Source organism: Suncus etruscus, chromosome 8 (genome assembly GCF_024139225.1).
Source record: "Suncus etruscus isolate mSunEtr1 chromosome 8, mSunEtr1.pri.cur, whole genome shotgun sequence".
Taxonomy (NCBI): Eukaryota; Metazoa; Chordata; class Mammalia; order Eulipotyphla; family Soricidae; genus Suncus; species Suncus etruscus.
In genome coordinates this window covers 2,187,388-2,259,476 of record NC_064855.1, presented here as the reverse complement: position 1 = coordinate 2,259,476, position 72,089 = coordinate 2,187,388, and the positions used below count along the sequence as shown (strand labels likewise).

Genomic DNA, 72,089 nt, shown 5'->3' with positions numbered 1-72,089 from the left:
GTCTCTGTTCCAGTACCATGCTGTTTTGATCACTATGGCTTTACAGTATAGTTTCAAGTTAGGTAAGGAGATGCCACCCAGTTTCTTGTTTTTCAGTATGTGTTTGGCTGTCCTGGGTCTTTTGTGGTTCCAGATGAATTTTGAGATTGATTGTTCTTATTTTTTAAAGAATGATGTCTGGATTTGGATAGGGATTGCATTAAATCTATATAGTAGTTTGGGTAGGATAGTTATTTTGACTATGTTAATTCTACCTATCCATGAGCATGGAATGTTATTCCATTTCTTTAGATCCTCTTCAATTTCTTTCTGAAGTGTTTTGAAGTTTCCGTGGTATAGGTCTTTCACTTCCCTTATAAGGTTGATTCCTAGGTACCTGATATTTTTTGATACTATTTTAAATGGAATTGTATTTTTAATCTCTCTCTCCTTGACTTTGTTGCTTGTGTATAGAAACACTACTGTCTTTTGTGTATTGACTTTGTATCCAGCCACTTTGCTGAATTGGTTAATTGTTTCTAGGAGTTTTACTGTGGACTCTTTAGGGTTATCGATGTATATCATCATATCATCTGCAAATAGAGATAGTTTGATTTCCTCTTTCCCAATTTGGATTCCTTTGATTCCCTTCTCTTGTCGTATTGCTATTGCTAGGACTTCTAAGGTTATATTGAATGAGAGTGGAGAGAGTGGACAGCCTTGCCTAGTTTCTGACCTTAGTGGGAATGCTTCTAGCTTCTCGCCATTAAGTATAATGTTGGCTGTAGGCTTTTCATAGATAGCTGTAACTATCTTGAGGAAGGTTCCTTCTAACCCTATTTTGCTGAGTGTCTTTAACATGAAAGGGTGTTGGATTTTGTCAAACGCTTTCTCTGCATCAATTGATATGATCATGTGGTTTTTGTCTTTCTTGTTGTTGATGTGATGTATGATGTTGATAGATTTGCATATGTTGAACCAACCTTGCATTCCTGGTATAAAACCTACTTGGTCATGATGTATGATCTTTTTGATGAAGTGCTGGATTCGGTTTGCTAAGATTTTGTTGGGTATCTTTGCATCTATGTTCATTAGTGAGATTGGTCTGTAGTTTTCTTTCTTGGTGGTGTCTTTGCCCTCTTTGGGAATGAGTGTGATATTAGCCTCATAAAAGTAATTGGGGAGGATTCCTGTTTTTTCTATGGTTTGGAAGAGCCTATGGAAAAGTGGTAGGTCTTCTCGAAATGTTTGGTAGAATTCACCTGTAAATCCATCTGGGCCTGGACTTTTGTTCTTAGGGAGTTTCTTAATTACATCTTCAATTTTCTCTGAGGTGATTGGTCTGTTTAGGCTTTCTAGTTCTTCCTTTCCCAGTCACGGAAGATGGCATTTTTCCAAGAATCTGTCAATTTCTACTGGGTTCTCTAGCCTAGCTGAGTATAGTTGTTCATAGTATGATCTCATGATATGTCATATTTCTTGGGGTTCTATTGTAATCTCTCCCCTTTCATTTGTGATCCTATTGATTTGGGTGTTTTCCCTCTTTTTTTGGTGAATTTTGCCATTGGTTTGTCTATCTTGTTTATTTTTTCGAAAAACCAACTCCTGGTCTCATTGATTTTTTTGTATTGTTTTCTTAGTTTCTATGTTGTTTATTTCTGCTTTGGTTTATATTATTTCTTGCCTTCTGGTTCTGGTTTGATTTCTCTGCTGCTGTTGTTCCAATTCCTTGAGGTGATCATTTAAACTGTCGATTTTGACATTTTCCTGTTTCTTGACATAGGCCTGTTTTGCTATGAGTTTCCTCCTAATTACTGCTTTTGTTGTATCCCACAAATTTTGACATGTCTCTTCATTATCATTTGTCTCAAGGAATCTTTTTATTTCTTCCTTGAGTTGTTCTTTGATCCAGCTGTTGTTGAGCAGTATGTTGTTTAATCTCCAGGTATTAGTTTTTCTCCATTGCTTTTTCTTGAAGTCAATTTTGACCTCTGTTGCATAGTGATATGATAGGGTACTTGTAATGATCCTTACATTTGTGGTCTTATATAGGTTGGTTTTGTATACGAAGACATGGTCTATTCTGGAGAAGGTTCCATGTGGGCTTGAGAAGAATGTGTATTCTGCTTTCTGGGGATGGAGGGCTCTATATAAGTCTATTAGCCCTAGATCTTCTAATTTTTCATTTAGAGCTTTTATTTCTTTGCTAATTTTCTGTTTGTTGGATCTCTCCAGTGGTGATAGTGGAGTATTGAGGTCCCCTACTATTATCACATTTCCTTTCATGTGTTTCTCCAGGTTTGCGAGCAGTTGTCTCACATATTTTGCTGACTCTATATTAGTTGCATAGATATTGACCAGGGTTAGTATTTTTTGATCTAATGTTCTCCTGATCAGTAAGTAGTGACCCTCTTTGTCTCTGATCACTTTCTTGAGGTTGAGCTCAATTTGGTCTGGTATAAGAATGGCTGTTTCTGCTCTTTTTTGTTTTCCATTGGCCTGAATAATTACTTTTCATCCTTTTATTCTAAGCCTGTGCTTATCCTGTATTTGTAGGTTTGTTTCTTGCAGACTACAGAAGTCCAGTTTATTTTTCCTAATCCAGTTCTCTACTATGTGTCTTTTAATTGGAGAGTTTAGTTCGTTAACATTTAGGGAGATTATTGAGAGAGAGGACTGTTGTGCAGTTGTGTTGTGTGGAGTGGTTGTTGTTACAATTGGGGGTTTGGATTGTGTAATTCTTCTCTGAGTAGGTCGTTTAGTTTGGCTTTGTTTGCACAAATAGTTCAAGTTCGTTCTTGTTTGAGAACATTTTTATTCTGTCCTCCCATATGAATGATAGTTTTGCTGGGTATTGGACTTTATGTTGGAAATTTATTTCATTCAATCGTTTAAATATGTCATTCCACTGTCTTCTTGCTTGAATTATTTCAAATAGGAGATCTGGTTTGATTCTTATGTCACTTCCTTTGTACTTGAGGGTTTTTTCTCCCTTATTGCTTGAAGGAGTTCCTCTTTCTCTTTGTTTTTTTTTTTTGCCATTTGGATTACTATATGTCTTGGTGTTGGTATATTAGGGTCTATTTTATTAGGGACTCTTTTCACTTCCTGGATTTGCACTGAAGTGTCTTTCCAATGGGTGGGAAAGTTCTCTGCTATTATTTCCCTGACTACTTGTTCTTCCCCTTTCCCTATTTCCTCCCCTTCTGGTATACCCACAATTCTTAGATTGTTTTTTTTGTCCTTGTTCATTAGATACTGGACTTTTTCTTCCCGTGCTTTGCCTTTTATTTCTTTGTTGGTTTCTTGGTCATTTTTTGTTTGCAGTTTTGCTTCGAGTTCCTCAATGTGCTTCTCCAACTCTGTGTTTCTGTTCATAAGGCTTGTTACTTTGTCTTTTAATTCCTTCAATTCTTTTTGTATGGAATTTCTTTTTTAATTTGGCTGATTTGTTCATCCATAGATTTCTTATACTCGGTAGCTAGCGTTTCTTTAATTTCTTTTATCAATTCTTGCATTTTCTTCCTTATGGCTGCTTTTAGGTCTCCTTCCCATGGATCTGTGCATTTTGGTGGACTTGGAAACTTGCTAGGGTTTCTCTCCAAATCTCCAGATGTTATGGTTCTCCTTAATTTACCCATATTTCTTTGCATTCATTGGTGTGGCTTGGAGTTCAGTGCCTTCCGAGTTCAGCCTGCTTTTGCCCCCTGTGGCGTGGGGATGGGTCCCCTCCCTGAGCGTGGTTCTAGGGGGGTCTGTTGGGTGGGCTCGCCAAGATTTTGCTCCTCCTATGTTCTCTAGTAGGGTCTGGTCTGGTTTTTCCTTTTGTTGGCAGCAAGTGCAGTTCCACTCCTGGCCACAATGTTGGAGGGCACTGTTGAGCCTAGCTCCCTGTCCTCCCTCCTTTCCCTGGGAGTCAGCGGGGGCCAAGTTTCAGCTGAGGAAATTCCCTCAGCCAAACCCACCTGGCATTCTCTCTTCGCCCCTTGGGGTCCCAGGTCCACTCCGGGGCTCAGGGGGCAGGCTGCTCTAGGATATCCCCAAGGTCCGGGAAGTAAACGGAAGCTCACCTGGTCTATAAGTCTAGCCCTTCCCAGCGGAGCAGAGTGGGTCAGGCGCAGGGTTCTCTGGGTGCCCACGTGGGGAAGAGTGGGTCAGGCGCAGGGTTCTCTGGGTGCCCACGTGGGGAGGTGGCCGGGTGGTGCACTCCTCCTATGTGCAGTTGGGTAGGGAGTCCCTGAATTTAGGCGCGGGGCTGCTGTGGAACAAGGGGTCTGGTGCCCACGTGGGGAGGTGGCCGAGTGGTGGGCATACTCACTCTGTCTGCAGCTGGGTCTGGGGTCCCTAGGTTCAGGCATCAGCCTGATTTACATTGTATTTGAGAAACGAGTGAGTCTATGAAGCTGGCCTGGTTTTAATATATCCTTCCTAAATTTTACATCTGTGAGGATAATGTATGAGGGTAGTTGAAGTCTTCTGCTTATATAATACTGCTGTTTTTTAGTTTTAAAATTTTTAAATTAATTTTTAAAATATTTTAATTGAATCGCTATGATATACAATTACAAAGTTAGTCATGATTGAGCTTGTCATATAATGTCCAACACCAATTTCCTTTAGTAGTGCACATTTTCCACCACCTCTTTCCCCAACTTTTCTCATCCCCTTTTTCTCCCCCATCACCCCTGCCTGCCTCTATAGCAAATGTTTTTCCTCTCTCTTTTCCTTTTAGTCATTGTGCTTTGACATTTTGTTACTGAAGGGGTATTATGCATATTACTTTACCTTCTTTCAGCATCCATTTCTTGTCCAAATGATTACTTCCAGCTATAATTGTCGCAGTGGCCACTTCTATGTCCTACTTGCATTCACCTACTCTTTGTGACAATTCCCTTTGGGGATACCAATTTGACCACACTTTGGTATGCTGATTTTTGAGCTGATATCACCAGGGTTTACTTGATGTTTTTAGTTCATTGCTGTTGATAGATATTATTATCATGAAATTTTGTGCCATTTTTAAAATAGATTATTGGTGTGTTTGTGGAGTTTGTTTTGTGTTAAAGTACCCTCATCATGTCTTCTTTTTTATTAATAATTTTTATTTTGACCAAAGTATATTACAAATAATTCACAGTAGTATTTTAGGTACATAGTGACATTGAATCAGGGACATTCCCACCACCAATGTTGTCCTCCTTCATCATGTCTTCTTTTTTTTGAAGTTTTTTTTATTTTAATAATATAATTTTTGTTTTGATCATAGTGGCTTACATATTTTTGACAATAATATTTTAGGTACATGTTAACTTAATATTAGGGGGATTCCCATCAGGGAATTGTTCTCCGTACACTTCCGTTCCCATCCTACCTCTCACATCTTCCTCTCTTAGCCCCGGGGCTACAAGAATATGTGGTCTTCTCTGCCTAACTTGCTACTTAGTGGTCTTACACCTGTTTGGTCTTGGTAGCTTCCTTATTTTCTCCTGTAACTGGGAGGCGGGACTAGATAGATCAAGTTACATGGTTTTGTTTGAAGAAGAGAAAAGTAATAAACTGGGGTAAAAATCAAGTATGCCAAAAATGGGCGGAGTTCTTCTAGAGGCTCTCATCATCGGTTTGAGAGACGAAGGGGAAAAAGGTGAATCACCCCAACAGTACAAAAAAATTGTCAAATAAAATATCCAGTGAGCACTCCAACAATAAAGGTAAGCACCACATAAAAGCCATGATCTTGAGATAAAAACATGGCAGAACACATAAAGAAAGAAAAGAAAGGAAGAAAATAAATATATAAATATAAATAAAGACAGCAACTTCAATAACCACACCAAAACAAAGAAATCGACAAAAACTAGATAAATTAAAAAAAGGAGAAAAATTGTTTTGTGCTTTTTTTCTTTTTCCCTCCTGCACAGGCACAGTAAATATTGGGGTCATTCAAAAAGGAATACCCTTGGCCTAAGAGCTACAGGGTTTCTCTACCCTTGGAGTATATTGTCATGGGATTAACTATAGACTTTGTACAGGTTCATTTACTCTCCCTTTGCTGTTTTCGTGCTGTTTGGAAGACTTCTTTTCCATCCTGGGTGATAACATCAGACCTCTGTATCTAGAGATCTCAGTATCTGCACAGTTCCAGGAGTGGAACGGATGATGAAGTCTTTCTTTGTGGTTCTAGAAGTTCTGCTCCCTCAGTGTCATTTTAATCTGTCTTCTACGGTTGGTGGTCTTGGTCTTTGCGTTGATCCTAGGTGTTTTCAGAAGACCCATTCAGTTGCAATTGCAGACCTTTGGAACTGGAGATTATGGTTGTTGTGCAGGCCATAGCTCAAACTCTAGACTAGGCTTTTTTTATTGGTCTCAGGATACTTATAGTCTGGTCACGGTTCTAGCAGCCAGTCATCTGTAAATAGCATTCTTGGCTTTTGGACAGACCAACCAAAGGACGACAAGTCTTCTGATTTTGTCTTATTGTTAGCTGGTGGGGTAGGATAACCTGCTCTTAGGTCAAGTTGTTCCCATTTTCCTCGTTGTCAGGATATCATATTAGAGTTGGCACTTGATGGTGTCCCAGCAGTATTAAGGATGTACCAGATGGGATTTGTTTCCTGTCGCTGTTGTGAAGAACTATGTCCTTTCTAAGTCTGGGATCCAGGGTTCAAGGCTGGACGGATGATGTATAATCACCTGGGATCTAAGTTGGGTCCATGTGACATATTTTCAGGGCAGGAGATGTCCCTGTATCATCATGTCTTCTTTTTTTTTTTTTTTTTTTTTTGGTTTTTGGGCCACACCCTGTGACGCTCAGGGGTTTCTCCTGGCTATGCGCTCAGAAGTTGCTCCTGGCATCTTGGGGGACCATATGGGACGCCGGGGGATTGAACCGCGGTCCGTCCTAGGCTAGCGCAGGCAAGGCAGGCACCTTACCTCCAGCGCCACCGCCCGGCCCCCATGTCTTCTTTTAAAGTTAGTTTTGATACATTAATATTCAAAAAAGACCCTAAAAATTGAGCTTCCCATATGACCCAGCATTACTGCTCCTGGGAATATACCCAAAATCACAATGTAGAAAAGGCATCTGCACTCCTATATTCATTGCAGCAGATTTACAATAGTCAGAATCTGAAAACAACCTAAATAACCAAGAATAGGTGAGTAAATAAAGAAACTTTAGAACAGCACACAATGAAATACTACAAAGCTGTTAGGAAAAATGAAATGCTGAAATGTGAGTATACATAGATGGATAATGGAGAGTATTATTCAAAGTAACATAGGTCAGAAGGAGAGGGCTTGACATAGAATGATAACATTTGTTTGTGGGCTATAAAAAGGTAATATGATAATACTACTAAAGACAGTAGAGATGGGGGCCAGGAGGAATATTCCATAGTAGGAAGCTTGCCACAAAGGGTGATATAGTATAGTTAAGATAGTGAAGAGACAACAATTATAGTGCTTTTTGGAAATGATATTTCTGGACTGGATGCTGAAAGGATGTAAATTGATACATGTGATACCCCTTCAGTAGCAATATTGCAAACCACAATGTCTAAAAGAATAAAAGAAAGACAGAAAAAGAGAGAGCAATATATGCCATAGAGGTAGGCAGGGTATGGGAGGGAAACTCATGACATTGGTGGTGGGAATGTGCACTGGTGAAGGGATGGGTGTCGTAGATCATGACTGAAACTCAATCATGAAAAACTGTAACTCTATCTCATGAATGGCTGAATCAAAATTAATTTAAAATGTTAGTTTTCAGTCTATAAAGTTTCTAAACTGTTGTTTATCCATAAAGCATGTCTTCTTTCTTAAAATTTGAATGGAAGTTTGATTGGTTATATTATTCTTGGTGAGGTTTTTATTTTGTTGATTGTTTTTTATTATATCCCACCACTGCCTTTGGGCCTGGATAATTTCCTTTGGTAAATCTACTACAAATACCAAGCATACTCCTTTGTATGTTATTTCCTTCTTTTATCTTGCTGCTTTCAGTCTTTTTTTTCTGTCTGCGATTTTCACCATTTTGATTAGAATGTGCCTTGATGTATTTATACTTGGATCTCTTTCAGCTGGCACTTTTTGAGTGTTCAAGATCTGGTTCTATGCGCTCTCTAGTTCTGACAAATTCTTAACATTGACATCTTCATAGGGCCTTCCTGGCCTTCTGGGATGCTGATGTTTATCTTGAATTCATCCCAAAGTATTCTTGTCAGCTGTTCATTTATTTTAAGACTCTTTTCCATCTTCTCTTAATCTTTGGAGGTGTTATGCAGCTCAGCTTTGAGCTCACTTAGTAGCTTTACTCTATTGGGGAGAACTTCCAGTGAGTTTTTCATTTCACCTATCAGGTTTTTCAGTTATTTAATTTAATTTTTATTTAATTTTTTCTTCTTTCCCTCCCTCTTTTTTATTTTAATATTGAGAACATATTTTATTTTATTTTATTTTATTTTTTTTTTTGGTTTTTCGGGCCACACCCGTTAGATGCTCAGGGGTCACTCCTGGCTATACGCTCAGAAATTGCCCCTGGCTTGGGGGGACCATATGGGACGCCGGGGGATCGAACCGTGGTCCTTTCCTTGGCTAGCGCTTGCAAGGCAGACACCTTACCTCTAGCGCCACCTCGCCGGCCCCACATATTTTATTTTTTAAACACCAATTTGAAATGCCATAATATACATCTTAATTCAAGACCACTGATACAATAATAATTTCAAGAGCAGCAAGAAGGAGATAAGCATATGAAATGAGAAGACTAAACACATTGTATGCTTAATTTTATTCACCTATTTTTAAGAATATCTTTATTTAAATACCATAATAACAAATGTGATTGTAGTTGGGTTTCAGTCATAAAAAGAACACCAAATGAATGAGGAAAGTAGTAAGCCTGTCTAGAGCACAGGTTGGGGTGGGGTGGGGAGGAGGGAGATCTGGGACATTGGTGATGGAAATGTTGCACTGTTGAAGGGGGATGTTCTTTGCATGACTGAAACCCAACTACAATCACACTTGTAATCAAGGTGTTTAAATAAATATTTAAAAAAAACTCAAAAAAAAGAATACCCTTCTTTCACCAGTGTAACATTCCCACCACCTATGTCCCCCATCTCTCTCCTCCCTCATCCCCTGCGTGTATTTAAGACAGGCATTTTACTTCTCTCTTGCATTACATTGTCATCGTAGTTGTTAGTGCAGTTATTTCTCTTTTTGGTTTGGCCACATCCGGTGATGCTCAGGGGTTACTCCTGGCTATGTGCTCAGAAATTGCTTTTGGCTTGGAGGACCATATGGGATGCCGGGGGATTGAACCATAGTCAGTCCTAGGTCAAGCACATGCAATGCAAATACCCTACTGCTGCGCCACTGCTCCAGCCCCATTATTTCTCTAACAACACTCAGCACTCTTTGTGGTGTGCTTCATATCATGAGCAGGTCCTTCCAGCCCTCATCTCTGGGCATTATTAAAAAAATGTCTTTTATTTTATTTTTCTTAAAACTCATACATGAATGAGACTATTCTGTGTCTATCTCTCCCTATCTGACATTTCACTAAGCATAATAGTTTCCATGTCCATCCTTGTATAGGAAAATTTCAAGACTTCATCTCTCCTGACAGCTGCATAATATTCCATTGTGTATATGTACCATAGTTTATTTAGCCATTCATCTGTTTTCAGGCATCTGAGTTGTTTCCAGATTCTGGCTATTGTAAATAGGGCTGCAGTGAATATAGGTGTGCAGAAGGTATTTTTTGGTATTGTGCATGTGCCTTTCTAGGAGTGGTATAGCTGGATTATATGGGGCTAAATATCTAGTTTTTGAGTAATCTTCATATTGTTTGCCATAAAGGCTGGACTAGATGGCATTCCCATCTAGTCCTCCACATTCCCTTCAGTACTGTATGTTCTTGTTTGTGATATGTGCCAGTCTCTGTGGAATGAGATGGTACCTCATTGTTGTTTTGGTATGCATCTCCCTGATGATTAGAGATGTGGAGCATTTTTCATGTACCTTTTGGCCATTTGTATTTCTCCTTTGAGAAAATGTCTGTTCATTTCTTCTCTCCAGTTTTTGATAGGGTTAGATCCTTTTCTTGTTAAGTTCTGTCAGTACCTTGTATATCTTAGATATTAGCCCCTTGTCTGAAGAGCATTGGGTGAATAGTTTCTGCCATTATATTGGTGACTTTTTGTATCCTCGTTACTATTTCCTTTGAGGTGCAGAAGCTTCTCAGTTTAATATAATCCCATCTGTTTTTCTGTGCTTCCACTTGTTCGGAAAGTGCTATTTCCTCATCGAAGATGTCTTTAGTCTTAACGTCATGGAGTGTTTTACCTATGTGTTGTTCTAAATATCTTATGGTTTAGGGGTCTGATATCAAGGTCTTTAATCCATTTGGATTTGACTTTTTTGCATGGTGTAGATGGAGCTCTGAGTTCGCTTTTTTGTATGTGGCTGACCAGTTGTCCCAACACCACTTGTTGAAGAGGCTTCCCTTGCTCCCTTTTGCTTTTATTGCCCGTTTATCAAAGATTAATTGATTATATGTTGGGAGACAATTTTCTGAATACTCAAGACTTTTCCATTGATCTGAGGGTCTATCTTTATTCCAATACCATGCTGTTTTAATGACTATAGCTTTGTAATACAATAAATCTTAATAAACAAGGGATATGCATTTCAGGAAGAAATCACAGTCCTATATATATATATATATATATATATATATACACCCAATTAGGGGCCAGCAAAACATTTCAAACAATTGCTGATAGATCTGAAGAAAGAAATTAATAATAGTGGGATATAGCAATACCTCCCTCTCACCCCTTGATTGATCCACCAGGCTAAAACCTAACAAGGATATACTGTCTCTGAATAAAAGGAAGACAGTGTATTAGTATATATACATACACATGGTATATATAGTATCATACTATGGAGTATATATAGAGCTCTCTATACAGATCTGAATAAACACTCTTCTTCAAAGTCCGTGGGACATTCTCCAAGAGAGACTACATGCTGAGTATAAAATACACTTCCATAAAATCAAAAGATTAAAAAAACTTGAAGTAATTTCTAAGATAATGATACATTGAAATTGGAGTGAATTACAGACACAGAGAAAAACTTTAACACCTGGAAATTACACAGCTCACTACTGAACAACCATTGTTTCAGAGATGAATTCAAAGAGGAAATCAAAAGATACCTGGAAACAGATGAGAATGAGTACACAATTTAACAGAATTTGTGGGACACAGTAAATGTGCTGTCAATGGAATATTAGGCAGCTGTCAGGAGAGATGAAGTCATGAAATTTTATTATACATGGATGGATATGAAAACTATTATGCTGAGTGAAATAAGTCAGAGGGAGAGAGATAGACACAGAATAGTCTCACTCCTGTATGGGTTTTAAGAAAAATAAGAGACATTGTTGTAATAATAGCCAAAGACAATAGAGATGAGAGTAGAACTGGCTTGTGATATGAAACTCACCACAAAGAGTGGTGAGTGCAGTTAGAGAAATGACTACACTAGCAACTATTATGACAATGGTATTGAGTAAAAGAAGTAGAATGTCTGCCTTTAATACAGGAGGGGGTGGGAGAGGAAGAAGATGGGGGGCTCTAGTGGTGGGAATGTTGCACAGGTGAAGGTGGGTGTACGTTTTATGATGGAAACCCAACTACAAACATGTTTGTAACCATGGTGCTTATATAAAGATATTATTTCAAAAAAGAGTTGCTTCTACATATCAGTTAAGGCCTCACATTTGTTCTGACACAGTTTTATGAGTGTTTAAGAAAAAGTGGATGCCTTTTCTTAATCAAAATTGTCCCCTTTCCTCCATAAGCACATGGGCAGTCACTCTCGGTTTTTTATGTGAGTGCTGAAGTAAGTTATTTTTCGATGTTGTTCTCAACTGGTTTCTGCTGCAAACAGTAAGATGTTAATATCTCCTTGAAGATTGACATTTTTACACACATGATGACAGACCATTTGTGTTTTGTATAGTAGCTATTGCCTGTCCTTGTGAGCTGAGCTGTAGCCATATCTGAGTCTGCTAGGACAGTGAGGTAATTGGTGCACATTACCTGGGGGATCTGAGCTGATTGGGGACAGTGTCCCTGCGGACAGAGTTCAGAGCAGCGAATTGTCCTTTCACTACTGAAGCAATGATTTCAAAGTATTTAACCTCCCAGCCTTCATGTCAGTGTGTTTCTGCTATTTCTACTATTGGAGGAAATGCACCTGCCCCACTCCAAAAGCATCATTAGTTTTGTTCACATAAGTAAGTAGGAACGTTTCCTCTGGACTATGTTGGGAACTTTTGTTAGGATTCTGTAAGATGCTAATAATTTATGCTCTAACCATGCATGTATAATGGCACTCCCCTCCCAAAGTTTGTCCATAGCCATTTATAAAATTCATTGATGTTTTCTGAGTCTGAATAAGCCAGTGACTGATAGAAGTTACAGACATGCTAATTTCATAGAAGAAAGAATTTCTGGTTTCTTAAATGATGACCTGGTTTAATTTACTATCTTAGAGTTTCAATTTCTAAGCTAGTTCCACATTTCTCTAGCAATCATTCATCTTTTTTTTAATAAAAGGTATCCAAGAATGTCTATACTGTTCAAAATTTTTCCTGAAACATTTTTTGAAACAAAAGTGGAGTGTTGCAAATCTGTAATGACAGCATCTCAATGATTCTTGAAGTCATTAATAGATATACAAGTTTCTACTGGGCATGCAGCAAACATACACTATTAGTACATTTTAATCCTTATGAACTTGTGGTAAATTAGATTTTTGTAATTGTAGAAATTTGATACAGTTTAATATTTTTATATCAGGTATAAATATTTTGAGTGACTTAAAATTGAACATATTATAATTATATTGCTATATTATTTATCACTAGAATTGCATTTTTTCTTTTTTTGCATGGTGGGAATATTCAGTGGTTCTTAAGGCTTTCTTTTGGCACTATGATCCTGATGGGACTCAAGATGGGGTATCAGAAATAGAATCCAGTTCAGATGTGTGCAACACATGTGCTGTGCCCATTGTATTATTGTTCTGGTTCCCCCTATAATAGGGATTTTTAAACTTTCCTACTTGCATTCCTTTTTAAATCTTAAAATATATTTATTGATATTCTCTGAATTATTATAAAATATGATTTATGAGGTATATAGATTTTTAGTTTATAAATGACTTACCTTATAATGTGTTGCTGGTTTAGTAAAATATGAGCAACATCAGCATAAGACACCTCCCAATAGAACAGAAGAGCATTACCTCACATTATCATACAGAATAGAATAGACTGTTGTCAACATTTCTAGAAGCACCTTTCACATGGTCTCTATCCGGAAATAGGAACTTCTCTAGAGATTTCATTTTAATATATTTTTATTTAAACATTACGGTTACAAGATTGTTCATAATACAGTTTCCCCCCCCCCCACAGATTAAATAGTTCATGATTGAGTTACAGCCATATAATGTATAACAACCTTCTCAGTGCACATTTCCCACCACCAATGTCAACAGTTTTCTTCTCACCCTAAATAAAGCCTTCTTCCCTCCCACCCATCTCTCCCAACTGCCTATGGGGCAGGCATTTTACTTCACTTCCTCTTTCCACCCTCTCTTTTCTTTTGTGACATTGTGGTTTGTACTACTACTTGCACTCCTTTTTTTAGAAGGTTCAACAAATTTTATATTAAAGGTACTTACAATTTTAAAGACTCAACATGTCATTTGTGCACTAAGACATTTCATCTACACAAGTCAGTCTGGGAGCCATAGGGTGCTGTTCCATGAATCCCCCATTAGTATGCCATTTAATTTTCACTGAGCTCTATTTCTTCCCTGAGGATTGCGATTGAGAAGTGAGGATAAATCCAGAGCAAGCCTCTTCTGTTCTCTGTCTGAGAGTGCTGCTACTCTGTTCAATGTTTTATTAGAGAGTTCTTCAGATCTTACTGAGCCTACCTCATTAGACATATTAGATTTACCTCTTATTATTATTTTTTTGGGCCACACCTGGTGGTGCTCAAAAATTACTCCTGGCGCTGCACTCAAAAAATGGTCCTGGCAGGCTGGAGGACCATATGAGATACCATGGATATAACCCGGGTCTATCCTGGGTTAACTGCACGCAAGGCAAATGCCCTATTGCTGTGCTATTACTCTGGCCCCAAACTGTTTATTATTAAGTGAATAGAACAACATTTACTCTTATATTTCTTTAAATTTTTAATAATTTTTAATATGATCTATTCAGCATATTTCTAAGAGGAAATGTATAACCAGTCTATATAAGCATAACAATAGTTTGCTGTTGAGAATTTATGCTCACATCATCTTGGGGTAGTGCTATTTACAGTCATGACATTGAGAAATAGGTTCAGTTAGTCTGAGACACATGATAAGTCAGAGGCAGTGAATCACTTGTGCATGTTTTTTTAAAATAATTTTTATTGGGACCAATGTTAAATACAAGTCTTTCAAAGTTATATTTAAGGTAAATACTGAGAGTGCATTAGGGCCATTCCCACCATTAGTGTTAAAAGAAATGAATAAGGCTGGAGAGATAGCATGGGGATAGGGCATTTGCCTTGCATGCTAAAGGATGGTGATTTGAATCCTGGCCTTTCATGTCGTCCCCTGAGCCTGCCAGGAGTAATTTCTGAGCATAGAGCCAGGAGGAACTCCTGAGCATTGCCGGTGTGACCAAAAACCAACCCCCCCCCCAAAAAAAAAAAAAAGAAAAGAAAGGAATAGACACTTCACTTCTTTGAGGAAGACCAACAGTAGACACATGAAAACATGTTCACCATCACTCAGCATTAGGGAATCCAAATAAATACAACAATGAGGTACCACCTTACACCAGTGAGGATAGCATACATAAAAAATAATGGACCAATCTCTGTTGGTGGGGATGTGGTAAGAAAGGAATTCTCATTCACTGCTGGTGGAAATGCTACTTGGTCTAACCTCTATGGAAAACAGTATGGACAGTGCTCAATAAACTAAGAATTGAGCTGCCATATGACTCAGCAATCACACTCCTGGGTATCTATCCCCAAGATAGAAAGACATTCATCCAAATATAAGCATGCACACCAATATTCATTGCCACACAGCACAATAGCCAAGATTTGGAATCAACCTAGATGTCCAACAAGATTAGTGGATCATGAAAATGCGGTTCTTATGCACAATGGAATACTACATAGCAGTAAGAAATGATACAACCATGCAATTTTCAGTAGCATGAATGGAACTAGAAAATACTATGTTAAATGTAGCACCTGTGAATTTTTGAGATAGAAATTCTGTTGGTTAGAGTATCAGATATCTTTCTCTGTTCCTCTTGCCTACTGCTACTTGCCAAGACCTTCTTAATTTGATTGTTCTATTATTTAATTGACTATTTTCTTAATTTTTGGCCATATCTAGAGTGCTCAGGTACAATTTCTGACTATTTTCTGGGCCACTCTAAATCGTGCTCAGGGGACAAGTATAGGAGCCAATCTTCTCAAAAATAAGGCACACACTCAGACTGTTTGGCTCTCTCTATTCATAAATTCCTTTTAGAACCAGTTTTTATCTACTTAAAATGAGGGTATGTGGGCAGCTAGAAGACCATGTACTTCCTTGTCTAGAGAGTTTACTTATTCAATTGCATCTATAAGATGACTAGTATATACATATAGCTAAAATGATTAACACCTAATTCCATGCCTATAAAATTTGTTCCAATAGGGACATATTTTTTCTTTGTAACATATAGAACTTCTGAAGTAAAAACAAAAATAAAAACAAAAACAAATACAAAAAACAAAAAACAAGGGCCCAGAGAGATAGCACAGTGGTGTTTGCTTTGCAAGCAGCTGATCCAGGACCAAAGGTGGTTGGTTTGAATCCTGGTGTCCCATATGGTCCCCCGTGCCTGCCAGGAGCTATTTCTGAGCAGACAGCCAGGAGGAACCCCTGAGCACCGCCGGGTGTGGCCCAAAAACCAAAACCAAACCAAACCAAAACAAAACAGAAGTTCTGAAGTAAAATCGAATTAATTGTAGTGAATATTTCATTGCAGATTGGTATAATATCAGTGATACCTTAAAATTTTTCCTTATTTCCATACATGTTCATGGAGATTATGAATGAAGAATTACTTTGTAGATATTAAAGCATTGCATTAACTTATGCATGTTTAGTATAAAATTGTACTAACAAATGTCATTTTAATTTACTGTAAATGACAAACATTATGAATTTCAGAGTTTAATAACAGAAGTTTTCTTATTCTTTTTTTGTTTGTATTTGGGCCACTCCCAGAAGTGCTCAGAGGTTGATTACTCATGGCAGGTTTGGGGGTCCATATGGGATGCTAGAGACCAAAACTGGGCCTGCTGCATGCAAAGCAAGTGCCCTACATGCTGTTCTATAACTTCAGTCCCAGATAACAAAAGTTTTTGTATTACATAATAAGTATGAAGGATAAGGATTCCTCCTTTCTAGTGTGTTAGGGGATTTGGTGGTCTCAAGAAGTCTTAGTAAAGTCTGGTGAGAGAATAGTGTTTATACTCAGTGCAACTTAATCTAAAGGGTGGAAAACTAAAGTGCTTAAGATATTGAAAAATGATACTTGATCTTATTAAATAAAATTTATGCATTCGGTGACTAAATGTTTTTGCAACTGTCTCCAAGTCGCGAGTATGGTGAAGAGGATGGCATGGCAGAGCAACCAGACTTCAGGAACTGACTTCATCCTTCTAGATCTGTTTCACAGCACCCCAGTTCCCAGATTTCTCTTGGCACTCACCATAGTGGACTTTCTGGTTGCCCTGGTTGGCAACTCCATAATCATCCTCCTCATTTGGGCAGACCCTCTTCTCCACAACCCCATGTACTTTCTGCTCAGCCAGCTCTCTCTCATGGATCTCTTGTATATCTGCACATTTGTCCCCAAAATGGTCCTGGTCTTTCTCTCTGGGGACCACCAAATCTCCTTCATCGGGTGTAGCTTTCAGATGTTCCTCTTCACTACTCTTGTTGGGTCAGAATTCCTGGTGCTGGCTGTGATGGCATATGATCGGTATGTGGCCATCTGCCACCCACTGCGCTACGCCATCCTCATGCGCCCCAGGGTCTGTGTGTGGCTGGCACTTGTGACCTGGCTGGGGGCACTACTTAATGGCTTAATTCATGTTGTGTACACTCTGACTCTTCCCTACTGTGGCTCCAGGGAAATCCATCATTTCTTTTGTGAGATCCCAGCTCTGCTGAAAGTGGTCTGTATGGACACCTCCCAGTATGAAAATGGTGTTTTTGTTAGTGGGGTGGTTTTTATTCTTCTTCCATTTTCAGCCATTCTGGGCTCCTATGGCAGCATACTGTCCACTGTACTGGGTATGGGATCAAGGCAGGCACTACGGAAAGCCTTGTCTACTTGTTCATCTCACATGACCGTGGTATTAATGTTCTATGGTGCTGCCATCTTCAAATACATTGTGCCAAAGTCCTACCACACCCCTGAGCAGGAGGAATTGGTCTCCGTTCTTTACACTATTATTACGCCCATGCTCAATCCTCTTATCTACAGCTTGCGAAACAAGGATGTCGCTAGAGCTTTCTGGAAAGTTCTTGGAAAAGGAGGTCTATGACGTGTTTACATTTTTAATGTGCTACAATAAAGATCTCCTTTGCTTTTAGTTGATGTAATATCTACGTAGCCATAATCATGTACATTTTTCTATACACCAGGTATTTTGAGAAATAAAGGACAAAATAAGTATGTTTGAGCACGTAGTTGATAAAATGTAGAGTGTTCTTTTTACATTAAGTTATTAATCTTTTATAGTCAATTGTAACAAATGGGAATGCTTATTTTCCACACTATTTATAATTTTCTTTTCACTATTTATAATTTTAATTGAGTTTATTGTATTATCTGACTTTTCATATGTGTACATGTATTGAAATGGCTCCCTAATATTCTAATACAATTTTTGTATTAAAAATAACTGCTGGAATGAAGTATAAATTGAATTTGTTGAGTATTTCATATATGTTTATAGTTATAATGTAGTTCTTTAGGTAGTTCTTGTGTTCCAAGATTTATTTTGGCATCAACAAAATAATTTTTACTGAAAAATACTATGGACTCAGCACTCAAGAATCATTTCTGATAATGCTTGGAGACCATATGGGGTGCCAAGGATTGAATACAGATTAATTGCATGTAAGGTCAGTGCCTTACCCAATGTGCAATAAATTTGGCTATAATTACAACAATTGAGATGGCTTTGTCTCCTTTTGTTGTCTAATCTTTTAGTCGACTACTTCAAACACCAGGTTGAATAAAATAAGCGGAGTCACACCCTTTTTCTCAGTCTTAGAGTAAAGCTTTCTGCTCTTAGCTTTGACAAATATATGATTTCTAATTATGTTAATGCATTTTCTGTCCACATACATTTGTGGGGTGTTTGTTATCATATATTATGCTGAATTTTGTCTAATTTTCAACATCTATTGACATGATAGTGTGTTTTATTTATTAATGTGGTGTAAAGTTTTGATAGATAAAAGATGTTGAGGCATTGTTGCATCTGTAGACTAAATCCTATATCAATGCATTACTATATGTTATATCCTTAATGTATTATGAGTTCAATTTACTTATATTTTTTGAGAGATTTGCATCACAAATATTGAACATAAGATAATATGGCTATTATTCTATTGATATTATTTAGTCCTAAATATTTTTATTTAAAAAGTAGTGTGATTTACAAAGTTATTTATAATTGAACTTTAGACATACAATGTTTCAGCACCAATCAGTGTCAACCTCCTTCCACCAATGTTCCTAGAGTCTACCCCATATCACCACTACCCCCTTGCTTTCAGCCTACCATTCTAACAGGCATATGTAGATGTACCACCATCTGTTCTTGAGCACTTGGGTTGTTTCCAGATTCTGTTGTGAATACAGAGGAGTGCAGATGCCTTTTCTGTGGTTTTCAGTCCTGATGATCGATATATTTTCAGAAGCAATATTGCTGAACAATATAGGATCTTAATTTTTAGTCTTTAGACAAGTTTGTTCTTGTCTTTTCAGTTGAGTGCCAGTCTTTGTGGTGTGAGATGATATTTTGTTATTGTTTTGATTTACCTCTCCTTGATGATTAAGTGGAACATTTTTCATGTGTCTTTTGGCCATTTGTATTTTTTCTTTGACTCCATTTTTATCTATTTATTTATTTTATTCAATAAGATAACCATGTTTACAATGTAATGTTACTAATAGTTGAATTTTAGGCATATAATAGTTCAACACAAATACCTACACTAGTGTCAAATGCTACTTTATTATTCTCACTCCTCCTGCCACGTTGGCAGGATCATTAAAGTTCTATGTTTTCAGCTTACATCTCATGTTTTCAGTGTTTTTCTTTTGATATATAACTCTACCGGTCTCACAGCTCACTAATGTAACAGATGCCTACACCCTGTTCCCCTGTGACTTCCCTTTCTCACCTTCCAATTTTGATTTATTTTCTTTTGTCTTTTTATTACTAGGCTCTGGGGTCAAGGATATTCTAGGCATCCACTTTTTACTACATTACTTTCCCTAATATAACTATTTTTTTTGTTTTTTTTTTTTTTGGGTCACACCCGGCAGTGCTCAGGGGTTACTCCTGGCTCCATGCTCAGAAATTGCTCCTGGCAGGCACGGGGGACCATATGGGATGCCGGGATTTGAACCGATGACCTTCTGCATGAAAGGCAAACGCCTTACCTCCATGCTATCTCTCCGACCCCTAATATAACTATTTTATATGCCACCAATAAGTGATGTCATCCTGTGTTTATCTTCTGGTTTACTTTGCTCAAGAAGTTAGCTTCTAGTTACACCAGGTTGCAAAATATTGCATGATTTCATTGTTCCTTGCAGCTGCATAGCATTCCATTTTGTACCATATCTTCATAATCCATGTCATTGAACACCTAGGTTGATTCCATATTTAGCTATTATATTCATTGCAGCAATGACTAATGGTATGAGTATACCATTAGTATATGCACTTTTGAAGGAATGTTTTAAGTCCTAGTGATAGATACTGAAAGGTGGAATTTCTGGGTCATATCATAAAGCCCATGCTGACAATTTCTTTTTAGGAAAGGAACCTTGATACATAAGACACTCTGGATGATACTACATAGGGAAGACACCTCTTATAGTCCTCACCACCACATTGCGTATTAATACAGATGTGAAAACTATGCTTATCCTAAAATGTTTCTGTCACTATATAACCTTGAAAGCTTCAGTTAGCAAAGTTCACCCCTGTCATTGACATATTGCCTAGAAATGGGCAAACCTCCCAAACCCGAGGTGCCAGCCAAATTATTTCTCTTTTTATTTCACTTACTTTTCTTTATGTTTTCCTCTTATCCTTTTTCTTTTCTTTCTCTACTAATCTATATTTTAGCTATTTATATATACTTCTTAATTCAATTATTTCTTAAGCTCCCAGACCCATCCTATGAGGGTCAGGCCTCCAATAACACTTATGAATAAATTAATGTCTGTCTATATGTGTGCATGAGTTTGTATACAATAAACACCTCTTTGTCAGCCAAACCTATATTGTAAACAATCCATACCTAAAGCGTATATAGTCCCTCTTACATATTATCTCTCCTTCAGAACTCCTTCTATCCTCTCATTCCCCCCATCCTTATTCATTATTTCTTCCTATTCAACCCTACTTACCCTCAGTAGGTACCAAGTCTGATCTCCTGCCCCAATAAACCAACACCCAGTTCCCACAGCAAAAGAATACTGTCTCGGTCTCAAATCTCATGCACTGACAAGAAGCTACAACCACTAATACTGCTGACTCATTTTATGTGTCTCTTCTTGTAGTATATGAAAAATTTTCCATAAGATTATTCTTGGAATTGTTGTATATAAAATATTTCCTTAGGATTGTTCTGTGACTATTGCCACACCTAGACCTTCCAGGTGGGGGCGCTGTGGAGTTGGTAAAAAATAGCTTGATGGACAGGGAATAGGGGGCCTTTTGCGAGAGTTGGTTGCAGGCTGCAAGAGGACTCTTTCTTTGCCCAATCTTTTACACCCTGACCTTCTTGTCTGTGTGGATTATTATTTGCTGGGGATAAATATTACCAAGATCTCCCCCAAAAGGGTACAAGAGGATAGGAAGTAATTTCTCATTCTGGGGATTGTTCGTGGATTCACAAACACCCAACAAAGGATTTAACAGCAGATTCACTACATAAGGCGTCCGGAACAGGTGAACCTGGACTCTCAGTAACTGTAAGTGAAACGCTTTATTGGAAATTGCTTCTGGAGATCCTTGGATGGCTTCTATGGTCAGTCACGTTAATTGTGCCACCTTGCTACAAATTCTTTGGTTCTGCATTTGTCAAGTGGATTATTCCATATTATTTAAAAAAATAGGCTTGATGATAGGAAAATTTATTGCTTTTGGATGATTGTGGTCAACAGTTCAAACAAAAATTTATACTCAAATATTTGCCTCGCCTGTGTTGTCTCCATCTGTCATAGTTTGTGGAATCTCTGTGTTGGCTAATATTGTTATGGTGAGCCTAGGTATTGGCTGGTATTTAGGAAGTAAAACGTATGGAAAAGTGAGGCTAAGACCAGCATGGATAATAAGGAGATATATCCCATGAAAATCCAGGCCAAAGTGCAGGCTGATGAATCTAGTATCACCATCAAAAATATAGGCATTTTTACCAGCAAAAAATTACTCGGAAATGTAATTTAGAAACTCAGGACCCAAATCAAAATATTAACACTGATGACTAACCCCCGGTACTAAGTCCACAAGTGAGTCCTGATTCTGTACACAGAATGGAATCACATAATAGTGCTGACTCAGATGACGAATCACAGGCTAGTGCTCCACATGTCAGGCCTCAGAACCTGGTGCAGAGTACTTCTGCTAATCTCGCCTCAGCCCCATTACAGAGCTCTGTGCAGAGTACTTCTGCTAATCTGGCCTCAGTTCTGTTACAGACAGTATATGTACCAATTTATGAACCTCTTGAAATAGAAGACGTGGAACAGTTTAAGAAAGCATGTAAGGACTTTGGGCCAGTTTCTCCATAATGTCTGGAGATGCTAAGACTTTGGAGTAGAAAATCACTTTGGACCCTGCATGAATTTAAAAAAGTAGCTGAAATATGCCTGCCATCTAAACAGTGAACTGAATGGGAGATGTTATATGCGGAGGGTGTGAAATTCAAATTATATAGTTTGGATGGAACGAAAAAACGAGTGGCAGGGGTCAATCTCTCATATGAATTATTAATGGCAGAAAATCAATATGCAAATATTTAGGCACAAGCTGTTTTACCTAAGGAAATCTTAAACATAATTAAAGATATTGCAATATCTTTATGGGAAAAAATTGATATGGACAGCACTGGTGCAGGTACCTATCTAAGAATTACCCAAGGTCCTCATGAGCCATATGTTGAATTTGTAGCTAAGCTTAAAGATGCTTTGAAAACACAAATCAAAGATAAGCAGGTTAGAAAATTTCTAAAAAGATGTTTGGCTTATCATAATGCAAATTCGGCCTGCAAATTGATATTGGCCCCTTTTCAGGACAAAGCTGACTTAAATGATTTTTTGTATGCCTGCAGAAATGTTTATGATATGCCCCATTCATCAGCAAACCTGGATCTGTACAAACCTTTGTAATTACTAGGGGAACAAAGCCCTTCTACCCCCAGAGACAAAGCGCTGCCCGAAAGCCTGGTCTCTGTCCAAAATGCAAGAGAGGTTGCCACTGGGCAAAAGATTGCAGATCCGGAAATCTCCCTAATAATAACACAGGGACAGGTTTTAACACTACACCCAGGAGACAATTCGTCTGTTACCATTGTGGAAAACAGGGCCATATCAAAAGAAATTGCCTTCTTTTTTAAAATCAAGCTCCTCAGGGACCCACATTTCTGATGCAGGGAAATGCCTACAGGGCCCATTCCAAAGCCTGTGCAAATCAGGGGCAAAATCTTCAAACCATAATTCTTCCCAGCCCAGCCCAAGAAGATTTCTCACAATTAGCGAATTAATTCATGCGATAGCGGAGCGCTGGGCTTGACATAACTTGCCTGAAGGACATTACAATTTACCCAGGAGCGTGCTTTTATATGTTAAAAACTGGCATTGTGGGCCCACCACCCCCATATACAATGGGTTTGTTTCTGGGCAGAAGTTTCCTCAATGTAAAGGGTATATCAGTAACCACAGGTGTCATTGACTCAGATTCAAAGGGAGAAATTATTGTAGTTATTACCGTACTGGCTACTTGGACATTCAAAAAGGGAGAGGCAATTGCCCAAATAGTAATAGTGCCTTATGTCAAATTTGGGACTTCAGATAAGACACGAATTGGAGGTTTCAGAAGCACAGATCCAGGGGCTGCCCACAACCCACTCGTCGCTCTGGTTACTAAATTTAAAGATGAAAACCCAATGATTAAACTTCACTTACAAGGGCAACCCTTTACGGGTATGATAGACACCGGGGCTCAAATTACCATAATTTCTGATAAAGAATGGCCAGAAAATTGGCCTCTACAAGAAATTCCATACTCGCTAGAAGGAGTGGGAGGCTTAAGTTCCTGTCTGTTAGTAAAAAGACTATGGTAGTTCACGGCCCAGAAAATCAAAAGCTATAATTAGACCTCATGTGGGCCCATTTTCACCATCCCTGTGAAGGCGTGACCTACACAAACAGTGGAAAGCAGAATTCCACATCCCATTAGTTCCAGAAGAGTCTGGAACTTCTCCTGAAATAAAAACTCAGAATTTTTGGTAGGGGCCACTGCCAGAAAAAAAACAGCACTGATAAAAATAAAATGGAAATCTGACAAACCAATTTGGATAGGTCAGTGGCTCCTTAAAATGATAGATTAAAGGTGCTAACTGAATTGGTGGAAGAACAGCTAAAATTAGGGCATATTGACCTTTGTTTTCTCAATGGAATTCGCCTATATTTACTATACAAAAGAAGTCTGGTAAATGGAGACTGTTGATGGATCTGAGAGCTGTAAACATATCTATGATACCTATGGGAAAATTACAAACAAGTTTACCATCACCTGTAGTTATCCCAAAGGAATGGCCACTAATTATAATTGATTTGAAAGACTGCTTCTATCATATTTCTATTCACTCAGATGATAAACACCGTTTTGCATTCTCAGTTTCTTCTATCAACAATACCCATCCCTGCTGGCGGTTCCAATGGACTGTCCTCCCCCAGGGCATGCTGAATTTCCCAACAATGTGTCAATTTTTTGTAGATAAGATTTTGAGCCCAGCTCGTGAAAGATTTCCCCAAGCCATGATCTTTCACTATACTGATGATATCCTTATCACGATGAACACTGAAACAGATCTACAGGAAGTATATTCTTATGTTATTGACTATTTGCAAACAGCAGGACTGAAAATAGCTTTAGAAAAGATACAGACTATGCCACCATATCAATACTTGGGTTTTATTTTGGACCAAACGTTGATACGTCCACAAAAAATTTCCATCAAAAAAGAAAAACTCAAAACACTTAATGATTTTCAGAGACTTTTAGCTGACATAAATTGGCTCTGGCCTGCACTAGGAATTCCAAATGCAGAACTGTCTAATCTGTTTAAAACTTTGGAGGGTGATCCTGCCTTAGACAGCCCAAGAAATTTAACTACAGTGGCCAAAAATGAATTGGACATCTTCTTGAACAGGTTGCAAAAATAATTTCTCTCAAGATTCATCCCGGGAGAGGTTTCTTTGTTAATCTTCCTTACAAAAGAAACCCCTACCGTGGCATTGATGCAACAGGCAGGCCCTCTGGAATGGGTGTATTTACATAACAAACAGCCTCGGTCTATGATATCTTATTTGGAATTAATTTCAGAACTCATTATCAAAGCAAGACTCAGATCTATATCTTTATTAGGATTTGACCCTGATATATTAGTATTGCCAATACCAAGAAAGGAAATTGAGTCAATATTGCCTCTTAATGAATCTCTACAAAGGGCCCTTTCAGATTTCACAGGAAAAATTTCCTCTCATCATCCACCAGGAAAGACATGGGACTTTTTGAAAAAGACTCAGTTTGTTATTTCTTCGATCGTTTGGGACTCTCCTATCCTCAATGCAAAGGTTTTTTTACATCGATGGGTCTAGCAGGGGAAGGAGAGGAATAACTGGAGAAAACATGAAAATAACTATAGATACCAAATAATAATCCACACAGACAAGAAGGTTAGGGTGTAAAAGATTGGACAAAGAAAGAGAGAGTTCTCTTGCAGCCTGCAACCAGCTCTCACAAAAGGCCCCCTCTTCCCTGTCCATCAAGCTATTTATTGCCAACTCCACAGCTCCCTCACCTGGAAGGTCTAGGTGAGTCAATAGTCACAGAGCAATCCTGAGGAAATATTTTTATATACAACAATTTCAAGAATAATCTTATGGAAACTTTTTCATGTACTATACCTTCTTTTTATTATCCCCCAAATGTAGACTGTTACATGCTACCAGATTCAGCTCCAGAAGGAACCCCCTACTCCAAGGGCGCTACCTGATCCCTTACTGCTGCTAACCACTTCTCAAACTCAAAAAGACTAGGTTGACTAGTCTGATGAAAATGTGTCCTGGACTTTGCCTCCACAAGAATATATTAAAAGACTTAATGGGGATATCTATATTTTCCTTGTATGTTCAATACCTGAATAGTTATACCTCTTAGTGTGTTTATTTTCAAAGGAATAGGTAGCTCTCTCCATCCTATTTTAATTGTTAATTTTTAAATTATTTTGTCTTTTTAAATTTATATATATATATATATATTTGTTAATTTCAGTTGTTTTAGTTCTGCTTGGTATGGAATTCGAGAAGAAAAATTTCTGCTTGGAATAAAATCCCAGGTCAAAAACAGGGCACAGAGATTGTATAGCCTGTCATTCTTACTCCCAAAGGTACCAACAATAGACTATGGTATCGCTCCCTTTTGCATAGGCATAATAAAAAAAGGGGGAAATTTTATGTATAGAAGCAAACTCTTTTCTGCTAGGTATATGAACCCTTACATTTTATAATGGGTCACCTCCCACCCCGAAAATGTGTCATGAGGACCTGACTCCATATAATTGGACAGTGACCGTCCAATCCAAAACCCCAAATCCCAAAAGAAGATCAGACACAGATCCCTACAACAGCACCAGGAACCAAACTCCAACTGGGAAATCCCTAATACTGCTCTGGCACCAACTTGTGACAGGTTGATACAACAACCTGATAATGAGGAACTTGAATCAAGTTTTTGGTAAGATGAAATCAGAAGACATGCCATCCTTTGTTCTATGCAAACACCAAGATTACTAATTACAGAAGATATGGACCATGACAATTGCAACTGGGCAGAAGGTTTCTTGGGACTAATAAGAAAGATCCCACCCTATGCTTCAACCTAGGATTTTACAAAAATCAAGATCTCCAATCCTAGAGTTCTGACTTTGACAACTCTGACTGAGCAGAACTTCTGGTGCCATAAAGACTCTATCCTAGGCTTAGGAAAGACCCTATCCTAGGCTTCGGCCTAGGATCTGTGCAAAAACCAAGATCAGTAATTATAGAAGACTGACTAGAACCACATCTAGAACCACAACAAAAGACTCTATCCTAGACTTTGTACTATGACCCATTGAAATACCAAGATCTCTAGCTACAGAGAACTGATTTTGTCATCCACACTGAGCAGCAAGTTTCCTAGCACCCTAAAAAGACCTTGGAGTTAGATAATGAGCATGTATAGAGCCTTTAGTTGCTCCCATGACAGTATGCTTCAGGGGTGGAAAAACTCTGTACCTCCTAAGCCAACGGAATTCCTTCTAATTTCCCCAATATTTATTGTACCTATGCAAAAAAACCAAAAACAAACAAACCAGAAATAACAAAAAAATCCACAAAGCCTTGACACACCAGCCCTTTTTTTCCTTTTCTTGTGGTTGTGGTTTTGGTGATGATTTTTTGTTGCTACTATTGTGTTTTTTGTTATTGTTTTTTTTTATGTTCTTTTGTATTTGTTTTTTTTCTTATTTTCTTTCTTCTTCTGCATTAATATTTATAGTCTCTAGACAGATTCCTCCAGCATTTTTTCTCCTCTTGCTTCTTTTCTGTTTCCAACAGAACCATAGAACTTGAATCATCTTGTTCAGCTTCATAACTTGAGGGGAAAAATGGATGGTACCAGAAACAGCCAGTCATATGAACATTGATTGGAAATGAAAAATGATCAGACTTAAGCACCAAACCCAAAGTCAACAAGTCCAGAATTGATACCCAATTTACAACAAGCTATATACAAAGGAGACCTCTTACATAAGCATTTTATAGAGGAAAAGGAGGCGGGAGGTATGTGATGCATGTTGTGGACAGGGGTGGAGGAAGGAAAACACTGGTGATGGGAATGGCCCTAATTCATTGTCACTATGTACCTGAAATGTTACTGTGAAAGACTTGTAATTCACTTTCATCACAATAAAAATTATTAAAAATAACATGAAAAAGAGTATGGTATTGATATAAAGACAGACCCTCAGATCAAAGGAATAGTCTTGATTTTTTTTTTGGTTTTTGGGCCTCAACCGGCGTTGCTCAGGGGTTACTCCTGGCTGTCTGCTCAGAAATAGCTCCTGGCAGGCACGGGGGACCATATGGGACACCGGGTTTCGAACAAACCACCTTTGGTCCTGGATCGGCTGCTTGCAAGGCAAATGCCGCTGTGCTATCTCTCCGGGAGTCTTGATTTTTTGAGACTGCACCCCAAATATACAATTAATCTTTGATAAGAAATAAAAAATACAAAATGGTAATGGAATGCCTGTTCAAGAAGTAGTGTTCAGAAAAGTGGAAAAAAGTAAACTCAGACTTCTCTTTAACACCATTCAAAAAGGTTAAATAACAGTGGATTAAAAACTTTAATATAATACTTGAAACCATAAGGTACATAGAAGAAAAGTGGTGAAATTTGATCAGTTTGATGGTTTTCCTGGCACTCACCTGTACCAGCCTTTATTGTGCTGCCCTATGGGCTCTCTTCTCAGTGCAGTCAATTTGTTTAAGTCAGGCTAATAATTTTTTTATTATAATAACACTGAAATTTACCATGATTTACTTCAGGAATTAAGTGTTCAAACACTAATCCCACACCAAAGTACCTTCCTTCCTCTAGTGTACCCAGTTTCCCACCCACTTTTGTAGCCTGCCCACTCACAAACACAAATTTACATCATATTGCTTGCTACAACACAAAGACTAATCAAATTATTAAAACTTATATCACTAAGAATTAATTTGTATTAGTATATCTCTCAATGATGTTAATAAAGAATTTACTAGAATGAGGTTGGCTCTAGTTTCCCTCCTATATTACTCCTTGGGGTTAGTGACATTAATGGTATTTCATATACAATTTCATTTAGATTGGCTGTGTTCTCAGTGGATTGAAAAATGTATGAAGGTAAAATCCAAATGGATTAAAGACCTCGATATCCGACCCCAAACCATAAGATATATAGAACAGCACATAGGCAAAACTCTCCAGGACATTGAGACTTCAGGCATCTTCAAGGAGGAAACTGCACTCTCCAAGCAAGTGAAAACAGAGATTAACAGATGGGAATATATTAAGTTGAGAAGCTTCTGCACCTCAAAGGAAATAGTGCCCAGGATTCAAGAGCCACCCACTGAGTGGGAGAATCTATTTACCCAATACCCATCAGACAAAGGGCTAATCTCCAAAATATACAAGGCACTGACAGAACTTTACAAGAAAAAAACATCTAATCCCATCAAAAAATGGGGAGAAGAAATGAACAGACACTTTGACAAAGAAGAAATACAAATGGCCAAAAGACACATGAAGAAATGCTCCACATCACTAATCATCAGAGAGATGCAAATCAAAACAACAATGAGATACCACCTCACACCACAGAGAATGGCACACATCACAAAGAATGAGAACAAACAGTGCTGGCGGGGATGTGGAGAGAAAGGAACCCTTATCCACTGCTGGTGGGAATGCCGTCTAGTTCAACCTTTATGGAAAGCAATATGGAGATTCCTCCAAAAACTGGAAATCGAGCTCCCATACGATCCAGCTATACCACTCCTAGGAATATACCCTAAGAACACAAAAATACAATACAAAAATCCCTTCCTTACACCTATATTCATTGCAGCACTATTTACCATAGCAAGACTCTGGGAACAACCAAGATGCCCTTCAACAGACGAATGGCTAAAGAAACTGTGGTACATATACACAATGGAATATTATGCAGCTGTCAGGAGGGATGAAGTCATGAAATTTTCCTATACATGGATGTACACAGAATCTATTATGCTGAGTGAAATAAGTCAGAGAGAGAAAAACGCAGAATGGTCTCACTCATCTATGGGTTTTAAGAAAAATGAAAGACATTCTTGCAATAATAAATTTCAGACACAAAAGAGAAAAGAGCTGGAAGTTCCAGCTCACCTCAGGAAGCTCACCACAAAGAGTGATGAGTTTAGTTAGAGAAATAACTACATTTTGAACTGTCCTGATATTGAGAATGTATGAGGGAAATGTAGAGCCTGTTTAGGGTACAGGCGGGGGTTGGGTGGGGAGGAGGGAGATTTGGGACTTGGGTGATGGGAATGTTGCACTGGTGATGGGTGGTGTTCCTTTTATGACTGAAACCCAAACACAATCGTGTATGTAATCAAGGTGTTTAAAGAAAAAAAAGAATTTCTCAAAGTATTCTCTGAATACCATTTGAATCTCTGCAGTATCTGTAGTGATCTCCCCCTTTTTATTTCTAATACACGTTATCAAGTTTCTCTCTCTTTTGCTTTGTGAGTTTTGCCAATGGTCTATCAGTCTTCTTCTCCACTCATCCTTTGGGAGTGGTTTTGCTGCTATAAACCACCACATGCATCCAACTCAGAGCCAGCCTTTCCTTAAGAACCAGCTTTTCAAATTTACAGCCTAGAACTCAGCATTAGGGCCCTAGGAACAGAGCTTTAAATTGTCTGCTGTCAATTTGGAATTACTTTGCTGAATATTTTGCACCTAGAGGGACCAGATTTTATTTATTTCTTTTTCTTTAGGTATTCACAACCTAGTATCATCAAGATTTTTACATTAAAGCTACCTGAAAACCCACCATTAAGTTTGGTGAGATAAATTTGACATGAAATTGAGATACTGTAACAATAACATGCATTCACAAAATTAACAATATTGTTTAAAAAAGGCCAACCACAATAATTTGCAATATTTTTACCCAATTGTTCATTTTAAGAAACTTCTAAGTCAGAAATTTAAACGCTTAAAAATTTTTTTTTCTGACTTCCAAACCATTAACTAAATTCTTCTTTGATATGTAAAGGACCCACTGGAATTACTTTGTCTACACCCACATTTCCCAGCCAGGTGAGTCTGGGAGGACAATAGCCGTTTCCCTGGGGGCTGGGTGAATTCCTTTTTTCAGATAAATTTCAGGCTGGGGAGTTAAAAAAGCACTTTTTTTTTCTTCCAGCCAAAAAACGGCCAGTTAACTTCATTTCTTTCTGGCCTTAACACATGGTAGGAAAGCTGGGCAATTGCAAAGTCCAGAAATTCTCCAGGGAATATTTATCCTCGATGGCCATTGAGAAATCTGGAGTTTATGACCTCTATCACCCTCTGCCATGTCCCTAGAATAACAAAGCCGATTTAACACACAATTTTTTTTTGGCCTAAGGAGAGGTAGCATTTTTTTCTTTGAGTTTTCCTCCATGTTTAAATTGACAAAGAAAACATGAAACACAGAACCACAGACAACGTGCACGAGTCCTTACTTCTGACCAGTGGTCCAAAGTAAGAGACAAAGGGGTGGTTTGCTGCTGACCCATAATGGGAGAAATAGAAAATTAAAGGAATAGTTGAGGGAAAGACGGGAGGGGACAAAGGAAGTGAAGAAAGAAGAGTTCAAGGAAATAAAGCCAACACACACCTACACACTTACACAAAAGGAAAAACAAAAATCTCAAAACAAAGATCTCTTCCCGCTGCGGCAAAATTGAACTCCTGGGGGGCACCTCCAGGGTTGTGACCTATAGTTTTTGAACCCGTCAGTTCACTACCACCCAGAATCCATGTCGAGTGGGGACTCTCAAGTCCTCAGTCACACTACCACCATTACCCTATTTCTATTTCCAACACACATCAAATAAAAGAAATAGGGTTCACCACGGCAGTTCACTACCACCTGGAATCCACGTCGAGTGGGGACTCTCAAGTCCTCAGTCAAACTACCATTCCCCTATTTCTATTTCCAACACACATCAAATCACAACCAATAACACAAGATATACTGCTATTTCCAACCCACATCAAATCACGACCAACAATATATGACACACTGCTATTTCCAACACACATCAAATCACTACCAACAACACAGACACACTGCTTAGAACCCACCGAGTTGTCGGTTCACCACTTCGCTCCGGACAGATCAAGGACTCCTGGCTGGCTTGCCAAAAATATAAGGCTTGGTAGTCCAGATGCTGCTCTGACGCAGAGAAATGAAGAGACAGTTACTTAGGCAAAAGCTCAAGTGGGTTCTTTATTCTGGCCAGCCAGGGCCCAGTGCCCGTCCAGAACAGAACAGAGGCAAAGGACCACATGGCTTTTTTTGTTCATTCTTATATACCATAAGAAAGGGAGGGGGGAGAGAGAGGGTAGGGATGATTTCCTTATAAGGTTATAACATTTGCTGAGACATACAAGTTCCTTATAAAGGCATGACATGTGCCAAGGTAGTATAAGTCCCTTATAAGGGCAAAAAGGGTTAGATACAACCTGACATTTAATTTTTATGAGCAGCAACAGTGGGGGCTGGTGTAACTAGTTGTTGACTTCCTTTTTCAGTCATTCATCTGTTGAAGGGCATCTTGGTTGTTTTCAGAGTCTGGCTATTGTAACTAGCACGACAATGAATATAGCTGTGAGGAAGGAATTTTTATATTGTATTTTTGAATTCCTAGGGTATATCCCTAGGAGTGGTATAGCTGGATTGTATAGGAGATCAATTTCCAGGTTTTGGAGGAATCTCCATATTGCTTTCCATAAAGGCTGGACTAGAAGGCATTCCCACCAGCAGTGGATAAGAGTTCTTTTCTCTTCACATCCCTGCCAGCTCTCCTTGTTCTCATTCTTTGTGATGTGTGCCAATCTCTGCTTCGTGGCTGCATGCTCTTTCTAACGAATTTTTAACTTTTTGTCTTCAGTTACTACTTCTAGATGTTTCTAAGTAGAATATTACATGTTTAAAACATTTTGAGAGGTAATCCTGCCATAGAAGTAGCATTGCACACAGCTCCTTACTGAGATAAACTGGGCTGTATTCAAGGTACCTGTGAAATACTTAGAACTCTGCTGACATGTAGAATGTTTCCAATTAATCAAGAAGTTAAACATATTCTACAAATACTTGCTAGAAAATTCTCTTGGTCTCACTAAATCAAGTCTACATCAAATCTATTCTATTTTGTCATCCAGTTTCCATTAACTTCACTGTATGCCCTATTATTGCTTCAGTAATGCACATTATTAGGTGTCCAATTACAAAATCAAGCTCAGTTCCTGAAAATTTTCCTATATATGGGGTCAAGGTACTTCTCAGTGGAAGAGTCCATGACTATGTATGTTTGAGGGCCTGGGTTTAACCTCTGGTGCCACATGTTCCACTCATATTACTGAATAACCTGACATAGCTCCTATTTATTGGGTGGACTCTATAAAAATGGCAAAAAAGAATGCTCTCTTTATGCCCTTCCTCCATTAAGAGAAAAGTTAAGAATTTAAGTCTTAGAATACACAAGAAATCAAATGAAATAGGTGCAAGTGCATCATTAGTATGCAGAACATTTGCAATGGTAGATGTGCATTCCTCATTGAAAGAGACTTAGAAATTGTATACATCTCTGAAACTTGATTTTTAGTAAATGAAGTCGGGGATGGAGGGGTAGCATGGAGGTAAGGCATTTGTCTTTCATGCAGAAGGATAGTGGTTTGAATTCCGGCATCCCATATGGTCCCCTGTACCTATCAGGGGCGATTTCTGAGCATAGAGCCAAGAGTAACCCCTGAGTGCTGCCAGGTGTGACTCAAAAACATAACAAAAAACCCCCACAAAGTTAGAAAATGAAGTCACATTTGTAGGTCATTAAAATACGTCAACCATCAAGGTTTTTTTTTTTATCTAAACACCATGGTTGCACTGTTGTTCTTAATACAGTTTTTCACAGATAATGTTGTTAAAGATTGAGTTACACTCATACAGTGTACAACAACCTTCACCAATGCACATTTCCCACTACCAATGTTCCCAGTTTCCCTTTCTGATGCCCTTTCTGATCACCCTTTCTGATGATCTCTTTCCTCTCACTAACCCTTCCCCATCTGCCTCTGGGGCAGGCATTTTACTTCCCACTCTCTCTTTTCTTTTATGGTACTGTAGTTTGCACTACTGTTAATAAAGGGCATCATGCATGTCACTTTATCCCTTTTTAGGATCCAATTCTTGTCCAGAGTGATCAGTTTTATTACTTCTATAGTAGACCCTTATCTACTCTAACTGAACTTTCCACTCTTTGTTGCTAGTTTTTCTTTTTAACCACATCAAGTCATTTTTTGGTTTTTTTTTGTTGTTGTTTTTTTGTTTTTTTGTTTTTTGGGTCACACCCAGTGGCAGCGCTCAGGGGTTACTCCTGGCTCTACTCTCAGAAATAGCTCCTGGCAGGCTCGGGGGACCATATGGGATGCCGTGATTCGAACCACCGTTTTTCTGTATGCAAGGCAAACGCGCCTTACCTCCATGCTATCTCTCCAGCCCCTCATTTTTATGTTTATTGGTATTATCATTAACTGCTGGTGGAAATGTAGACTTGTCCAGCCTTTTTGGAAAACAATCTAGAAATTGAGCTCCCATATGATCCAGCAATACTTCTCCTAGAGATATACTCAAGGAACCACAAATCACCATGCATTCTTATATTTGTCACAGCACTATTTACAATAGACAGAATCTGGAAACAACCCAAGTGTCCTAGAATAGATGAATGACTAAAGAAATTGTGGTAATCTACACAATGGAATACTATGAAACTGTTAGGAAAACTGTAGTCATAAAATTTGCTTATATTGGGTGGGTATGGAGATTATTATACTGAGTAAAATGGCCCAGGCTAAAAAATAGACAAAGAATAATCTCACTTATTTGTGGAATATAAGAAAGGTAAAAGATAGTATGATACTATCCAGAGACAATAAAGATAAGGATCAGGAAGACCTGTCCATGGTAGAAAGCTTGTCACAAATATAGTGAATGCAGTTATAGTAGTGAACAGTCCACTATGACAATGATAGTTGGAACTGATCACTCTGGATAAGAATTGGGCACTAAAAGGGGATTTACTAATAAGCATGGCACCCCTTTATTAGAATTAGAGCAAATGGTAAAAAAGAAGAGATAGAGATAGTGGCAGGGAATGTGTACTGGTGAAGGGTGGTGTACATTCTATGTCTGAAACTGAACCATGAATAATTTTGTAATCACATTGATTAAATAAAGTAATGATGAAAAATAATAAAAATGTCTGTCTTAAGAGGCAGGAAGGAGAGTGTATAGGAGATTTGGCAGGGAGGGAGGGAGGGAGGGCAACTTGGAACATTGGTGGCTGGAAATGTGCACTGGTGAAGAGATGGGTGTTGGACTTTGCATGACTGAAACTCAATCATGAACAACTTTGTAACTGTATATCATGGTAATTCAACTAAATATGAGAACAATTTTAAAATGCTCATTTATTATAATAAATAAACCCTTTTAATTAAAAAATGAAATCTGCATTAATAAAGTTTATTATAAGATAAAACTATGTTCTCCTTTCCATTTTATTATATACATGGAGAACCAAATAAATGAAAAGCTAAGTAACATTTGAAATTACCAAAAATAGTAAATCGAAAAGAAAATAAACCTGCTCTGGGTCTTAAATGACAAGACTTTGTCCAAAACTATTAAATTTTGAGCTCGATTTCACCACAGAAGAATTTGATTTTTTTAAGGTGGGAGATCTGGTGCTTATGTGAATGATTTTTTGGCTGTTGGCTTGTTATTAAGGGAAGAAACTTGTGTAATTGAGGCATTTGATGGACAGTAGAATAATAGTGCTTTTACTTGAGGAACAGAGGGACAAACAAGGGACATTTTCTCTGAGGACACTGCAGATGAGATTGTGATTGGTCCTGGATCCCTGTAGCAAAGAGATTTTCTGCATATTTAACATCCTTACTTCTGGTATCCTGAATCCTTTTCATCAAGGGGAGAGGAACCAGTCTGTCTACTTCTATGTGCAATGCTTCCATTTATAAAGGGATTTCTAATGCTTTCTCAAGGAAATGAATGATAAAAGGTAACAATTTACATCTGGTATTTTGAAAACAGAAAAATAACAAATATCCTGGAATTTTCTTTTTTCTTTTTCTTTTTCTTTTCTTTTCTTTTTTTTTTTTTACCAAAAAATTAAGTGAATGTTAGGCTCAAGGATGCCAATGCATTGTCTTGCTTAGGTGTGTCATTTCCTAATTCAGCAACCCAGCCCAGCTTCTGCAACCTAGCTGAGAGTCAAATTACAAAATAATGAATCTAGTTCTATAATTTAGTATAAATTACAAGCCAAGCTCAGCACTACATTAAATCCCAGGTTGATATATTCACCTCATAAATCTGATGTCTTGCATGCTTCCAAAATTCCTCAGTAACACGAGGATAAACATTATATCAGTTTCAGAGTGAGAAAGAAAACTCAAAGAACATTCAATTATTGAATGCCATTTAACAGACAGTGCAGCTCACCTATTTTATATCATTTCAGGGCTCAATTTAGGAAATGTTTTTTTAAATATAAAAGGGTAAAATTTGATTTCAAACTAATCTCTCTAACAATTCATATATTCATAATAAAAAGTCTGGTAAGAAAAATGGTTGTTTTCTTCCTACTCTGAAGTTTAAATGAATGTATTCTGGCTCTTCATAATATTCATCATAGGTATGTGCACTAACTCTGGATGAACCCTTTAAATTCCCAAGTAATGATAGAAATTTCTATTCAGCTCGTGCTCTTTACAGGTGAGAACACCTTCTATGCAGTGCCTCTAAGGCATGATTCAGCTCCAACCCAGAAGCCTGTTTGACTCTGAACTTATTGTTTCTAGAATGTTTTAGATTTGATCTTTTCAAATTATAAAAAGAACATAAAGTCAGTCTTACACATTTGTAACCTCAGAAAATTTCACTTGAACAAATACCTATTGTGAAGACATTAGGGAGAATTCTGTGACACAGATTGGGGGAATTTGGGTCAGAGAAATAGTACAGAAGGTGATGTACTTGCCTTGCACATACCAGACCTGGCTTTCAGCACCCAATATAATACCCTGAGTACTGCTAGGAGTGATTCCTTAGCCATGTAGTCAGGACTATGATCTGAAAAGCAACAGGTGTGGCCTTAAAACAACAATAAAAGGGGCCGGTGAGGTGGCGCTAGAGGTAAGGTAGACACCTTACCTTGCAAGCGCTAGCCAAGGAAGGACTGCGGTTGCATCATCTGGCATCCCATATGGTCCCCCCAAGCCAGGGGCAATTTCTGAGTGCTTAGCCAGGAGTAACCACTGAGCATCAAGTGGGTGTGGCCCAAAAAACCAAACAACAACAACAACAATAAAAATGGAATTTGGAAATATTTATAGCTAATTATGGTTCTAGTGAGATATAATCTATGGCAGTGGTCCTTCAACTACTGTCATCAAAACATATTGTATTTGGTCCCATCTTGTTTCTTCACTTCAAAATAAAATATATGCAGTGTGCATAGGAATTTGTTCATAGTTTTGTTTTTACTATAGTCTGGCCTTTGAATGAGGGACAGTGAACTGGCTCCCTGTTTTAAAAGTTTGAGGACCACTGACTATGGTTTCTTACTATGTCTCTGCATAAAGTAGTTGATGCAGTTTTTGACAGTAAAACAAGAAAACAAGAAAATGATATTTTGAAGAACACTTATAATCATTAGGTTGCATATAGAATACCAAAGACATTTAATATAGTTATGTAAAAGATCATTTACTGAAGAATGTAGTCTGTAATTTATAACACTTGTGAGTCAGAACAATACAAAACCTGATATTGACTTTTAAGTGTGTGTGTATGTGGTATTATTGTATGGATTTATATACATGTACGGCTTGTACGGCTTGTACATTTAATCAAATTGGACTCAAATATGTAAATATTTAAATATTTTTGTTTTTTAAAATTACTAGAACTGTCCAAACTTAAGATTTGTAAAGCAACCTCAAGAAAGTTTTCAGTGCATTTATGATAGTGATGCCATTATGTAGTAGAATAAAATGCTATTATATCTGACATCAAAACATCTTATAAGCCTACCAGTAGTTAATATTGGTAGGTTGAGGAGAAGATGAAGCAGACAGTAAAATGAGGGTGGTATCAAAATGGTTATAGTAAAGCATGTCCCTCTGCTCTGTCCAGAGTTCTGAACAGGAAGGTGAGAATGGAAAAGCGAAGCAATGGCACCCCTGGATCCGACTTTGTTCTGCTGGGGCTGTTTCACCACATTCAGGCCCCTAGAGTTCTCTTCAGTTTTATCTGCCTGGTATTCCTTGTGACTCTTGTTGGCAATGCAATGATGATGATCCTTATTTGGCTGGACTCTCGCCTCCACACTCCAATGTATTTTCTACTCAGTCAGCTCTCCAGCATGGATCTCTTCTACAGTTCCACCTTTGTCCTCAAGATAGCCCTTGATTTCATGACTGGGAGGAACACCATTTCCTTTCTCGGCTGCGGGATCCAACTCTTCTTGTTTATGACCCTCGTGGGGGCAGAGTGTCTTCTGCTGGCGGTCATGGCTTATGATCGCTATGTGGCCATCTGCCACCCTCTCCATTACTCCGTTCTCATGCGCCCTGCAGTCTGTGCCCTTATGGTGGTGGGGACCTGGCTGGGGGCACTGATAAACGCGCTAATCCATGTGCTCTACGTTTTAAATCTCCCTTACTGTGCCTCCAGGGAAATCCAGCATTTCTTTTGTGAGATCCCAGCTCTCCTGAAACTGGTCTGTGCTGACACCTCCCAGTATGAAAATGGTCTTTATTTCAGTGGGGTTGTCTTTCTCCTTGCACCAATATCTGCCATCATGGCTTCATATGGACAGATCATCTCTACTGTACTGGGGTTAGGATCCAGGTTGGGTATGAGGAAGGCAATGGCAACCTGTTCTTCCCATTTGACTGTGGTGTTACTCTTCTATGGAACAGCTATATTCAAGTACTTTCTCCCCAAAGCCTATCACACTGCTGAGCAGGATAAAGTGGTCTCTGTCTTCTACACCATCATCACACCCATGCTCAACCCTCTCATCTACAGTCTGAGAAACAAAGAGGTAGCTGGGGCCCTTAGGAAGGTTCTGGGAAGATGAGTGACCTGAGTAAAACAATAGTGAGAGGGCAAACAGGAGGAATGTACCTGAGCTGCCTAAGGCAAACGCTGCTTTCTGTATATACTCCATGGCCAGCTGCTCCATTGTTCCTTTGAAGGACAGCTAGTGGGACAGTTCCTGACTTGTTTACCTCTTAGGAGTGTCAGCACCTGCCGCGAATCAGAACCTGTTAGTCAACAATGCAGAGAACAAGATAGCCTCCTCTTTTAGTAAGAGAAAACATGTTGGTGCTAGGTAGTGCTTAATTTATATAAAATTTTACTAATGATTTAGTAATTATTTCTGTCTAGCAGTATTAAACCAACATTTAAAGAATAAAATTTCCCATCATTAAGGTAACAGGATTTTGAATATATTGTACTAGGTTCTCAAACACAAGCATTGTTTTCAGCTTTCATATTAAACTTTTAACTGGTAGAATAAAAATATTTTAGCTTTTGTTATTGCCCAATTATTCACTTATTTATCTAGTCTAGTTATTGGTGCCTACTATATTACCTGTTATTAACTAATCATCTAGTTGTCCACGTATGTATATATTCTTTCATTAATCCACAGCTTCATATATGTAAAGAACAGCATTGTTTTATACAAAAACTTGGTTTTCTTTCTTTCTTTCTTTATTTTTTTTGGTTTTTGGGCCACACCCGGTGACGCTCAGGGGTTACTCCTGGCTATGCACTCAGAAGTCGCTCCTGGCTTGGGGGACCATATGGGACGCCGGGGGAATCGAACCGCGGTCCGTCCTAGGCTAGCGCAGGCAAGGCAGGCACCTTACCTCCAGCACCACCGCCCGGCCCCTTGGTTTTCTTTATATGTATTTTTATTAAATTTATTTTATTTACCTTTGATAAAAGTGATGAATATTTTTCAATAAATACTACTTATTTCATCACAACAGTAAAGCCCTTCGTTAGATCAGAGCTGTTGTTTTTATATTCTTATCTGGGATGTTTTTCCTTCTGATAGACACATACTGGTTTTCATATTTTGTTATGAAGTTGACCAAGATCTTATTTAATAACAAGTGAAAATTTACCAGTCCACTCCTCTAGCTGCCTTACTCTTGTATTACACATGTGAATAGAATGCATGACTTCCTGCAAGATTAGCTCAAAGTAGATGTACTCCTGTTGATCTTGAGCTGGAGAACATTTTCAGAATGAAAGAGTATCCAAGATTCAAGGAAGCCCCTACTCCTTAGGCCTTGGATTCTTGTGCAGTCTGTGCACCTGTACCCCGTCCCTCTACCACTTTGAGGCAAAAACCCTGCATATAACAAGGAGGCAAGTTCATGATGATTTGATCCCTGATATTTTGTTGAAATCCTTTAGTGTTGATTATATTTTTTTCTTAGTAGAAATAAGGTCTCTTGGATATTTGGGGTTATATGATTTAATTTTTAGCTTTTTAATTTTTTCTTCGCTGCCCCATTTTCTAATCTTTTGACATGGTTGATGTAGTCCATGGGTGCACTAATATGTATTGTGCTTATATATCAAATTCTACAGGAAGAAACAGGAAAAAAAGATTGATAGCCTATTACCCAGATTGATACACTATTTATTGGTCACATTTTGTTTTAAATCATCATTTAAAAAATGCTAAGGTTGTTCTTCACCAGTTTTGTGCCTGCATCCCTGAGAACAGTTGAGTTTAGTTGTCTGTATGTACTTAGAAGGTTGGGTCTGACCTTGATGATTTAGAAGGGTGGATTTGATTCTTATGGGTGATGATCAATATTAGGTGAAGTTCAAAAAAAATCATGCCCCAGGTTTATTATCTTTGCCATTAAAATGTCACTTTTTTAGTGCAGTCACTGAAATAATTACACTGAGTACTGTCATTACAAAATGTGACTGAATGAGGGAAGTAGAAAGCCTGTCTAGAGTACAGGCCAGTGAGGGGTGGGGAGGAAGGACACGGGATATTGGTGAATGGAATGTTGCACTGGTGAAGGTTTTTTTACATATATAAAAAAAAAGAAAAAAAAAAGATAAGGCCTCCCAATGCTTAACACAGGCTGTGTTCTTTACACTGACTGTATAGAAAGAGGAGGTATAGTAAATGCTAAAAAAGAAAAAAAAAAGAAAGAAAATGTCACCTTTTTCAGACCAGACATTTACCTAGTGCATATTTTCATTTGGTAGCAGCCCCAAAGGGCACAGTTCTCTCTCAGTGGTGCCACATAACCAGTTATAGTTTAGAAGTACAGTGGAAACTTTGGAGGGTCTTACGGCAATCAAATATGATTCATTAAGGAAAGCCTTTCCACAAAAAGCCAGAAACCTACCGGTATCTATTTTCTCCAATGGCACCTGGGATCTGCTCTCAGGAAATTTTCTTTTATGCACCTGTGTCTGCCTTGCAGATCTCACAAGAATTACAGAGGAACTTTGCTCGCTATGGATATCCAACCTGATCAGGCTGTGGGTATCAGAGTGAAGTGATCTACTATCCTATGGAAGCAAATCAGCCTTGTAATAACTAGTGAGCTGTTTGCCAAGTCTTACCTCCTCTTCCTGCTCCCTCTGATGATTAAATACCTTAACTTGGTGTAGCTCTTTGAGAAATTTTATATTTGCTAAATTGAAGTAGATTGATTCATGAATACTCCTTGAATAAAGTCAATTTGATACTTAAATTTTATCTCTTTGAATTTATTTTTAACAAAGATGGGAACATTAAAAAATGATCATGTTTCTTGGTGGTGATATGCTTTCATTTTTTTTTCTTTCTGGAGTTTGTAGAACTCACCAGTACATTCCCCATATGGGAGAGTAAGATTCTCTGATACCCTCTTAGGATTCTTGCCTAGGTCTAAAAAAAACAGAGACAGGAGAAAAGCAAGTGCTCTTATTTACCATTCATGTTACATGACATTGAGGTCACAGGACAAGAAACCCCCAAGAAATAGTTGGATTTGAATATTTGATTTGGATTTGAGGAGCCTGGACAGCCATGAAGGACTCTAGTGGGATAAATAATATGAAGTCAATGTGGGGAATTGGAGAGCTTTAGTGAGACACTATCTAGTGATGATCACCTAGTTTTTCAGACATGGAACTTCCTTTTCCATGACCACTAGCTCTCCTCTCTCACAGGGTTCTATGACCTGTCTGGACATGTTAATGTTCTTTCTCACTCTTTTAACCCCAAATTTCCAAGAGGGATTGAGGTGATGTGCCCAGAAGCCCACTAGATTTCTTAGAGTTTCATACACATCATGTGGACTATTGTCTATATTCATGCACCCCATTCCCAGAAACTAAAGAAGCATGACTGAAGCCTGATTCTCTCATTACGATTTACCTGCAATGTGGCTAGGTAGGTCCCCAAACTCTTCATGGATAGCAAAAAATTAATATCAGTAGATTTATAGAATCAAAACATCAATTTAGTTGTGTATGAGCCCCAACATTGACATAAAAGTTTCAAAGATTAATGGGAAAAATAGGGTATATAAGCCATTTTGGCTGGAACCTCCAAGTGAAAGCCAGTAGTTTAGTGCAGGAGGAGGTCAAAATATAAGATAACAAATGTATTCTGGTCCTTGCAGAAGAAAATGTAAAGAGGATTCTAGCAAACAGGTTTATCATGAAACTGAAGTTTTATTTTCCTGATTATCTCAGATCCTAGAATAAATTTATCTTATATGTTGGTTCATTTTTATGTTGTATGAGCACTAAATTTCCTGCAAATCAAGTTATATTGAATACATGGTAGAAGTACTCTAAGAAGCAGCTCAGGATGTAGGTGATGGGAAGGGGTTAACAGGAGTTTTAAAGGGGACAATGTAAAATAACAAAAAAACATATATGAGACAAAATTTAAATATTTTGGCTGATAGATGAGAGGATTCTGATGAGACATAAGAGAAAAGAGTCCCCTGGAGAAATAAAATGATCGCCAGACTCATGTTGAGGAAGAAAAGGGACATCAAAATGGAGTGGTCCCCACACTCACCAGGGTGAGGAGAGTAGGGCACTGGAGAATGAGTTTCCCACTTACCTGACTGTGATGGTAACAGGATCCACCCATGACAGAAAGTAATGATAGAAAAAGTGGGTTGGTAGGATTTCTTATTTCAGCTAGTTTTGGGGATCAGCTTTTTTCTTTCTTAGCTCCAGTAACTCGAGTGTCTTAACAAGCCCTAAGCTTGTCCTTGGTGACTTATATTAAACCATATCCTAAGCTCATCAGAGGTGCTAAGAGAGAGCAAACCAAGATGGGGCCCCGTGTAGCCTTAGTACCTTGTTCCCAAATTGAGGTACAGTTTCAGTTGTCCCAGAAATGGAGTTTCTAACTGACCACCAAGACTCTCAGTAGAGGGGCCTGTGGAGGCTACCATACCCAGACAGAATTGAAGGAGTAGGTGGTGCCTTTGTTGTGTGATTTTTTGCATCTCAAATAGGCTCTCATGTGCTGCTGTTAGGACTTCCTCTGTCTGTGAGGTTGGATGCTGACCCAACCAGTGGTCCTGGAATGATGCCAATCAGGTCTTTGAAACCAAGTTGAAATTTATTCCTTGACAGAGAAGATAATATGGTTCATTCATCCCAGTGCACACCCATGATGGTGCTATTAAGAGAGATACAAGCCTTCCCTGTTCTCCTTGACCATCTCCCAAACAGGCCCTATGGCATCCAAGCTTTCCGATTCTCCCAGCAGAATTCCCTCAAATCTGAGTGTGGGAAAAGGTGGCTTGTGGCATTGGCAAGGCCTTGATCAGAATGGACAGGATAGAACAGAGGGACTCAGCCATGGTGGCACTGCCTGCCCATCGGATTTCAGAGGGGATCCTTGAAGGGAAAATTACCCTTTTCAAGCAGATCTTGGTCTATTACACTGATTCAACACTCTATGGTCTTGGTCAGAGATACAATGGGGTGTCAGCCTCATTAAACCTCTCCTCAACCCTTCCCCATGTTATGTGAACCCTTAGTATGTGAACCCAGATTTCACCAGGAGATGTCTGTCCCAGAGTTTTCTATGCTGGGAGTGATTGTTTCCCAAAGTGCAGCTTTGGGCTGGCAGCTGCAGGCCCACAGCAGTATCAACATTAAGGCATGATGTGCAGGCCAAAGCAGTGTCATCATCATGGTACCACCGTAGCATGTTCTGTGCAGGCAGATGGCAATGTCAGGGAGGCTGATTAGAGTTTCAGGCCCATACTTACTTAATCTCTCTGTGCTAGAATGTGCCTTTACCTGTATTTCTGGAGCTTTACTACACAGCAAGTGGGACCAGTCCTGGCCTGATTTCACAACAGCATTCTTGTATGCTGACTGTTTTTAGCTGAAGAATTTGGCCAAGAGACTTTTGTGGGGACCCATCTTTACCTTCTGCTGCAGTGGACATTAGTCCTCATGTGAGAAGTGCCCTTGTTCCTGAAGGGAAGGACCATCTGGTTTTCGGGAGGAATCTCACACAATTTCCATCACAAGCATTGAACAAGGCCATGTTCCACTTTCCCTTCATGCTTTTTTTCACATCTAGACTGAAAATTGTTCCTTTGGTCTAGTCCTACAGTCCGGTACCAGCCAGCCATTATAAGGAGTCCATTACTTTAAATAAGACACTAACTCTTTAAATAAGACCCTAATCATGATTGGCTGCTAAGTCTATAAAACCCTCTCCCATGTTGGCATTTGGGAGAGACAGTTGAGAGAACTGGTTGGCAGTTGATGACAGTTGGAAAAGCAAGAGGAGAATGGTGGGCAGTTGGAAGAAATAAAGGAACAGAAAGAGTTTGTTTGCAGTTGGAAGAGACAGGAGGAGAAAAGTCTTGCCTTCAAGACCCCGTGGATTCCAGCATTGTGGGCCCATCTCTGGCAGTTCAGATCTGATAGGTGGTGCGCAAACAGGAACAAAGAGCATGATCACATGTTTGGTGACATCTTTTAATGTCAGCTCTTTCTCATCACCATATTTTTTTCAATGTCTGTTGTGCACCATCCAGCATTAGCCCAATAGAGACATATTTGGGGTTACTGCATCTCTGCCTTTGATGCTGTCTCTGCTCATGCTGGTCTCTAGTGTCATTATGGCTATGTGAAGTATTGTTTGAGTAATTGTCCTTGGACATCTGTGCACTCTGGTGGATAAATCTGTCATTGGAGAACAATATAGTTATACTTTTTCACAGAACACAAAGCCTTTTGGGATTCTTTTTTATGTATTGTTTTCCTAGTAAAGCTTTCTAAGGGTTCTGAAGGTTTCTGTAACATGCAGGTTTTCATATTAGGTCTACTCTTTCTTAGTCACAGGCCCCTCACCACCAACCCTCCTTCCTGAGAAGTCACTGTTTTGTTTCTGATGTGAAATTATAGCCTTGGGAGCAGCCTGGCATTACAAATGGGAGGGGTAGGAGTTGTGATATCCTCTCACCCTTTTTAAAAGTCCACATTGTAGGCACTGTTATTATGACTATGAGGTCTCCCTCATAGTCTGGATCTATAATCCCTATGTAAATTGTAGTGCCCTTTATTATCAGGCTTCCCTTACCCAACAGCAAACCTATTGTGCCTGGTAGTATTGGCCCCTTTATGCCTAAGTGTAGTTTGTATGGACATTGGGATGGAATTGGGCAAGGAATATCTAGGGCAGCACTTCCAGTGGTGGCAGGATATAGCAAGTTTATGGACAGTTGAATGGCAAAAGGAGAGTTGGTGGGCAATTGGAAGAGAAAGTTGGAGGAGCAAAGTCTTGCCTGCAAGGTCCTGTGGATTCCAGCAGTGTGGACCCATCGAAAGCAGTTTGCATCTGACAGGTGATGCCTGGACAGTTAGGACCATTAATGAACTAATAATTTGACATCTTAGGAGATATGTTTTCTGGTTATATATGATTTTCCAGTGGGTTCAGACATTGTACCCATTTTACATTAAGGACCTGATAGTAATCTGGATCAAACCGTTTTTGGTTTCCTGGATTTTCAATAATATAGATTTGAACGAAATAATGAGTTATTCAATAATAATAGTGATGATAATTTAGAAGATTTATCTCCATTTTATGTTGAATAAATATAACAAAATGAAGCCTGATTCACAGGAAGTAGCACTCCTTCAATCCCTCTCAAGCACAATCCACTGCTTAGCCCAATAGAGACATATTTGGGGTTACTGCACCTCTGCCTCTGATGTTATCTCTGCTCATGCTGGTCTCTAGTGTCTTTCTGGCTATGTGAAGTATTGTTTGAGCAATTGTCCTTGGACATCTGTGCACTCTGGTAGATAACTCTGTCATTGGAGAAACTATATAGTATTATATTACTATAATAAACCACTGTCACTCTTACAAGACCTATTTCAAAACCCAGAAAGGCCTATTATCCAAAAATGCCTACTCCTGTACTCAAAGAATTGAATCAAGTGGAGAATTCTGCTAAACTGGCACCAGAACAAAGGAGAGGAACATTCCCAGTAGAGACTAATGCACAATCTTTGAATAAAGGAAATCCAAACACAATAATTACCATAAATGAAGATATCCAAGACACACCCACATCTCCTAGACATGAGATAATACACAATACCACAGATGATAAGCCTATAAATATCTTGTCAGAGTCAAAATCAGAACTAAATAATCTAGTCCCATTAAGATAAAAATGAGAGGCCTGTGACTGCTTCCTGATTCCCAGTGAGTGACGACCAAAGACCTCAGCAAAAACAGCTCTCAAGTGAATAGCCACAGGTATGCTTGTCTCTGTCCACAAGGATGGGGGTAATTTCTGCCTGTGTTTGGGCTAAATCGGACTCTGTTAAAGTGTCACCTGTAACTGCTTCCTCATTCTTAGTGAACAACAACCAAAGAGACCCCAGCAAAAAAGAGCGTAGCCACAGAGCAAAGCTCCAAGGTTGTGCACTTCTTATAGAACATGAACCTCATTGCAGCACATAGTAAGAATCACACTTCAAACATGGCAACAGGAAAACAGGGCAGGACAACAGCATGCATAGAGAATGAAGATGGCAGCTCTGATAACCCAAAAAATAAGAACCACCTAATTAACCTCTCAGATAAGGAGTTTAGAATAGAAATATGGAGGATGTTCATAGACCTCAAAGAAAGCATATTGATCTGAACAGACCACAAAGATAGAAATCAGAAAACTCCAAACTGAAATAATGGGACTAAAAAACTCAGTAGAAGAAATGAAAAACTCTATGGAATGTCTCTCCAATAGAGTGACAGCACCTGAGGACAGAATTAGTGAGCTGGAAGATGAGATGCATAACAACTCCATACAGAAGAAGAGTTGGAAAATAACCTTAAAGTAAATGATCATACAATGGAAAAAATACTCAAAGATTGTGAACAGATAAAAATAGAAGTGTTCAGTGCCAGAGTGGTGGCAAACTGGTAGGGCATTTGCCTTGCACGCACTGACCTAGGACAGACCGTGGTTCAATCCCCTGGCCTCCCACATGGTCCCCCAAGCCAGGAGCAATTTCTGAGCACATAGCCGGAAGTAACTCCTGAGAGTCACTGGGTGTGCCACAAAACAAAAACAAACAAACAAAAAATAGAAGTATTAGATAAATTCAACAGAAACAAGAAAAGAATCATTGGAGTCCCAGAAATCCAGGAAGAAAATCCCCAGGGAGAACCAACAGTCAAGGAGATTATTACAGAGAAACTCCGAGAGCTAAAGACTACATACAACCACACCTGCATGCCCGAAGGGTACCAGCTAAAAGAGACCCAAAGAAAAGCACTCCTAGACACATCCTAGTCACAATGACAAATCCCACAGATAGGGATACAATACTGAAAGCAGCAATATCAAAAGGGAAATTACATTCAAAGGAGCATCTTTAAGATTTATAGAAGACCTGCTACAAGAAACCCTAAGGCCAGAAGGCACTGGTAGGATATAGTGACAAAAATCAATGAAATGAATGCTTTGCCTAGAATACTGCACCCAACCAGACTTCTTTTCAGGTTTGAAGGAAGTGTACATGGCTTAATGGATAAACAACAGCTCAGAAACTTTACAAACTCAAAACCAGTCCTAATTTCTAAGTCACAGCAAGCTATACAAGTGGAAACCACTTACACAAGTATTCTGGGGGGTAAAGGAGGGAGATATGGTATGCATGCTGGGAACAGGGGTGGAGGGAGGACATCATTGGTGGTGAGAATGCCCCTGATTCATTGTCACTATGTACCTTAAAGATTACTGTGAGGGGCTAATATCCAAAATATACAGGGCACTGACAGGACTTTACAAAAAAAACATCTAGGACTTTGTTTCCTGTGCGGCTTGGGTGAGATTTTGTTTCCTTGAGCGGCCTGGGGGAGATTTTGTTTCCTGTGCGGCTTGGGTGAGATTTTGTTCCCTTGGGCGGCCTGGGGGAGACTTTGTTTCCTGTGTGGCTTGGGTGAGACTTTGTTTCCTTGTCATCAGGACCTGCTCCCCCCCCAGTGAGTCCCCCCCCCTGGAAAGGCAAGTTGGGCAACCCGAATAGTCAGGGGAGATAGGGCCAGCCATCTGGACTCTCAGGTGACCTAGAGCAGTCCAGCCCCTTGGGCCTTGGAGCGGACCAGGGACTCCCCAAGGGCGAGGGCAGAGCCTCAAGGGTTGGACTGAGGGAACTCCTTCAAGGGAGGGTTGGAGGGGGCGGAGCTCCATTGACTCCCAGAGAAAGGAGGGGGGATTGAGAGCTAGGCTCAACAGCGCCAGCAACCATTGTGGCCAGGAGTGGAACTGCACCGCTGACAGAAATATAGAGTAGAAAAGCTATAATACCCACTGCAGGAAGGCTGAACTCTAGGTAGCAAAGGGGAGGAGAAAGAGCTAGGTTCAACAAGCCCACCCAACAGCACCCTCTAGAAACACCTTCAGGAAGGGGACCAAAGCAGGCCGAAATTAGAAACCACAGCACTCCAAAACACACCATTAAATACAAAGAATTATGCGTAAATCAAGGAGATCCCTAATAACTGGAGACACCATGACAAACCCTATCAAGTTTCCAAGTCCACCAAAACGCACAGATCCATGGGAAGAAGACCTAAAAGCGGTCATGAGGAAGGAAATGCAAGAATTACTAAAAAAAATTAAAGAAACCCTAGCAACCGAGTATAAGAAATCCATGGATGAACGAATCAGCCAAATTAAAGAAGAAATGTCAAAGAACATGAGAGATTCCATACAAAAAGAAGTGAAGGACTTAAAAGACAAAGTAACAAGCCTTACGAGCAGAAACACAGAGTTGGAGAAGCACATCGAAGAACTCGAAGAAAAACAATCAAAAAAAGATCAAGAAACCAACAAAGAAATAAAAGGCAAAGCACTGGAAGGAAAAATCCAATATCTAATGAACAAAGACAAAAGAAACAATCTAAGAATTGTGGGTATACCAGAAGGGGAGGAAATAGGGAAGGGGGAAGAACAGGTAGTCAGGGAGATAATAACAGAGAACTTCCCCACACTCTGGAAAGACACTTCAGGACAAATCCAGGAAGTCAAGAGAGTCCCTAATAAAATAGACCCTAATAAACCCACACCAAGACACATAATAATCCAAATGGCAAAAAACAAAGAGAAAGAGGAACTCCTGAAAGCAATAAGGGAGAAAAAAAACCTCAAGTACAAAGGAAAGGACATAAGAATCAAACCGGATCTCCCATTTGAAATAATTCAAGCAAGAAGACAGTGGAATGACATATTTACACGACTGAATGAAAGAAATTTCCAACCCAGGGTCCAATACCCAGCAAAACTATCATTCATATGGGAGGGCAGACTAAAAACATTCTCAAACATGAACGAATTTGAACTATTTGTGCAACCTAAGCCGATCCTAAGCGACTTACTCAGAGATGAATTACACAATCCAAACCCCCAATTGTAACAACAACCACTCCACACAATACAACTGCACAACAGTCCTCTCTATCAATAATTTCCCTAAATGTGAACGGACTAAACTCTCCAATTAAAAGACACATAGTAGAGAACTGGGTTAGGAAAAATAAACCGGACTTCTGCTGTCTGCAAGAAACACACCTACAGTTACAGGATAAGCACAGGCTTAGAATAAAAGGATGGAAAGTAATTATTCAGGCCAATGGAAAACAAAAAAGAGCAGGGACAGCCATTCTTATATCAGACCAAATTGTATTCAACCTCAAGAAAGTAATCAGAGACAAAGAGGGACACTACTTACTGATCAGGGGAACATTAGATCAAGAAACACTAACCCTGGTCAATATCTATGCACCTAATGTAGAGTCAGCAAAATATGTGAGGCAACTACTGGCAAACCTGGAGAAACACATGAAGGGAAATGTGATAATAGTAGGGGACCTCAATACTCCACTATCACCACTGGACAGATCCACCAAACAGAAAAATAGCAAAGAAATAAGAGCTCTAAATGAAAAATTAGAAGATTTAGGGTTAATAGATTTATATAGAGCCCTCCATCCCCAGAAAGCAGAATATACATTCTTCTCAAACCCAAATGGAACCTTCTCCAGAATAGACCATGTATTAGGATACAAAGCCAACCTATATAAGACCACAAAGGTAAGGATCATAAGAAGTACCCTTTCAGATTACTATGCAACAGAGGTTAAAATTGATGTCAAGAAGAAGCAAAGCAGAAAAACTAGTAACTGGATATTAAACAACATGCTGCTCAACAACAGCTGGATCAAAGAACAACTCAAGGAAGAAATAAAAAGATTCCTTGAGACAAATGACAATGAAGAGACAACATGTCAAAATTTATGGGACACAGCAAAAGCAGTAATTAGGGGGAAACTAATAGCAATACAGGCCTATGTCAAGAAACAGGAAAATAACAAAACCAACAGTTTAAAAGATCACCTCAAAGAATTGGAACAGCAGCAACAGAGAAATCCAACCACAACCAGAAGGCAAGAAATAATAAAAACCAGAGCAGAAATAAACAACATCGAAACCAAGAAAACAATACAAAAAATCAATGAGACCAGGAGTTGGTTTTTCGAAAAAATAAACAAGATAGACAAACCATTGGCAAAACTCACCAAAAAAAGAGGGAAAACACCCAAATCAGTAGGATCACAAATGAAAGGGGAGAGATTACAACAGAACCCCAAGAAATACAACATATCATGAGATCATATTATGAACAACTATACTCAACTAGGCTAGATAACCCAGTAGAAATCAACAGATTCTTGGACAAACACCCTCTTCCAAGACTGGAAAAGGAAGATCTAGAAAGCCTAAACAGACCAATCACCTCAGAGGAAATTGAAGATGTAATTAAAAAACTCCCTAAGAACAAAAGCCCAGGCCCAGATGGATTTACAGGTGAATTCTATCAAACATTTCAAGAAGACTTACTACCACTTTTCCATAGGCTTTTCCAAACCATAGAAAAAACAGGAATCCTCCCAAACTCCTTTTATGAGGCTAATATCACACTCATTCCCAAAGAAGGCAAAGACACCACCAAAAAGGAAAACTACAGACCAATCTCACTAATGAACATAGATGCAAAGATACTTAACAAAATCTTAGCAAACCGAATCCAACACTTCATCAAAAAGATCATACATCACGACCAAGTGGGATTCATACCAGGAATGCAAGGTTGGTTCAACATACGCAAATCAATCAATTTGATACATCACATCAACAACATGAAAGACAAAAACCACATGATCATATCAATAGATGCAGAGAAGGCGTTTGACAAAATCCAACATCCTTTCATGTTAAAGACACTCAGCAAAATAGGGTTAGAAGAAACTTTCCTCAAGATAGTTACTGCTATATATGAAAAGCCTACAGCCAACATTATTCTTAATGGCGAGAAACTAGAAGCACTCCCACTAAGGTCAGGAACTAGACAAGGCTGTCCACTCTCTCCACTCTTATTAAATATAATCATAGAAGTTCTAGCAATAGCAATCCGACAGGAGAAGGGAATCAAAGGAATTCAAATAGGGAAAGAGGAACACAAGCTATCTCTATTTGCCGATGATATGATGATGTACATCAAAAACCCTAAAGAGTCCACAGTAAAATTCCTAGAAACAATCAACCAATACAGCAAAGTGGCTGGATACAAAGTCAATACACAAAAGACAGTAGCGTTTCTATATACAAAAAATGAAGTTGAGGAGAGAGAGATTAAAAATACAATTCCATTTAATATAGTATCAAAAAATATCAGGTATCTAGGAATCAACCTTACAAGAGAAGTGAAAGACCTATACCAGGGAAACTTTAAAACACTCCAGAAAGAAATTGAAGACGATCTAAAGAAATGGAAGAACATCCCATGCTCATGGATAGGTAGAATTAACATAATCAAAATGACTATCCTACCCAAACTCCTATATATATTTAATGCAATCCCTATCCAAATCCAGACACAATTTTTTTAAAGAATTAGAACAATCATTCACAAAATTCATCTGGAACCACAAAAGACCCAGGATAGCCAAACACATACTGAAAAACAAGAAGCTGGGTGGAATCTCTTTACCTAACTTGAAACTATACTATAAAGCCATAGTAATCAAAAAAGCATGGTACTGGAACAGAGACAGGACCTCAGACCAGTGGGTCAGGACAGAATTCCCAGACATAAACCCCCTGATATACAGCCAACTAATATTTGATAAAAGAGGCAAGAATCTGAAATGGAACAAAGAAAGCCTATTCAACAAATGGTGTTGGCACAACTGAAAAACCACATGTACGAAAGTGAAAATAAACCCATACCTCACTCCTTATACAAAAATCAACTCAAAATGGACCAAAGACCTTGAAATCCGACCCGAATCTATAAAGTTTATCGAGAATAAAATAGGGAGAACACTCGAAGACCTATATATCAAAAAGGTCCTCGAGAATGGAACACCAATGGCAAGAACCTTAGCAGCAAACATAAACAAATGGGACTACATCAAACTAAAAAGCTTCTGCATGGCGAAAGAAATCTTACTTAATGCAAGAAGACAGTTAACAGAATGGGAAAAAATCTTTTCACTAGACATATCAGATAAAGGGCTGATATCTAGAACTTACAAAGCACTCAGAAAACTGAGCCCCTCAAAACCAAATAAAGCCATAAAAATGGGGAGAAGAAATGAATAGACACTTCTCTGAGGAAGACAGAAGGATGGCTAACAAACACATGAAAACATGCTCACCTTCACTCATCATCAGAGAGATCCAAATCAAGACAACAATGAGATACCACCTTACACCAGTGAGGATGGCTCACATCAAAAATACTGAGAACAATCTTTGTTGGCGTGGATGCGGTATGAAGGGAACTCTCATCCACTGCTTGTGGGAATGCCCCCTAGTCCAACATCTATGGAGAACAGTCTGGAGAGTACTCAAAGAACTCAGAATTGACCTCCCTTTTGACCCAGCAATTGCACTCCTAGGTATATACCCCCAAGTTGGAAGAACATTCATTCCAAAATACGTGTGCACCCCACTATTTATCGCAGCACTCAGTATAATAGCCAAATCTTGGAACCAACCGCGATGTCCAACAACAGATGAATGGATCATTAAGATGTGGTATCTATACACAATGGAATATTACATGGCAGTCAGAAATGATACAATCACAGATTTCACAGCAACGTGGATACACTTAGATCATGTTATGTTAAACGAAGTAAGTCAGAAACAAAAGATAAACACAGAATGGTAGCACTATTCTGAAGCACATAGAACATACATCTCAATCACAACTAATACTTAACAATCAAATAACAGGGTCTAACAGGGTAGAAACTCCAATCACTGTAATAGTCAACATATACCTGGGAACAGTGCCCAAAACACATGAAAAAGGAACAACACAAACTCTCAACTACACATTATACCACAAAGAAACAGCAACACCAGAACAGCAGCATAGAGAGAACAGGTACGTAATTAACCTTCTACAATAATGGCCCATAATAATCCTGTAGAGATCGTATACAGGAACACAGGTAAAGAATACCATGGCAAACCACTGACTCCAATGGAAACATCCCATAAAACTACGTATTAATGCCTCTATCTTACTATATTTAAAATAACCTCTCAGCTTTTCTGTCCACAGGCGTTCTTGGATACAAAGGGCAGACAAGCTAAGATGGCAGCTCGGGATACCACACGAGATACCATACCCAGTTTGCACTACGAGATGGCCCCAAGAAAACTCTTTAACATACACTTTATCTCTAGGTTTACCTTCTTTTAGGGTTTCAAGCACATGACCAGTCAGACCACCGAAGCAGTAACAGCGACGTACAGACCCAAACTACATGCTCTATTCACTGAACACATTCAAGCAAACTAGCATTCCCTTGCTATTCTCTCCTCTCTTCTCACCACTTTCTTGGTTATTTTTTCTTTTCTATTCTTTTCTTCACTTTCTATCCTTTCTCTTCTCCCTTTCTTTCTAATGTATTTTTCTCTTTTCTCCCTCCCTACCCCTTCCATACACCTTACCCTTTCCCCCCTCTGGAAATCCAACTATCCCTCCATCCCTCAATCCCATCCAGACCTCCCTCTATATTAAAACACTTCACCCTCAGTCCTTAATCTATTAGGCAACAAGATCGACCTCCTACCCCAACGAACCAGTACCCAGCACCCAAGAGAAGGGACACCCAGTCAAACCCACACCTCGTCCCGGGCAAGAAAAGACAGCCAACTCCCCTGCGGACTCATGCTGCGAGGCCCTCCCTACCAACTCCCCCTAACGTGGACTGTTTCTTGAAACCGGACCTAGGTCCAAAAGTCTCCCCAATGCAAGAACTCTTCCAAGACCTCCCTGCCGCAAATTTTTACCAACCTGAAGAAGGTCAGGGGGTGTGATAGGAAGATGCCTGGGAACCCACACATCACAAGAAAAACCCAAAAGACAATGGGAAAAACTGTACTTTCAACATAGGCATAAGACCTGTAATACACCACCTCGTTACCTGCTCTCCCCCAAATGCAAAACCACGCAACTTGAACTAGCTAGTCCTGCCTACAGTTAGAGGGGGAGATAAGGGAGGCATCAAGACCAAACAGGTGCAAGACTACTAAGTAGTGGGTTGGATACAGAGGGAACCACATATTCTAGCCGCCCTGGGGGTGAGGGAAGAGGAAATGGGAGGTAGGACAAAAACAAAGGGGTAGGGAGGACAATTTGGTGATGGGAATTCCCCCTGATTTTATGTAAATATGTACCTAAAATGTTGTTGTCAACAATATGTAAGACACTATGATCAAAATAAAAATTATATTAAAAAAAACAAAAAACATCTAATCCCATCAAAAAAATGGGGAGAAGAAATGAACAGACACTTTGATAAAAAAATACTAATGGCCAAAAGGCACATGAAAAAATGCTCCTCATCACTGATCATCAGGGAAATGCAAATCAAAACAACGATGAGATACCATCTCACACCACAGAGATTGGCACACAACACAAAGAATGAGAACAATCAGTGCTGGCAGGGATGTAAAGAGAAGGAACTTTTATTCACTGCTGGTGGGAATGCTGTCTAGTCCAACCTCTATGGAAAGCTATATGGAGATTCCTCCAAAAACTTGAAGTTGAGCTCCCATTCGACCCAGTTATTCTACTCCTAGGGATATACCCTAGGAACACAAAAATACAGTACAAAAACCCCTTCCTCACACCTATATTTATTGCAGCACTATTCACAATAGCCAGGCTCTGGAAACAACCAAGATGCCCTTCAACAGACTATTGGCTAAAGAAACTATGGTACATATACACAATGGAATATTATGCAACCATCAGGAGAGATGAAGTCATGAAATTTTCCTATGCATGGATTTACATGGAGTCTATCATGCTGAGTGAAATAAGTCAGAGGGAGAGAGGTAGACACAGAATAGTCTTGCTCATCTATAGATTTTAAGAAAAATAAAAGTCATTTTTGCAACAATCCTTAGAGACAATAAGAGGAGGGCTGGAACTTTCAGCTCACTTTATGAAGCTCACTACAAAGAGTGGTGAGTACAGTTATAGAAATAACTAACTACATTGAGAACTACCATAATCATGTGAATGAATGAGGGAACTGGAAAGTCTGTCTAGAGTACAGGTGAGGGTGGGGTGGGATGGAGGGAGATTTGGGACATTGGTGGTAGGACTGTTGCACTGGTGAAGGGGGTGTTCTTTATCTAATCACAATCATATTTGTAATCAAGGTGTTTAAATAAAGAAAAAACAAGAAAAAATATTACTGTGAAAGATTTTTAATTCACTTCAGCCATAATAAAAATTAAAAGAAATATTGCTATTTATAACAACTTATATGGTTCTTGGAAAGGGCTCTTCAAGCTATGTGCAGGCCTTCTGGCATTGTGCTCACGGATCATGACATTCCATGGCATTTGGTAGACCATATATGATGCTAAGGACCCAACTTGGCCAGGCAATTGCAAAACAAGTGTTTTATATGAATCTTAAGGGTATTATGTGAAATGAAATTAGTTAGAAAGAAAAAGACAAATACTGAGTGATTTCACTCATATATGGTTCATACATAAGCATTTCAAACAAATGTAAAAAACCAGACTCAGTTACAAAGAACTTATTGGAAATAACCAGAGAGAAGAGAACTTTAGAAGAAGAATGAAAGTTGGTAAAATGTATGGTCATGCTTGAGGACTAGATTTTTAGCAGGGAGCATGATGTCATGTTTACAGATGTAGAATTATTAAGCTCAACACCTGGAACTTATATAATGTATCATTGTTTCCTCAATAAAATGTATTTCAAAAGTCAGTAATGATTACAAAAATAAACAGCCCTAAAAGAAAAGCTGAAAGGTCTACTTTAAAGAAAGAAAGACCAACAGATACACCAAACTTCTACACAAGATGACACTAAATCCCCTGACAATTATCTCTTAACGTCAATGAATTAAATGCACCTGTTGAGACACAGAGTAGCAAAATGGATCAAAAAGCTGAATCCAACGTTTTGCTGCCTACAAGAAACACATTCTGAATAAACAAAACAAGCATAGACTCAAATCAAAGGTTCTAGGGAAATTATTCAAGCAAACAACACCTTTAAAAGAGCTGGAGTGACCATATCAGTATCAGATGAAACAAACTTTAGACTCAGAAAAATTATAAGGGACAAAGATAGTCATTTTGTACTAATTAAAGGATATGTACAACAAGAAGAAATCACACTCCTAAACATATATGCACCCAATAAAGGACCAGTAAAATATTTAATACAACTGTTGACAAACCTGAAAGAAGATATCAACAGCAACAAAATAATAGTGGGAGATCTCAACACTGCCCTGACACCCCTTGATAGGTCAGCCAGGTTGAAACCCAACAAAAATATATTAGCTCTGAAAAGGAAAATGGAAGAAAGTATACAAATATACTAGAATATGTATCCACTTTTCTGGAGAGTACCCTATATATATTATATGTGTGTATACATAGTTCACATCTAGTTTCAGTGCCTTATGGTCAGTGAAGGTAGTTAGTACAACTTCTATCGTCTTGACTTTATAGAGATATGTTTCATGGGCCAGCATGTGGTCTATCCTGGAGAATGACCCATGTGCATTGGAGAAGAATGTCTATACAGTTTTCTGGGGAGTACCCTATATATACACACATATAACATATATATTAGTATATATTATATATAATATATATAGAGTACTGGCCCATAAAACATGCTGGCCCATGAAACATATCTCTATAAAGTCAAGAGGATAGAAGTTGTACAAACTACCTTCACTAATCATAAGGCACTGAAACTAGATGTGAACTACAAAGAAACACAGAAGAAAAACTTTAACAGCTGGAAACTAAACAGTTCACTATTGAACAGCCAGTGGGTCAGAGATGAAATCAAAAAGGAAATCAAAACATTCCTGGAGATGGTACCTGAGGTACCATCTCACATCACAGAGACTGGCACACATCACAAAGAACAAGAACAACCAGTTCTGGGGAGAAAGAAACTCTCATTCACTGCTGGTGGGAATACTGTCTAGTTCAGCCCTTATGGAAAACAATATGGAGATTCCTTAAAAAACTGGAAATTGATCTCCCATTTGATCCAGCTATACCACTCCTAGGGATATACCCTAGAAACTCAAGAACACAATACAAAAATCTCTTCCTCACACCTATATTCATTGCAGCACTATTTACAATAGCCAGACTGGGAACAACCAAGATGCCCTTTAACAGATAAATGTTTAAAGAAACTGTGGTACATATATACAATGGAATATTATGTAGCCGTCAGGAGAGATGAAGTCATGAAATTTTTCTACACATGAATGTACATGTAATCCATTATGCTGAATGAAATAGGTCAGAGGGAGAGAGAGACACAAAATAGTCTCAATCATTTATGGGTTTTAAGAAAAATAAAAGACTTTAAAGTAATTTGCAGAGATTAGGGCTGGAAGGACGGGCTCAAGATATGAAGCTCACCACAAAGAGTGGTGAGTGTAGTTAGAAAAATAACTAAGCTGAGAACTATCATAACAATGTCAGTGAGTGAGGGATGTAGAAAGCCTGTTTTGAATACAGGCGAGGGGGGGGAGATGGGGCATTGGTGATTTGATTGGAAAGTTGTTCTGGTGAAGGGGGGGTGTTCTTTTTTATGACTGAAATTCAACTACAATCATGTTTGTAATCATGATGTTTAAATATAGATATTGTTTTTTTTTTTAAAGAGAGGCCAACATAAATAGACTCCATGAACTACCTACCTACCAAGAAATAAAAATAAATTCCCTCAGTAGATTTTAGAAAGCCTGCATGGCATATGGGGCAAAATTACCATACTGCTCTGATTATCTGTCAGGCTGGAGCAAAAACACAATTAGGACCCCATAGGACTTTCAGACAGTGGCCTGTTTGCCTGAGCCCATCTGAATACCTTCAGTGGCAAATGTGGCTAAGTGATGAGGTGAAAGCTAAATTACTCAACTTGGGAAAATTAGGCAGGAAGTTATCTGGAATCAAAATCACCCTTGATATGTTGTTAGGAGGAGAATATCAAAAATAAAAAATCAAGCCACCATATACCTCATAATCCTAAATTATATTAGGAATATTGTCCTGTCTGAGTGGGGGAAAAGTAGATGCAGACTCTGAGTTTAAAGATAGCTTTACCAACAAGGTCTTCCAGGTTGTATCTGAGCCATTTGCCCAATTCATCAGCAAGCTAAGGCAGTACAGAAACAAGTTAAGAATAAGGAGGTCCAAGATCATTTAATAAACCAACTTACATTTGAAAATGCTAATGAGGAGTGTCAGATAATTTTACGACCAAAAAGGGAGAGAGAAGATGTAATTGGATACCTCAAAGCATGACAGAACATTGGTTCCATTTCCCACCAGGCTCGAGTAAATACCCTGGAGTCTTCTTCAGTGCAAAAACAAACTAGGAAACCATGATAGCAACAAAGAGAATTTAGAGCCCTACCCAACCATGTATTCCTGAGGCCACTACCTGAACCTTGTCCTAAATATGGTAGAGGCAATCATTGGGCAGGAGATTGCCAACCTGCTTATGTAAACATAGGACAGCCCCAGATCTCCCGAATGCTGGGATAGATGTTTTAATTGTGACAAGTTTGATTATTACAAGAGGGAATGCAGGGCCCTCCCTACTCCACCCTCTGGAGATGGCAACCAGATTTTGTGGGACCTGGGGTAGGCCCCTGCCCAGTTTCCTGGCATTTGCTGGAAATTAATAGGGCCATATCTTGTCCAATGTATACCTCAATTGCATCATAGGCAAGGTCTGGTTTGCCATCTTCAGAGGGTGGCAGTTGGAGGAGACAGTTGAAAAAGGAAAAGGTGATAGGCAGTGGAAGAGACAGTTGTAGGATAAAAGTCTTGCTGGCAAGGCTCCGTGAACTCCAGCAGCATAGGCCCATCTCTGGCAGTTCAGATCTGGCACTTTGGGTCTATGTCTCCTAGGAAGCTCTCGAGTCACAGGACACTAGGATGGAAGGCATCACATTCCTTTCCTCTGCTCATCTTACTATATATCAACTCTCAGGCCCCAAATGGGCATTCAAAAGACCCATAATGGTCACTCCATCTTGGGTGTATTTGTAAAGAGCCACATGTTTTAATGGGAGAGTTTTGAGACTAAGGGTGGAGCTGTGCTCTTCTGAAGTTCACATTGCCAAAAAAACAGCAAGAATTGGGAAGCAAGTGTAAACTAGAGTCAGTCAGTACTCCGTAGCCAGTGCCTGGTCCAGTTCCTGGTAGCAGTGCATGGGGAAATAAGATAAAATGGGTGCTAAGGGAGAAGAACTGAAAGTACTTCAACATTTTGTTGGTGATAGTGACATTTGAGAAATAATGACACTTCCAGACCTTAATTCCAAACATCCTTATTGTCATTAACTGATTGCTTTATTTACAGCTGCACAACTTTGTGAAAGGTATTTTCACAAATTTCAGGAGCCAAAATGTGGAGAACAACTTGTTATTGAAAAGCCTGGCTGAGATTTGAGGAAACATTCACCTGCTCTGTATTCCATATTTGCTGATAATGGATAATAAGGATCAGTGCAATCATTTAATACCAGTACCTCAAAAATCTGAAACAAAAGCAGCATCAAAAACAAAAATCAAAAACAAAGCTGAGATTGAGAAGAAAGAATTTCTGCTTGTATGCATTGATTGATTCTAGGCCACTGCTACACAGAAAATGAGAATGGGTACAGGGTGGGTACAGACAAGTGTCTGAGCTTGCATTGTCTATCAAAGTACAGGACAAGGGATAAGAAGCCTTTGGACAAAGCCCAACTCTTTCAGGTGCCTCACAGCCGGCAGAAATCCACCTCGTCATTCACCCTTACCCCTTTCCTGCTGATCTGTCACGCAAGAGAAGTCTCTTCAGAGCCCCCTTTACTTCCTTGTTCCTGAGCGTGTAGATCAGGGGGTTCAGAAGTGGGGTGACTATGTTATAGAAGAGGGTGAGGAACTTGCCCTGGTCCTTGGACGAGCTTTTTCCAGGTTGCATGTACATGTAGATGATGTTTCCATAGAAAAGCGAGACCACTGTGAGGTGGGAGCCACAGGTGTTAAAGACTTTCTTCAAGCCTGATCCTGATCGAATTTGCAACACGGCCCTCAAAATACAGCCATAGGAGATGAGGATGAACATCAGGGGTAACAGCACAATGATCACTGCCAGGACAAAGGCAACACCTTCAACAACTGCTGTGTTGACACATGCTATGCGGATGAGAGCTGGCATCTCGCACAGAAAGTGGTCCACAGTCCAGTGCCCACAGCGGGGAAGGTTCAGGGTAGATGGTGACATGGCCAAGGAGTTGGCCGCCCCTAACCCCCAGGCCACTAACACCAAGCCCAGACAGAGCCGTGGGTTCATGATCACCATGTAGTGCAGGGGCTTGCACACTGCCACAAAGCGGTCATAGGCCATGACTGCCAGCAGCAGGCACTCCACACCACCCAAGCCCAGGAAGAGGAAGAGCTGGATGGCACAGCCTATGTAGCTGATGGTCTTGTCATGTCCGTGGAGATTATAGAGCAGCTGCGGGATGGAGCTGGTGGTGAAGCTGAGATCCAGGAAGGACAGGTGGGTGAGGAAGAAGTACATGGGCGTCTGGAGATGTGGGTCCAGCCTGGACACCAGGATAATGGTGCTATTGCCCATAAGAGTCAGAAGATAAGCAACCAAGATGACCACAAAAAGGATCCTTTCCAGATGAGGACGGCCAGAAAACCCCAAAAGGATAAAACGTTCCTTGGTGCTGTCATTGGTTCCATCCATCCCTGCACCTGATAATGAGTTTTAGCACTGGTCATGTCACAGGTGATATCACTTGCAGTGGACAGGTGGTTATTTGTATCTTTCCTGTTTGTCCTCAATCACTCAGAGAGAGAGGCAAGGATGCTCATTCTCTTATTCTCAATGCAGAAATTACATGTCACAAACAGTGATAATGTATGAACTGGATCAGTCAAATCGGATCAATCAAACCAATTTAAGTATGTATGTACTCACACCTCATTTCCTCCTACATATCATTATATTCAATGAAAATGAAACAAAACATTTTATATTGTGATTCTATGCTTTTTGTTCTCAGAAATAGAATAAGTTTATTCTTTAAAACAGAAAATTTAAGGACCAGAGCAATACAGATTCAATTAGTAGCATCTCACATGGTTCATAAGCATCACCAGGAATAATTCTTGAGTCAGGAGTAACCCCTGTGCACCACTGAGCCACCACTGTGGCTCAACAAAACAAAAGTATCCACAATGCAGTGCAAACTCTTTTAGACTTACCTCTAGAAAATGAGATGCAGTTTATAGGATATTTTCACTTGATTGCTTCAGAATTAAGTAATAATCAATATTCAAGACTTTGCATGTACTAAAATACATATACATTAATGTATGCCATATAAAATATTTATTATATTTCCATAGCAAATTTTCTATTCTGAGACTCTTTGTATATCTTCTTCACCTTATTCCATCTTAAACTTTTGCATAATCATCATGATGAACACTGTAGAAAAAGAAATAAGGTGCTGGGGAGTTAAATGATGACAAATATATAAAGTTAGGAGGGAAAGCATTTTGGTAATTTTGCAATTGCATAGTACCACAGAGATTTACATTGCGTGTTTGTGTGGTTCACATTTGTAAATTCTAGGAAATGAAGAGAAGTGAGAACAAGGAGATGAGTCGAGCAGACTGTGTAAAAGAATATGCATATGCATCAAGCTCAAACTTGAGTTCAGCCTCCTCTTGAAGATGCTTTCAGGCTGGGTTGGAGAAAATGGCTACTTCATGCAGGCTGCTCCAGACTGGTGGGAACAAGGCATATTATTTGTATTCTGGCTCTTGCTGTTTCTGTTTTCCAGAGCTATCTCTTAGGAAACATTTGTGGCTGGCCAGTGTGTCCCTTTACTCTAAGAGTAGCACTGGTCATGATGTTTCTGTGGCTACTGTCCTTGGCATATTCATCCTTCTCCCCTGTCCTTCTCAGAGGGAGAAAAATGTTGTTCATGCTGTTTCTTTGCATCAATCTATGTGCCTTTCTCTCCACCCAAGTCCCTAGATGGTTTATCACTTCAGATCCTAATCCCAGAGAGCAGGCTTAGGACTCATGTTTCCAAACCCACAGTCTACTCACATTGCCACTCTGGAGCTGCTAGGTGTCAGGACAGAGTAGATGCAGTCAGCTAGGGAGTGCAGAGAGCCCAATATGGGACCTGGGCTCACTGTGGTGCTGCAACTGGTGTGGATCACATAGTGGGGTGGCAGAATATGTTGTCTTCTGTGGTCTGTTGTTCTCTGCTAATGTGCCTCTATTTGAGGGGAGGGATTGTGGCAGTGACAGCTTGGAGCAACCTCCAGAGGAGACAGGAAAGGGACTCTGTGGCTGGGTCCATAACTGGCCTAGATATGATGCAATTTCTCACCCACAGGGACCGTTACTTTGCTCTAGGCATGAGTCATGTATGTTCCTTATCTCCCAGAGGTTCCAAACAGAATCCTGAGAATTTGTCCCTTGATATTACATAGATTATCAAAGCATAAACAAAATGGGGACTCATCTGCATTGGGTTTAGTGTGAATTCTAGTGGGTCATCTGCTCCTTACCTTGCCCCTAATAACTAGAGTATGTATAAAAGGCAGCTAAGTCATAATGATCCAATCATGCCTGAAAACTGCTCCATTCATTTCTTTTTTACTTTGACCTACCATAAGTCTAACAAAAATATTTTGACATTTTACCAAGGAATGTATATATTAGTCCCTCACATGGAAAATGCTCTGAATTATTGTTTTAAGAAAAGCTTATTATAAAACCCTTCAAAAAGAGTTTTTAAAAAATTTTAGGAAACTAAATGGGTGAATTTATTTGTATTATCTTTTAAGTTTTGATTTTTAATGCAGTTGCCATCCTATCAGCATTTGTACTTCATGTTTAAAAGCAAAGAGTAGATTTATGAGGAAGTATTTTCCACCTGTGACTTATCAGATTTGCCATAAGACCACATTTCTAAGTGCTTTAAAAGAAATGGGATCTCACAAGGGGGAATCTTTAATAAGTCCTAACAAATACAACATATAACTTGCAACTATGAACCAGTGACATTATTATCAAAGATATTGAATTAAATTGGAGTTCATTTTAATAATTATTATCTAGCCATTCTAAAATGGTCATGCAGTACTGGAGCAAGGGAATGATGAGAGACTTTCATTGACATAACTGCACAGTCCCCCTCAAATATTGAGTAATCTTGCATAGGAATTGTCCTCATGCACCTGTGCAGACATGTCCTTTCCTTCCCTGTTCTGCATGTGAAAGGAGATCCCCAGGGCCCAGAGCATGCAGAAAACTACCTGTAGGGTTGGTGTTTCAAGTGCAGTCAGGTTTAATAAATCTCCAGGCTCCCAATTTTCTTCCCTTTGGGACACTTATATCCAAGCAACAGACAATCAATGGTTCCTTTTATTCATTGGGGAGCTACTCTACTTTCTGTCCTTAAAACTCAGTGGATCATTTTCAGAGCCTTCCTGTAATTGAGGACCAATTGGTATTCAATTAGTTTGCCTCATGTTACTCCTTATGCAGCATAAGGGGTAAAAAAAAATTAAAATTAGTCATTTGAAAGATCATCAAATCTTCAGGTAAAATATACCATATCTTTGAAGAAATGCAGTTTCACAAAAAATAGTCTTTAGTGTTGAATGGGACTTTGCTATCATGTTTCTGATTTTACTCAATCTATTATGATGAGTTGGGAGCTACCTACTGGGTCCAGCTCACAGGCATCATGATTATGAAGTGTTGGTAGACACTGGCCTTTTTGTAGGCAGTAGAGAGCATTTACACTGCAGTTGAAACCTTTAAGAAAAGGATGGTTGGTTTAGTTCAAATTACTTGTTACAAAGTCACCCCCACATTCTAGTGAGTGTGATGTGGCACATGGATTTCCTTGAAGCAAAGCATATTTCAAGGTGTCATTTTGTTGTCATAGAGATTTAAATTGACAAGAGACTCGTAGGACTAGACATAGAGCCTCTGTGATCATTAATTGTTCTGCTAGCTTGACTTCACCTCCCCCATACTGATTATAAAGTGTTAGCAGAGATCCAGGCATGCTTCCCTGCTTCACACACATGGTACACAGCACATCAGATGCCAACAGGAGGGTAATAAGGACATGTTATCTGCATCTTTTATTCAGACATAGAGAGGAGGAATCTTTTATGATACAAAATAAATTTATTAGCCATGAATATACAGATTTTTAAATATAAAGACTCATTAATAAGTACACAGTTCTACCCTGAGGAGGAGTTTGATAAGATAGCTCTTGTGTGTGTGTGTGTGTGTGTGTGTGTGTGTGTGTTTGGGTCACACCCGGTGGTGTTCAGGTATTACTCCTGGCTCTGTGCTCAGAAATTGCTCCTGGCAGGCACAGGGGACCACATGGGATGCCGGGATTTGAACCACCATCCATCCTGGATTGCCTGTGTGCAAGGCAAATGCCCTACTGTTGTGCTATCTCTGTGGCTCAAGATAGCTCTATTTTTATTTTTAATAAAATAAATGTTTTAGTTGAATCACCACTAGGCACACAGTTACAAAGTTGTTATTATTGAATTCCAGTGCACATTTTCTGCAACCAATGTCCCCAGTTTCGTTCCCTCCTTCCCCTTGCCCTCTCCCTTGCCTACCTTTATGGCTGACATTTTTCTTGTCTCTCTCTTATTTCTCTCTTTCTCTTCTTTTTAGACACTGTTGTTTGAAATAGTGTTAGTGAAGGGGTATCATGTACATTCTCTTTTCAGCACCCAGTTCTTGTCAGCTGGTCATAGTAGCCATCTTGTCCACCTTGTCATAGTGATCCCTTCTCTGTCCAAATTACATTCTCCTCCTATTTATGACAAGCTTTCTACCATGGACTGGTCCTCGAGGTTCTAGTGTCTATTCTCTTAGAATTAGTATTGCCATAGCAGATAGCTCTCTAGTTTTCTCTCTCTTTATGGACCTATTTGGTAGTGCCAGTATTCATACCTGGTGGTTTTAGGGGGCCATATGGGATGCCAGGGATTGAACCTAGAATGGCTGCATGCAAGGCAAATGTCCTACCCAGTGTGCTATCGCTCTGTGTTGCAGACTAGCTCTTGGGGTGCAGTTGAGTTAGAGAACTTCTTTGAATTTCCTTCAGGAGAGTGGATGCCCAGGCAGCAACATATGAAGAAAAATGAGAGAAATGTGTGTGGAGAAACAGTTTTCTATGTTTGATGTCTGGGACATAAATTGCTAGTCACACAGAAACATTAATGGTGGCCTTGTTGATATACATAAAAAATCCACCCCTGGCTAGGGGGAAGAAGCACTAAGAGTCCTGAGTTACAAAGAAGAAGGCTAATTTTAACACCTCAAAGCAGTTCCTAGCAGGCCATCCTCAGACGTAAAATAAGGCATTAGTGAGAAGCAGAAATTCTATGTCAAGTTCCTGTTCTAAGGGGATTGTTTAAAGGTCGAAGTGAAGGAGAGAGCTATATCAACAAAGATGCAATTCTAGTTTCTGGGAAAGTTTCAACAGCCCAAATCTACACCCTGGCTAAACCCTTGATTCCCAGAAGCAGAAACTGCAAGGACAATTTGAAGACATAAGGAGAGAGAAAAAAATATTTCTAAATGTCTTTAATTTGGTGCTAAAATTATCCAGGTAAAGGGAATTAAAGCAAGACTATATTTGCTTGTAATATACACAGCTTAAGGGAGAATTAATTATAGGCCAATAGATGTGAAGGAGATATAATGTCACACAGTAACAAGAATTTAAAAAATATTTCCAGTGATCCATGTAGGGGAGAAAACATCCCAGAGGGCCTTCTGGTAAAATATTCCCTGGAAATATTTAAGACAGTGATCCACACTGAGGGGAGACATCCCAGTGGGCTTTCTGGTGAAATATTCCTTGGGAAAAACTAAAATTTCTCTTGTCATATGTGATAGATTTGGCATCAAATTCTTCTTCCTTCCTTCCTTTCTTCCTTCCTTCCTTCCTTTCTTCCTTCCTTCCTTCCTTCCTTCCTCCTTCCTTCCTCCTTTCTTCCTTCCTTCCTTCCTTTTGTTCCTTCCTTCCTTCTTCCTTCCTCCTTTCTTCCTTCCTTCCTTTTGTTCCTTCCTTCCTCCTTTCTTCCTTCCTTCCTTTTGTTCCTTCCTTCCTTCCTCCTTCCTTCCTCCTTTCTTCCTTCCTTCCTTTTGTTCCTTCCTTCCTCCTTCCTTCCTTCCTTCCTTTTGTTCCTTCCTTCCTTCCTTTTCTTTCCTTTTCTTTCTTTCTTTTCTTTCTTTCTTTCTTTCTTTCTTTCTTTTTTCTTTCTTTCTTTCTTTCTTTCTTTCTTTCTTCTTCTCATCTTTTCTTTCTTTCTTTCTTTCTTTCTTCTTTCTTTCTTTCTTCTTTCTTTCCTTTCTTCCTTTCTTTCTTTCCTTCTTCTTTCTTTCTTTCTTTATTCTTTCTTTTCTTTCTTTCTTTCTTTCTTTCTTTCTTCTCTTTTTCCTTTTCTTTCTTTCTTTCTTTCTTTCTTTCTTTCATTCTTTCTTTTCTTTTCTTCCATCCTCCTTCCTTTTCCTTCCTTCCTTTCCTTCCTTCCTTCCTTTCCCCTTCCTTCCTTCCTTTCCCTTCCTTCCTTCCTTCTCCTTCCTTTCCTTCCTCCTTCCTTTCTTCCTTCCTTCCTTTCCCTTCCTTCCTTCCTTCCTTTCTTCCTTCCTTCCTTCCTTCCTTCCTTCCTTCCTTCCTTCCCTTCCTTTCTTTCTTCCTTTCTTTCTTTCTTTCTTTTTCTTTCTTTCTTTCTTTCTTTCTTTCTTTCTTTTCTTTCTTCTTTCTTCTTTCTTTCTTTCTTTCTTTCTTTCTTTCTTTCTTTCTTTCTTCTTTCTTTCTTTCTCTTTCTTTTTTCTTTCTCTTTCTTCTTTCTTTCTTTCTTCTTACTTTATTTGTTTCTTTTTTCTTTCTTTCTTTCTTTCTATCTTTGTTTCTTCTCTTTCTTTCTCTTCTTTCTTCTTTCTTTCTTTATCTTCTTTTCTTCTTTCTCTCTTTAATTTCTTTCTTCTCTTGTGTCTTCCTTTCTGTTTCTATTGAGGGCAATGTGAATTTCAAGTCTTTCACAGTTAAGTTTAAGGTACGTAGTGCCAGTGAATTGGTGCAATTTCCACCACCCATGGTGGCCACCTGCTATTCCTGTTTCTAGCATGCTTCCCATACCCCCATCTTTAGCCCCCTGGACTACTGGTTTAACAAAAAAGGTTCCTTTTGTGTATAACTTGTGGTTTGGGTCTCTTGATTCCATTGTCATTGACTTTTTTTGTTGTGTATTTAGGCCATTTTTTATTTCCACTCAATGTTCATGAGACTGCTTTCTTCCTGTAACATCTACTTTTTTCTCAATTTATGTGGCAGAACAAGATGATTCAAGTTCTATGATTTTGTTGATAAAAAAATAAAAGGAAGTAAAAAATAACACAAAATAAAATAAAAAGTAGAAAAGTAAACTAAAATAAAAAATATTCAGGGAGATTATTTTCTACTTAGAAACTGTGAATATAAATTTAAAAGAGGAAGGACAAAAAGAGAAAAAGGAAATAAACAAAAAGAAAACCAAACAGAGCAGAACAAAACTAAACTAAATTAAGAAGGGGGAATTTGTGTGTTAATTTTTTTCATAGGCCTGGTAAGTATTGAGGAAATTAGAAAAAAAATTTCCTTGACCTAGGATATATAGGATTTCTCCACCCTTGAAGCATACTGTCATGAAATATACAGGCTCCTGCCATATTCATTGTCAAACCCCCAGGTCTTTTCAGGAAATGTTCTGCTCAGTTGTGGTTGTCAAAGTCAGTCCTCTGTATTTGAGATCTTAGTTTTTGTTCAGGTACTAGGACGAAGTCTAGGATAACGTCCTTATGGTTTTAGAAGTTCTGTTCAGTTGTCTGTTCTGTTCAGTTCTGTATTTAGTAATCTTGGTTTATGCACAGATCAAAGGATAAAGTGTCTTCTGATTTCTTTACAGCATTAGATGATGAGGTGAAGCAACGCGCTTTTAGGTCAAGTTGTTGCTGTTCCTCATGGTTAGGATGTTGTATGAGCAGGTCCTGGCAGAAGTTGGTGCCAGAGTTGTATTAGGGACTCCCCAAGTGGAATTTAATTCCTGGTGGTGTTGTGGGGTACTGTGTCAGTTCTAAGGTTGGGATCAGAGGTTTGGGGTTGGACAGTTAATGTCTGATCATGTGAGGTCTAGGTTGAGTTCTCATGAGGGCCCCTGCATTATAAACTTTATGGGTTCTTATCCCTAGTAGATAAAATCTTGTTTCTATACTTAAGATTTCTACATTTTAGTGTGCCTGTGCAAAAAGGAATGATGCCATATTATATTGCCATGGGGATATACCTTTTTTGTTTTTGTTTTAGGGCCACACCCGCTGGTGCACAGGGGTTACTACTGGCTATGTGCTCAAAAATCGCTCCTGGCTTGGAGAAACATATGGGATGCTGGGGATCGAACCATGGTCTGTTTTCAGTCAGCCACGTGCGAGAGAAACACCCTACTGCTTCACCACTGCTCTGGCCCCAGGAGGATATACTTTCTATAACTAAAACTCAAAGACAAACATGTTTGTAACCATGGTGCTTAAATAAAGATATTAAAAAACTTACTTTATTTAAACATTGTGCTATAAGGATGTTAAATATAATTAGTTTTTCACAGTTACATAGTTGTTTATGATTGTTTTCAGTCATATAATTAATTTTTGATAACATCCTCTTTTCAGTGTTTCTGTTACAGCATCTGTAAGAATTTAGAGAGGCATAGATGTGGTGTGAACTCTCATAAAAATAGGTAGATTTTGAACTGAGAAGGAAGCTGCATTTCTGTCTTTGTAGAGTTTATAGTACAAGGCTATTCCCAGAGAACTGAATTGTATCTTAAATTAAACAAGATAGATATACTATGTAATTAGATTATTTTCAATATTTTCTTAACCAGTGAGAAGACTTGTCTTCTGCTTCATTGGCTTACAAAGATTTTAGGTATTTTTCAAATAGTGTTTTGGGCTCTTATTGTTGATGCCAAGAAGTAAAATTGATGAAAGGAATATTTAGGGCATTGGTGGGAGGAAAGGACACTCAGGTAGTGGATGTGCGTGTTGTTGGCATAGTGTGTGCATAAGATAGTATTGTAAACCATGATGCTTCTACAAAGTTTTTCTAGTAATGGTCAATGATATGACTTCTTAGAGTATATTTGCCTCACATATTGAGTTCTATCTCTGGAACCAAAAAAACAAAGATAAAGAAGAAAAAAATAACTGTTTAAGCACTTATAAAACTTCTTAAAACGTCATAGAATAGGTACATTGCTTGCGAGAGGTGACTCTGACCAGTCATTTTAGAGATTTTAGTAGATGGATTAAAATTTTGTTCAGTTTTACTACAATTGTGTGATCCCATTTTTAATATATTTTATTTAAATACCTGATTACATACATTACTGTGTTTGGGTTTCAGTCATGTAAAGAACACGACCCATCACCAGTGCAACATTCCCATCACCAATGTCCCAAATCTCCCTCCTCCCCACCCAACCCCCGCCTGTACTCTAGACAGGCTTTCTATTTCTCTCTTACATTCTCATTGTTAGGATAGTTCACAATGTAGTTATTTCTCTAACTAAACTCATCACTCATTGTGGTGAGCTTCATGAGGTGAACTGTAACTTCCAGCCCTCCTCTTTTTTGTGTCTGAAAATTATTATTGCAAGAATGTCTTTCATTTTTCTTAAAACCCATAGATGAGTGAGACCATTCTGCGTTTCTCTCTCTCTTTCTCTCTCTGACTTATTTTATTCAGCATAATAGATTTCATGTACATCCATGTATAGGAAAATTTCATGACTTCATCTCTCCTGACAGCTGCATAATATTCCATTGTGTATATGTACCACAGTTTCTTTAGCCATTCATCTGTTGAAGGGTATCTTGGTTGTTTCCAGAGTCTTGCTATGGTAAATAGTGCTGCAATAAATATAGGTGTAACGAAGGGATTTTTGTATTGTATTTTTGTGTTCCTAGGGTATTTTCCTAGGAGTGGTATAACTGGATTGTATGGGAACTCGATATTCAGTTTTTGGAGAAATCTCCATATGGCTATCCATGAAGGTTGAACTAGACGGAATTCCCACCAGCAGTGGATAAGAGTTCATTTCTCTCCACATCCCCGCCAACAGTGCTTGTTCTCATTCTTTGTGATGTGTGCCAATCTCTGTGGTATGAGATGGTATCTCATCGTTGTTTTGATTTGCATCTCCCTGATGATTAGTGATGTGGAGCATTTTTTCATGTGTCTTTTGGCCATTTGTATTTCTTCTTTCTCAAAGTGTCTGTCCATTTTTTCCTCACCATTTTTTGATGGGATTAAATGTTTTTTTTTTTTCTTGTAAAGTTTTGTCAGTGCCTTGTATATTTTGGAGATTAGCCACTTATCTGATGGGTATTGAGTAAATAGTTTCTCCCACTCAGTGGGTGGCTCTTGTATCCTGGGCGCTATTTCCTTTGAGGTGCAGAAGCTTCTCAGCTTAATATATTCCCATCTGTTAATCTCTGCTTTCACTTGCTTGGAGAGTGCAGTTTCCTCTTTGAAGATGCCTGTAGACTCAAAGTCCTGGAGTGTTTTGCCTATGTGTTGTTCTATATATCTTATGGTTTCGGTCTGATATCAAAATCTTTAATCCATTTAGATTTTACCTTCCTAATTTGAATTTTTAACTTCGTCTAGGTTCAATTTTTTGCAAGTGGCTAGCCAGTTGTGCCAAAACCAATTGTTGAAGAGGCTTTTTTTGCTTCATTTAGGATTTCTTGCTCCTTTATCAAAAATTAGGTGATTGTGTGTCTGGGGAACATTTTCTGAGTATTCAAGCCTATTCCACTGATCTGAGGTCCTGTCTTTATTCCAATACTATGCTGATTTGATAACTATCGCTTTGTAGTAAATTTTAAAGTTGGGGAAAGTAATTTCTCCCATATTCTTTTCCCCAATGATTGCTTTAGCTATTCTAGGGTGTTTATTGTTCCAAATGAATTTCAAAAATGCCTTATCCACTTGTTTGAAGAATGTCATGGGTATCTTTAGAGGGATCGCATTAAATCTGTACAATGCCTTGGGGAGTATTGCCATTTTAATGATGTTAATCCTGCCAATCCATGAGCAGGGTATGTGCTTCCATTTCTGCGTGTCCTCTCTTATTTCTTGGAGCAGAGTTTTATAGTTTTCTTTGTATAGGTTCTTCACATATTTA

The 72,089-nt window shown here is 38.9% G+C and overlaps 3 protein-coding genes and 1 pseudogene across 3 annotated transcripts; 3 read left to right on the top strand and 1 right to left on the bottom strand.

Moving 5' to 3' along the window:
- The first annotated feature begins 16,751 nt into the window (after positions 1 to 16,751).
- Positions 16,752 to 17,687, top strand: LOC126016436 (olfactory receptor 2M2-like). The gene has a single exon (XM_049779006.1). The coding sequence runs from the start codon at positions 16,752 to 16,754 to the stop codon at positions 17,685 to 17,687; it is 936 nt and encodes a 311-aa protein (XP_049634963.1).
- Positions 17,688 to 37,765: 20,078 nt separating this feature from the next.
- Positions 37,766 to 38,692, top strand: LOC126015523 (olfactory receptor 2T27-like). Its single transcript, XM_049778061.1, has one exon. The coding sequence runs from the start codon at positions 37,766 to 37,768 to the stop codon at positions 38,690 to 38,692; it is 927 nt and encodes a 308-aa protein (XP_049634018.1).
- A 2,021-nt stretch (positions 38,693 to 40,713) lies between these two features.
- Positions 40,714 to 40,837, top strand: LOC126016699 (uncharacterized; annotated as a pseudogene).
- Positions 40,838 to 60,582: 19,745 nt separating this feature from the next.
- Positions 60,583 to 61,527, bottom strand: LOC126015519 (olfactory receptor 2W3-like). Its single transcript, XM_049778057.1, has one exon. The coding sequence runs from the start codon at positions 61,525 to 61,527 to the stop codon at positions 60,583 to 60,585; it is 945 nt and encodes a 314-aa protein (XP_049634014.1).
- Between the last annotated feature and the right edge of the window lie 10,562 nt (positions 61,528 to 72,089).

Excerpts from the sequence above, each read along its gene's own strand:
- LOC126016436 (XM_049779006.1), top strand. The coding sequence starts at position 16,752 with ATGGCATGGCAGAGCAACCAGACTTCAGGAACTGACTTCATCCTTCTA.
- LOC126015523 (XM_049778061.1), top strand. The coding sequence starts at position 37,766 with ATGGAAAAGCGAAGCAATGGCACCCCTGGATCCGACTTTGTTCTGCTG.
- LOC126015519 (XM_049778057.1), bottom strand. The coding sequence starts at position 61,527 with ATGGATGGAACCAATGACAGCACCAAGGAACGTTTTATCCTTTTGGGG.